Here is a 72,089-nt window from a genome sequence, read left to right on the forward strand (position 1 = left end):
GGGTTATGGGGAATTGATCTTGGCCGTTGATCAATTTGAGATCAACGGCCCAGATCAACCTGTACCAAAACGACGTCGTTTGGATTCTCTGGGCATCAGGTGGTCTGGACCGGGCAGTCCTGGGTTTTGGGCTGTTTGTTTGGGCCAATTTTAATAAATTGGCCCAAGTCCGGAAAGGCAGGGTCCTTTTCTTCTTTTTTTTTCTTTTTTTTTTCATTGTAAAAATACAAAACCAAGTAAAATCAAATTAAAATAAACACCTAATACAATTATTCACACACACATTAAAGTAATTCAAAACGGGTAAAATTAAACAAAAATTAAAATCACGGATGAAGATGCCTATTTATGATTTTCTTATTTAACGACCGGATTACGGTTCGAATTATGCATGACACACACACATTTTTTTTTTGCATTTTGTTTTAATAATAAAAAAAACGGGCAAAAATTGCAAATGAACAACAAAGTGCCATGTGAAAATCCAAAATTTGTACAGTAGGGCCAATTATTGTTATTTTTATTTCTTTTGGAGCGGTTGTCGTGCGAAGCAAAAATCACGTGCTCACAGCTACCCCTCTTTGTTCGGAAACACGAGGAGTTTTCGTGCAAAGATAAAGTGAGCGTGTATGAGCGATTTTTGCCTATGGACCACTCCGTATGAAGCATTTTTTTTTTTGAAAGATCTGACCGAATCTTGCTTCAAAGATTTCCTACATATCCTGGGCTAAACAGGAATCAGGTCAATGTAGTTCGAGAAGTTTTGGTAGCTGGGACTACCATGGGATTGCGATGCTTGCTGCTACTGCTGTTGCTGTTGTTACTGCTACGTTACTGACCGCCTTATTACAACCAAATGGAAATTGGAAACTGAGCTAACTACTTATGTGTATGTCAACTGCTAGTTACAAGATTCCTATCTATGATTCTTTTACGACTTGATCTTGGGTCTTAGCTGATTCTGCTTGTAGACTCCGATCTGAATCTTGATGCTTGCGAGTTGTGGTGACCTGTTTAATCTCTGGGATACTGAGTGAGGCGCGATTGGCAGGGTTCAGGACCTTAATTAAATGCTGGAGTCAATCCGCCTTCCATTTACTCCGAATCTTGGGACATCTCTTTTTTCTTCTTTTTCTTTGTTGATTCCGAGCTGGGACTCAACTCGCGGGGTCATTTCGATCCATGTGGGTCGAGGTTAGACCTGCGGGAGAAAACAAACGAACGAAATTTTCTGCCCCAGTTTCACTAGGAAAATTTCGTTAATTATTCGCCAGGAAGTTCATAAAATTGATGAAAGAGGATATGCATGTTCAGTTCAGGGTTGGAGCCCTAATACCGACTAGCTGGGGAAAGGTTCAGTTTAGGGTTAAAAACCCTAATGCTGACTAAAAGGAAAATTCAGTTTAGGGTTTAAAACCCTAATGCTGATTGCATGAAAAAGCTCAGTTTAGAGTTTAAAACTCTAATGCTGGTTGAAAGAAAAATTCAGTTTAGGGTTTAAAACCCTAATGCTGATTGCATGGGAAAAGCTCAGTTTAGAGTTTAAAACTCTAATGCTGGCTGAAAGGAAAATTCAGTTTAGGGTTTAAAACCCTAATGCTGATTGCATGGAAAAGCTCAGTTTAAAGTTTAAAACTCTAATGCTGGCTGAAAGGAAAATTCAGTTTAGGGTTTAAAACCCTAATGCTGATTGCATGGAAAAGCTCAGTTTAGAGTTTAAAACTCTAATGCTGGCTGAAAGGAAAATTCAGTTTAGGGTTTAAAACCCTAATGTTGATTGCATGGAAAAGCTCAGTTTAGAGTTTAAAACTCTAATGCTGGCTGGAAGGAAAATTCAGTTTAGGGTTTAAAACCCTAATGCTGATTGCATGGAAAAGCTCAGTTTAGAGTTTAAAACTCTAATGCTGGCTGGAAGGAAAATTAAGTTTAGGGTTTAAAACCCTAATGTTGATTGCATGGAAAAGCTCAGTTCAGAGTTTAAAACTCTAATGCTGGCTGGAAGGAAAATTCAGTTTAGGGTTTAAAACCCTAATGCTGATTGCATGGAAAAGCTCAGTTTAGAGTTTAAAACTCTAATGCTGGCTGAAAGGAAAATTCAGTTTAGGGTTTAAAACCCTAATGCTGATTGCATGGAAAAACTCAGTTTAGAGTTTAAAACTCTAATGCTGGCTGGAAGGAAAATTCAGTTTAGGGTTTAAAACCCTAATGCTGATTGCATGGAAAAGCTCAGTTTAGAGTTTAAAACTCTAATGCTGGCTGGAAGGAAAATTCAGTTTAGGGTTTAAAACCCTAATGCTGATTGCATGGAAAAGCTCAGTTTAGAGTTTAAAACTCTAATGCTGGCTGGAAGGAAAATTCAGTTTAGGGTTTAAAACCCTAATGCTGATTGCATGGAAAAGCTCAGTTTAGAGTTTAAAACTCTAATGCTGGCTGGAAGGAAAATTCAGTTTAGGGTTTAAAACCCTAATGCTGATTGCATGGAAAAACTCAGTTTAGAGTTTAAAACTCTAATGCTGGCTGAAAGGAAAATTCAGTTTAGGGTTTAAAACCCTAATGCTGATTAAAAGGAAAATTCAGTTTAGGGTTTAAAACCCTAATGTTGATTGCATGAAAAAGCTCAGTTTAGAGTTTAAAACTCTAATGCTGGCTGAAAGGAAAATTCAGTTTAGGGTTTAAAACCCTAATGCTGATTAAAAGGAAAATTCAGTTTAGGGTTTAAAACCCTAATGTTGATTGCATGAAAAAACTCAGTTTAGAGTTTAAAACTCTAATGCTGGCTGAAAGGAAAATTCAGTTTAGGGTTTAAAACCCTAATGCTGGCTGAAAGGAAAATTCAGTTTAGGGTTTAAAACCCTAATGCTGATTGCATGAAAAAGCTCAGTTTAGAGTTTAAAACTCTAATGCTGGCTGAAAGGAAAATTCAGTTTAGGGTTTAAAACCCTAATGCTGATTGCATGAAAAAGCTCAGTTTAGAGTTTAAAACTCTAATGCTGGCTGAAAGGAAAATTCAGTTTAGGGTTTAAAACCCTAATGCTGATTGCATGAAAAAGCTCAGTTTAGAGTTTAAAACTCTAATGCTGGCTGAAAGGAAAATTCAGTTTAGGGTTTAAAACCCTAATGCTGATTGCATGAAAAAGCTCAGTTTAGAGTTTAAAACTCTAATGCTGGCTGAAAGGAAAATTCAGTTTAGGGTTTAAAACCCTAATGCTGATTGCATGAAAAAGCTCAGTTTAGAGTTTAAAACTCTAATGCTGGCTGAAAGGAAAATTCAGTTTAGGGTTTAAAACCCTAATGCTGATTGCATGGAAAAGCTCAGTTTAGAGTTTAAAACTCTAATGCTGGCTGAAAGGAAAATTCAGTTTAGGGTTTAAAACCCTAATGCTGATTGCATGGAAAAGCTCAGTTTAGAGTTTAAAACTCTAATGCTGGCTGAAAGGAAAATTCAGTTTAGGGTTTAAAACCCTAATGCTGATTGCATGGAAAAGCTCAGTTTAGAGTTTAAAACTCTAATGCTGGCTGAAAGGAAAATTCAGTTTAGGGTTTAAAACCCTAACGCTGATTAAAAGAAAATTCAGTTTAGGGTTTAAAACCCTAATGCTGATTGCATGGAAAAGCTCAGTTTAGAGTTTAAAACTCTAATGCTGGCTGAAAGGAAAATTCAGTTTAGGGTTTAAAACCCTAACGCGTGAATTCAGTCATTGCCGAAGTACTTCCTGTACCCGTGCACCTTCTTCTTTGGGCGACACCTGCTTCTTGCACGGTTGTCTTGGATCGGACCTGTTTCAAACTTTCAGACAAAGAATCATTTGTTAGTTCGGAAATGACGGTCGGTTTGGTGACCTTGATCGTTCCCAATTGCTTTCTTGCGTCTTCATTTCTGTTGCGAAGTTCCGCCATTGATTTGATTCGAATGGCGAAACCTTTAGACTACTCAGGCTTGTATTTCCAGATTCTGTGATGACTTGCCTCGTAAGGCCCCCCCTTTTTTTGTCCCGTTTTGATTGGAGGTTCTCAACGGGGATTTTATTGGGGGTATTTTGTGGGAATATGTACAAAAAGGAAATTCTGTGGGGGAATATTCACAAAGTGGATTTTTTTGTGTGGATTTTGTACAATGGGGGATGCTGGGGATTTATTTCAAAATGAGTTTCCCAGGGTTTGTTGGGGTAAGCTTGTTTGGGGAATATTTACCAAAGGACTCGCTGGGGATGTGCTGATGAAATTCCAACTGAGATTTTTTTTTTCTTTTTTTATACTTGGGAGACTTTGTGGGAGATTGTACAAAAGGAGAAACTCTGTGGGGATTTGTACAGGGGGAGACTCTGTGGAGATTTGTCCGAGGGCGGACTTGCTGGGGAAGATTTCAAGATTTCTCTCTTTCCTCTTTACTCTGAAACACCATCAAACGTCATGATTCATCATGCTTGGGCAATCATATCAACGAGATGAGGCACTTTCCTTCATGAGACGGGATTCCGTGCAAACAAACCATGCCACCTGTCCTTTTCCGGTGTGTCCTAAATTCGGGGTTAAAATGCAAAAGGGATTCGAAAAGAAACAAAGAAAGGGGAAAATAAATCAGAAAAGGAACAGCCTTTTCGGGACGAGGAAGACTTATCTGAGGAAGATAACGCTGGCTTTAAATGACATGACATGCTCTTTGGACTGGACGTCTGACCTTCTAAGAGCTTGCGTTTTCCTGAACCAGAAGGGATCTGTGATTCCAAACTGGTGGCATTCTGCCGAAACTTTCTTGGGGTGGCGTCATTCTTTTTCGGCCAACCGCGCCCTTTGCGGGTTTTCGCTGGCTGACCTCTCTCATTTCTCTTCCTGTCATCGCTTGATAGCACTCTTTGCGAGTTTTTACCAAACAAGCTCTCTCATTTTGGTTTCTCTACTCCCGTCGCCTCGCGGTGCCCAAAGGTTTTCACCGCCGAGACTCTCTCATTTTATCTCTCTCAATTCAAAGTGTGCTGGTCTCCAGTCGTGACGCTTATTGGTTCCCCACCATATTTGGTAATTGATTTGAAGGCTTGTGCTTGGTAAGGAGATTAGTGATACCAACTTCTCAACTGCTTGACGTGCCCCGGTTTCAATTTCAGGGTGAATGGGATTTTATTGTTGGTGTGACTGAACCTCAGGGAGAGGCTGCCTACGTATCCTTTCGGAATCAAGTCAAACGTAGTTCAGGCCTCAATCAAATTTGTTTTGTTTTGTTTTCTTTTCCCTTTTTTTTTTTTTGTTTTTTTTTGTGTTTTGTAAGTGGCTCAAAAGTTGGTAGAGAGAATTGGGTAGTGTTTGGGGAGTAGTGGGGAATAAAACCTTCGCCATTTTCAAACGTGTCAGGACCACTGGAGTATGATTTAGACGTAGTACCTCTTGACTGCATCTGCATTTACTGCTGTGTCGGGGTCATTTCCTTCGATATCACCTAAATACAATGCTCCTCTTGGCAATATTTTCCTTACGATGTATGGGCCTTTCCAATTTGGGGCGAACTTTCCTTTCGCTTCTTCATGATGCGGCAGAATACGCCTTAGTACCAGCTGACCTACTTCGAAATTCCGGGGTCGGACTTTCTTGTTGTAAGCACGGGCCATTCTTCGTTGGTATAACTGTCCGTGACAAACCGCGGCCATTCGCTTTTCATCAATCAACGTCAATTGCTCTAACCGAGTCTTAACCCACTCGCTGTCCTCGATTTCTACTTCGACAATGATTCGAAGTGAAGGAATCTCTACCTCTGCCGGTATTACGGCCTCGGTCCCATAAACCAAAAGATAAGGAGTTGCCCCTACTGATGTGCGTACCGTAGTGCGGTACCCCAATAATGCAAAAGGTAACCGCTCATGCCACTGTCGGGAACTTTGGATCGTTTTCCTCAGAATCTTCTTGATGTTTTTGTTTGCCGCTTCCACGGCACCATTGGCTTTTGGCCGATAAGGAGTGGAATTCCTGTGTGTTATCTTGAATTGCTCGCACACATCTCCCATCAAGTGACTGTTCAAGTTTGCTGCGTTATCTGTAATGATAGTCGCAGGAATACCGAAGCGACAGATAAGATTTGAGTGTACAAAATCCACCACAGCTTTCTTGGTGACCGACTTGAGAGTGACAGCTTCTACCCATTTTGTGAAGTAATCGATGGCTACCAGTATAAACCTGTGTCCATTCGAAGCCTTTGGTTCAATCGGTCCAATGACGTCCATGCCCCAAGCGACAAATGGCCAAGGGGCGGACATGGGATGTAGTTCCGTGGGAGGTGCATGAATCAAATCACCGTGCACCTGACATTGATGACATTTCCGAACGAAGCTAAAGCAATCCTTTTCCATGGTCATCCAGTAATAACCTGCTCTAAGGATTTTCTTCGCTAAGACATACCCGTTCATGTGAGGTCCGCACACACCTGCGTGTACTTCGTGCATGATCTTTCTCGCTTCCTCGATATCGACACATCTTAGGAGATTGAAGGTCCGGAGTCCTCTTATATAACAATTCACCGCTCAAAAAGAAACCACTTGCATGTCGCCTAATGGTCCTCTTTTGATCTCCAGTAGCGTGCTCGGGGTATTCTTGCGTCTTCAGGAACCTCTTGATGTCATGGTACCAAGGCTGCGTATTTGATCCCGCCTCGATTACACTGCAGTAACCGTGTCTTTCCTTGATTTGGATTTCCAAAGGATCGACGTGGGCGTTGCCCGGGTAGGGTAGCATAGAAGCCAGAGTAGCAAGTGCATCTGCCAGTTCATTGTGACACCTCGGAATATACCTGAAATTCTATTGATGTAAAGCGCTTGCTGAGGTCCTCCACATGTTGTCGGTATGGGATAAGTTTGACATCCCGAGTTTCCCACTCGCCTTGAGCTTGCCGGATGATCAGGTCAGAATCTCCCATAATCAGTAAGTTTTCGACATCCTGATCGATTGCCATATGCATGCCCATAATGCAGGCTTCATACTCAGCTGTATTGTTTGTGCAAAAGAAACGCAGTCTAGCTGTGGCGGGATAATGCTGACCGGAAGGCGAGATCAAAATTGCCCCAATCCCTACACCCTTGGCGTTCACGGCTCCGTCAAAGAACATCTTCCAAACATGTGCTTCCTCCGAGATCACTTCTACGGTGTTTACCTCTTCGTCTGGAAAGTAGGTATCCAATGGCTAGTATTCCTCATCAACCGGATTTTCGGCCGAATGATCTGCTAACGCCTGGGCTTTCATCGCCGTGCGGGTGACATAAACTATGTCGAATTCCGTAAGCAAGATTTGCCATTTAGCCCGTCTCCCAGTAGGCATTGGTTTCTGGAATATATACTTCAAAGGATCCAACCTGCTTATGAGGAATGTAGTGTGGGCTTGGAGATAATGTCTCAGCTTTTGTGCAACCCATGTGAGAGCGCAGCATGTCCTTTCCAGCAGAGTGTATTTGGCCTCGTAGCCGGTGAATTTCTTGCTCAAGTAGTAGATTGCTTGCTCCTTCTTTCCGGTTACGTCGTGTTGCCCGAGGACGCAGCCGAAAGAGTTCTCCAAGACTGTTAGATACAAGAAAAGTGGCCTTCCCGGTTCTGGAGGGACCAAGACCGGGGGATTCGAAAGGTATTCTTTGACTTTATCAAAGGCTTCTTGACACTCAGTTGTCCACTTAATCGCCGCATCTTTCCTTAACAGCTTGAATATGGGCTCACACGTGCTTGTCAGCTGGGCAATGAACCGACTGATGTAATTCAACCTGCCCAGCAGACTCATCACGTCTTTCTTTGTTCTTGGAGGAGGCAAATCTCTGATGGATTTTATCTTAGTTGGATCTAGCTCGATACCTCTCCTGCTTACGATGAAACCCAAAAGTTTGCCCGACGGAACTCCGAAAGCGCATTTGGCTGGATTTAGCTTCAAGTCATACTTCCTTAGCCTCTCGAAGAATTTCCTCAAGTCTTGGATGTGGTTATCCTGCGTCCTGGACTTGACTATCACATCGTCCACGTACACCTCTATTTCCTGATGCATCATGTCATGGAAAATGGCAGTCATGGCCCTCATGTAAGTAGCCCCAGCATTCTTCAGACCAAATGGCATGACCCGGTAACAGTAGGTGCCCCAAGGCGTGGTGAAGGCAGTTTTCTCGGCGTCCTCTTCATCCATCAGTACCTGATGATACCCAGCATAACAATCTACAAAAGACTGTATCTCGTGTTTGGCACAATTATCAACGAGGATGTGGATGTTGGGCAGCGGGAAATTATCTTTGGGACTTGCTCTGTTCAGATCTCGGTAATCTACACATACCCGAGTTTTCCCGTCCTTTTTCGGTACTGGAACCACATTCGCCAACCATGTTGTATATTGGACTACCCGGATCACTCCCGTTTTCAGCTGCTTGGTGATCTCCTCTTTAATCTTGTCACTGACCTCAGTTTTGAACTTTCGTTGCTTTTGTTGAACTGGAGGACAATCAGGATGAATCGGCAATTTGTGAACCACTAGATCAACACCTAGTCCCGGCATGTCATCATATGACCAAGCAAACACGTCTTTGAATTCAAAAAGAAGTTGAATTATCGCCTCTCGCGTTTTCTTGTCCGTGTGAATGCTTATCTTGGTCTCCCGGATTTCTTCCGGGGTTCCTAAATTTACCGGTTCAGTGTCATTCAGATTTGGCTTAGGTTTATTCTCGAAATATTCCAACTCTCGGTTTATCTCCCTAAAAGCCTCTTCCGCATCATATTCTGGTTCTGGGTTCATTAATTCGCAGTTAAATAGCTCATTGTGATCTGGGCGTGAAGTCCGCAAGCATGTCATATTTAAAGCCGCATTATTAGGACTGAAAAGGAAGATAAGAGGAAAAGTAATAAAATCAGAACAAAAGAAAGAATAGGAAAGCAATGATGATTTTTTTTTATTTTCTTTGGAAAATTGGAAGACAACAACGTTTACAACTAGGAATTCGGAACAACAATTGAAAAGAAGAAAACGTTCAAGTTATGTCCCGGAGATAACTTGTGATACAGGAAAGGTGGCAGGACAGGTCTACCCGGACTTCCGTCTAGTTGGGAATGGCGTGATCTCCCAGTTTTGGAGCTTGGCGTTTGGCCCCATGTACATCATCTCAGCAGTGCTCGTGCCTTCGCCTGGTTGAACCATGTGGACCTCGTAGAGCATTTCCCTCATTGCCCCACATATTTCCTCGATTTCCTCAGCTGTGAAGACCTCATCATCTTCTTCTTCAGCGTACCTTGGCCTGATGAAAGTCGCATATAAATCCGGCAGTGGTTGAGGCAACTTCCAGCCCTCATTTCTCCTTTTCTTTGCCCATTTTTCGTCTACTGGAGTAGGTTTGAAACCTAGTCCAAAAGGTTTCTTGATAACTGGCAAAGTAATGGGTTCTGTTATTCCCTGAAGGGTTCGTCCAAGTCCCTTCCCTGGCCTAAATCCGTGCTGGATCATCTCTTTGGCCACCATGACCGAGGTGTTAGACAAGAAAGGCTGGGGGCAAGGTATTCCCTCTTGGTGCTGCTCTGCCAGTACAATCTCGAAAGCTTGATAGACCGTATGTTCGCTTCCTTCTCTCGGTTCAAGGTAAGGGATGGATGGGTCCCGATAAATGGCATGCTCATCTTCCCCATGGACCACGATCTCTCGGTCTTCGTACTCGAACTTCACCATCTGGTGAAGAGTGGAAGGCACGGCTCCTGCCGCATGGATCCAAGGTCTGCCAAGGAGAAAATTGTAGGATGTGTCCATGTCGATCACCTGGAAGGTTACTCGAAATTCGACTGGTCCTATGACCAACAACAGGTCTATTTCTCCCATGGTGTCTCTCTTGATGCCGTCGAAAGCTCTTACGCAGACATTGTTAGGTCGGATTCTTTCGGCTCCAATTTCCATTCTTTGCAGCGTGGAGAGTGGGCAAATGTCAACGCCTGAGCCTCCATCCAACATTACCCTCTTGACATAATAGTCTTCGCATTTAACTGTTAGATGCAAAGCCTTGTTGTGTGCCGCTCCTTCTGGGGGTAAATCATTCTTGCTGAAAGAGATTTGATTGACGGCGAAGAATCTTTCTGTCATCCGCTCTAGTTGCTCCACCGAGGTTTCAACCGGTACATATGCTTCATTCAGGGTTTTCAGCAGGATCTTTTGATGCTCGGTTGACCTCATTAATAATGACAGCATGGATACTTGCTCAGGGTGCTTGCGCAGCTGATCTATCACTTCGTAATCCGGCATCTTCATTTGTTGGAAGAACACTTCCGCTTCTTCAACACTCACGGGCTTCTTTGGAGGGAAGCGCCTTTGTGTGGCGTTGTTCAGTTCTTGGGTATTTGAGTACCCTCCAATGAAAGTATTTTCTGGAAGTTCTCCCATGACCTCTTTACCTTTGTACATTACCAAAGTCTTTTGATAATTCCACGGCACTGTGGACGGGTTGGTCATTGGCTTTTGTGGCACGCGTCCGATAACCACTGGCTCATTCAGCCGAGGTGGTTGAATCGTCCCCCGGACCACATAGGCCCCTTTTGGCACGTACATAGGTTTTGTCTTTTTGATCCCGAAGTTCTGCGTCTTCTTGGCTTGACCTCGCGGTATGTAAAGAGCTCCACCCTTTGCTGGTACCACTTTCTTCTCCACCTTCTTTTCAGGCTTGCTCTCTGCAACCTTGGCCTCCTCCCCCTTTTCTGGTTTCTGGTCCATTTCGGGCCTCTTCCCCGTGTCGACAATGGCAATTATGGCTTTCAGAGCAGGGTCGAATTCCTTGTCTTCACAAATCATTCCGATCAGCGGCCCATTATTGTGAGCAGGTAGTGGATTGTTAGTTACATTCGGGATCTCCTCGTCCCTTAGCACTATCTTCCCTTGCTCTATCAAATTTTCGACCACTCTTTTCAATGACCAGCAGTCGTTTGTATCATGTCCCTCGGCTCCTGAATGATAGGCGCATCTGACTCCGGCTTTATAAGAAGGCGATGTTGGGTTTTGCCTCGTTTGGGGAATTGGTTGCAAGAAACCCAACTGGACTAGCTTAGGGAAACAAAGTAGAGTATTGTTCACCGATGGGCGTGAAAGTCCGCCGTCGAGGTGGCTCTTGGGGGCGGTAGTTATTCTGCGGGGGTTGTGGGTTATAGTGGTTGCGGTAAGGAGGCTGATTTCTGGGAGGTGGAGCTGGGCCTCGGTTGGCTTGTTGTGGTGGATGGTTATAAGGTTGGGCATTCATGACCATATAAGGTTGATGAGCATATGCCACATTTGAGTGGGGGTAGTAGTGTTGTGGGGCCCTTTCCGGAAAATGGGGCCTGGGATGACGATACTCCCTTGCTTCAGAGGCTGCCATAGCCGTTTCTTCCTTCTTCTTCCCCCTTGTCGTTCCTCTAGACCCGCTTTGGACGGCCTGAGAGGTTGCCCTTATGGCTGCTTGACTCAAAATCATTCCCGTTTTCAACCCATTTTCCACCATCTCTCCAATCTTGATCGCTTCCGCGAATGGCTTACCCATGGCCGACATCATGTTTTGGAAATAGTCAGACTCTTGAGCCTGGAGAAAAGTAGTGACCATTTCCACTTCATCCATGGGAGGCTTCACTCTCGACGCCTGTTCACGCCACTTGATAGCATATTCTCTGAAGCTTTCCGAAGGTTTCTTCTTTAAATTCGACAGAGAGTTTCGGTCTGGCGCAATGTCGATGTTATACTGGAATTGTTTTACGAAATCTCTGGCGAGATCATCCCATATATGCCATCGGGACATTTCCTGATCCATATACCATTCCGAAGCTATCCCTACTAGACTTTCCCCAAAATACGCCATCAGCAGTTCTTCTTTTCCGCCGGCTCCCCGTAATTGGTTGCAGTATTTCTTAAGATGTGCAATGGGGTCACCGTGCCCATCGTATTTCTCGAACTTGGGGGTCTTGAAACCCGTTGGCAGGTGCACGTGAGGGAACATGCACAGGTCGGCGTAAGAGACGCTCTTTTGTCCGCTCAATCCTTGCATATTCTTCAAACTTTGTTCAAGGCTTCTCATTCTCTTGGCAATCTCATTTTGCTCTGCAATTCTGGGGTTCTGATCCTGTCCCGGTGCAAGCTCGCACTGAGGCGGTAGAGGATTAGTACTGGTAGCGAACCTAGTTGGTTCCATTGAGAACGATGGTGCTTGGAATGTAAAAGAGGATGAGTCAAAGCTTGGCTTGTACGTGGTGGGCTGTGCCGTAATCGGGCAAGGCGATGCAGTAAAGATGTTCATGCTTGCATCAGTGGATGACATTCGGGGATGAGGCTCAGAGGGCGATCCAGCAGAGAAGGCTGAGGTGGCTGGGTACCCGAATGGGGTAGCAGGATAGTTTATGGGGACATTAGACGTTCCACTTGACCTGGAGAATAATTCAGGGAATCCGGGGACGACACTTGGCGGCTCTTTCCCATTATTCCAGTCGTCTAGCATTTCCAACATGCGGAGCCGTAGGATTCTATTTTCTTCCGCAGTCGCGGATTCAGGTGTGAGGACGGCTGAGATCGAGCTTTCCTCAGAAATAGGGATTGTTTGCAATGGAATTTCTGAAGACATTTCCACACTTCCTTTTGACCTGGTGAAGTAAGTGTGAGTACTGCTTCTGGTCCTAACAACAGGTAGTTGAACACTTCTCCTTGACCTCGTGAAGTATGAGTGCGAGGCCAGACTTTCACCAAACCAACCGTCTTTCCAAAAACCCTGGGAAAATGCTCAATGACAAACGCACGGTTAATTTGCAGCAAATAACAGATAGTTAATCTCACGTTGGGCATGATGCACCTATACAGTTAAGTGGATTACTATATGTTTGCTACGAGAGCATGCGTCATTCCGGCATTTTTCCTCTTATTAGTTTTTCCCCTTTTTTTCTTTTCTTTTCTTTTTCTCTTTTGTTTTCCTTTTATTTTTATTTTTTTTTATTTTCGTAGTAAAAGAAATGCGACCGGATCCGATGAGGATTGCCTACGTATCACGATGCCTACGTGAATCAGATCATTACGTAGTTCGAAAAACACAAATGAGCGTAAAAGAAACAACCTCTTTATTGTTGAAACGTTCTATTACAAGCTACATTTTGCAAAAGAAAGAGCAAACTTTGAAAATAAACCTAGACTCAAAATAGACTGAAAATCACCTTGATGAAAAAACAGGCAGAAGATGCTAAAATACAGATTTGACCTATGAATGCATTATGGTTTTAAAAATTGGTTTCCGCGGGGCATCGTTCGGCCTCGCCGCGGTCCTAGGCGTGAGATCCCTCTCAAGTTGCTCCAGCTCGTGCATAGTCTGCTTGACATAAACCATTACTGCTGAGGGGAAGGTAACACTGGACATGTTCTCACATCGCAGACATCGTCTGGTGATGGCATGGGCAATGGCTTTGATTTTATCTCTAGTTTGCTTCTTTTCTATGAGTAGGCGTTTTATCTGATCGCTGCATATCTCGAATACTTGAATATCATGTATATGCTGATGCTCCAATCGCCGTACTTCCAACTTCATCTGGGCTATTGAGTCATACCAGTATCTGCTCTCAATTTGGAAATCCTTGGCCTGACTAGCTGCTTTGATCTCAAGTGCTGCCATCTCTCTCTTTATCTTAGCAACAGTCTTCTCGTGGTCGCCTTCCAATTGATTCAGGTATTTGCGATGCTTATCTGTTCTTGTATCCCACTGTGCTTTGAGCTCTGCTATGACATTTTCAGATTTCTCCAAACCATCTCGCCACTCTCTAATCTCGCTTTTTAGCCTTTTTATCAGGTGCTCGTCTGATCGACGCCTTGGCTGTTTATCTGCATCCAACCTTATCTGTTTGATCTGGGCTCTGAGCTTTTCATTTTCTTGAATCAACCTGTTCCGCTCTCCCAGATCGGTAGCAACTTGTACGTTGTGTTCATATTTCAAGTTTTCCACTTGTTGCTTTAACCTGCTGATTTCGGCGCAATAGCCTCTTTCTTTCGCTAACCAATCCCACTGCTTTTGTGATGATTCGGTAAAATTCCGGATGTGGGGTCTCTTAGCTGGCCTTTCATGCTCGAGTTCCCTTCTGTACCATGCAAGGTAACCTGGCGCCGTTTCTCCTTTGGCTTGATCCCGCACGCAAGTATCTGATTTCAAATATTGACCCTCATTCCAGATTTGGCGAATCTTTGCTTCTGGGAACTGTCCGTTAGGACTTATCTCAACTGCTTGAGTGCTTAGATCTTCCTCATGAGGTACTGTCTGGCATCTTCCGAACTGTCTTAAAACTCGGCAGGGTGCGTAAGGTTGAATGCTCTTAAGCCCCATCAGTAAGAAATGAATTTTAGCTGCAGACATATATAGGATCTCATTAACAGGCAACCATCCCAACGTCCATTGTATTTGGCCGGCGATAAGAGCTTGGAAGAACGAGGTCCATGCCAGGACTCCTTTGGGCAAACTGATCTCTTTGGTTCTCGTGTAAGATTCTTCTATGCGGGTCTTTTCCGGGGAACCATGGCTCAAAATCTCGGAATGATGGCAGAGGTGCTCGGTCATCCATATCTGTAGGAGCAAGTTACAACCTTCGAAGAAATTTCCCCCAGCTTTACAAGCTGTGAGAGCTCGAAAGATGTCGGATACCACCATAGGCGCGAGAGTACTGTCACTTTGCGTGAGTAAAGTGCTGACGACCCCAGATATCTTCAAATCAATGTTTCCATCTTTCCTCGGAAATACCAGAAGACCCAGGAACATTATCATGAACGCTACCCGTCTGTGCTCGTCCCACTTCTGACGAACTCCTTTGCTGCACAGTTTGTTGATTGGATTATTGAATCCCCCCTCATGACCGTACCTATCATATATGAAGCATGGAGTACAAAATCCGGCTGCCAGATCCGGGTTGTGGACTGTTCTAGGTATCTTCAATGAATCTAGGAACCGATGTACCGTGACGACTCTTGGGGCGACCAAGTATTTTTCCCTCAAGGGAAGTTCAGTATTCCCGATGTATCCGGCCATTTCTTCCAAAGTCGGGGTGAGTTCAAAATCAGAGAAATGGAAAACATTGTGCGCCGGGTCCCAATAGGTAACCAAAGCTCTTATGATATCTCCCCGAGGCTGGATTTCCAACAAACCCACAAGACCTTTCAGATATTTCTTAACCTCATTTTGTCCTTCAACACCTAGATCATTCCACCATAGCCGTAACTTGACAGGGATTTTGGCCATTATTGAAAAATGTTCATTTTGCATCGTGCTCATCCTGCACATTTATTAAGGTGATTTTAACAAAATTGACTGACTCAAAAAATATTTTCATAGAGAGGATCAAGTTTTGAACACGACCTTTAAACACTTCGGAGACGAAGATTTTAAGGCTGTGCGGGTCTATTGGATAAAAACGCTAAACAAGACCCAAAGGTGGCTGTTTATGCAAAGTCAGCCTTCCGGCGTCCCTTTCGGGAACATTCGGCTATTTATGATAAAACAACGTCACCTGACTTATTTACGACTCTTTTAAAAATTTGACACATCTTTTATTTATTTATTTACTGATTTTTGGCTATTTAGAAAAATGGGGTTGAACCCGACGAGGGTTGCCTACGTATCTCACATCCGGTGAGAATCAAACCGGCGTAGTTCGGGATATCGTAAAATAGGAAAAAATCGAATAAACCTAGAAATCAGGAATGCGTATTTTTTACATTTTTTTGAAAAGAGATAAAGATTAAAGAAACTATTTATTTATTTTTTTATATTATTTTTTTTAGGAAAAATTTGGACTATTAGTCTGAATTCATAAAAGGGGTACTACGAAAGAAACAACACATTTTTTGAATTATGAATTTTCGATTTTTTTTTACTTTTAAAATAAATACCTTTTCTTTTTTTTTGATTTTGAAAGTGATAAAAGAAAATTTTTATATTTTTTTTTAATAACTCTCAATAAACAAGACAGTTTTTTTTTAGAAAAATTCCGGCGAGGTTTTGACACTACTTGGACATTGGTTTTATTTTCCAAAAATAAGTAATTATCTCCCCTACGCTGCTATTTTCCCCTTTTTTTTAGGAACCGGTCGACATGCGGAACCGAAGCAAATAAATGCACAACACAGATAGGAATGCAGCATGATGGTCTTTTCCATTTCAGGTTGCCTGTCCTAGACGGACCCAACCCCTGTGTTGAGTCCCCTAAGTCAAATGCAATATGATGCAAATAAGCGTTCCTACTAGGGATCCGGCATGAAGTTTCGTTATACTAGGTTTAAACCTTGGTATTTGTTCTAGACTGTGTACCCGAGCGGACAACTCGAGTCGAGGAGGGGGCTACGTACCGGGGACCCGCGAGATCGTCCGGCTTTGTAACTTGTCCGACCTCTTTCTTATTTCAGGTATTGACACTAACAGAATAGGGAGTCTCGACCAGCGAGCTTCTCCCCGGAGGTAAGAAAAGAAGGGTTTCGGCACAGTTTATATACAGTTCAGATAATATCAAAAGCGGTAAAAGACAACATTTAGCACTTTTATGCAAAACATGTAATAAAGATCAGATAATAAAGCCAAATATAACAATTATTCTAAGCTCGAATTCTTGGACCCTGACCAGTGGTTCTGGGTCATAACTTCCCCAACAGAGTCGCCAGAGCTGTCACACCTCCTTTTTGCGCGCCCGCCCCGAAGGGTTAAATGCGCGAGGGAGTTTTTCCAATTTAAGTGACAATATTCGAAATGGGATTATTTATTTAATTCAGAGTCGCCACTTGGGAAAGGTTTGGCTTTTGGTGTCCCAAGTCACCGGTTTATCTTGAATCCCAAATCGAGGAAATTTTCGACTTTTCCAAATGAAGTCTGCGAACCAGAAATTCTAAGTAAGGAATTCTGTTGACCCAAGGGAAGGTGTTAGGCACCCTCGAATCCCGTGGTTCTAGCACGGTCGCTTAAATTGTTATAATGGCTAAATATCTGATTTAAATACATGTTGTGACTTATGTGCTTTTATTAAGTTTAAACCGCTTTTATTATTATCATTTATTTTTATAGAATTGCAACGTCGTGAAAATGCATCTCGAACCACGTCACAATCAATGCACCCGTGGTCGTCGACACATTTTGACTCCGTTGAGATTTGGATTTGGGTCACATCAATGTGCACCCGAATTTAAGAATATAATTTACTTAAAGTCACGCCTAAAGAATCTAACGCGTTATTCTCTTTAGGGAGGGCGGTGGTATTCACTAAACCGTCCGTCCCAAATTCTAAGTATTTATCATGATCAATTATTGAGGGCCCCGCAATTTGCTTTTTATTTGGCGAGGCTCGTCTCATTATTTTAGAAGGGAACCCTACAGTGGCTACATTTCTATTACGCTTGTCCCTAAAACTAAAAGAAAAAAAGAACATGCTAATTTAACTATATGCTTTTGCCTAATCCGGATTCTTATCAATTTCTGATTAATTATTTACAAAGTAGAGAAAACACTACACTTCAATGGAAAATTGCTTTAGTTTGACAGAAGAAATCCGCTTAGTCTAATGAAATACGACACTTAATCCGAACAAACATCTTTAGGTCAAAGTTAGATTAACTTGCTTAAACAGGGTTAATAGAATTCCTTATTGAAGAATACCCCCGATAACATTCAAAACTAATCCTATAAAGGCCTAAAGAAATCAAAAACCGGGCAGTTCAAAACCACATTATATTTGGCTAGGTTTAATAGCCATTTGCCCTTACTTATTCAATACATGCTGAAAGAGTGAATTTAATTTTAACAATCACATTAAATAGTTTCACATTCCAAGAGTTCTATTTACATTTTTGTATGCCACTAAACGAATCGAACACCACAGTTCAAATCAACATAGTACAAGTTTAACAATGTATTCCCTATCAGCTATAAACTACAATTTACATAAACTTAACAACATTTATGAAAAGGCAGTCAGTAAACGGGTGATTATAACTCCTTCAAATCTTTCTATTCATGCTTTTTCAATGTTACATTCAGCTACACCAATGTGAGACTTGAGATGTGTACCTGGAAACAACTGAAAATGCCAAAGAGAAGAGGAAGAAGATAGGGAAATCAGCAACAGCAGGAAACAAAATAGCAGCAGCAGCAAGGCAAGATAGCAGCAGATAAAGCAATACAGCAAGAACAGGCTCGAGTGCAGAAATGCAACTATGGCCAATAGAAAGCAGTAGCCAAATGACAGCCACACCCAGTGGAATAGAATCAGGACTCCAGACAGACCAAACCAGTAGCAAACCAATGAAAACACTCGACTAGTAGACACAACTGGAACTTCAAAGAATCAGAATTGATTTTGAACAAATTGAACAGCTGAAACCCAAACAATAATAGGAGGAAACAGTTTCTGATTGTTGATTGTACACCTTCTATCCCTTAACTTCTCTCTATCTGTGTTTGTGTTTTTCTTTTTCAGCTCTTCAGGTTTTTTCTCTATCCCCCCTGTGTATCTATTTGTATTTCAGCTTTCTCTTTCAGAAATTCCTCACAGTCTGTCTATTTTTTTTTTTAATTCTGTCTATGTCCCTCTTCTGTATGTCTATCTCCTAATTCTGTATCCCCTCCCTTCTTAGTCAGATGCCCCCTCTTTTATAAGCCTTCCTTACCCCTTTTAACAGCCTGTTTAGACTATCACCATACCCCTCCCATGTGCCTTTTACATTTTCAGATTCCAATTAGTTATTTAAGTATTAACCCCCATCAACATTCCCTGGCAGATTTAACTTTTAAAAGGTTTAAATACTTCTTTAAACTAAAGCCAAGTATGGGCAGTAGAATGTATCTGACAGCATATGCTGTCAAATTGTTTAACACTTAACAAAGACCTTTATGCAGGCCACAGGCTGTGCACAAAGCACATGAGGTGCACCAATGCACATGCTGTGCACGAGTGCACATGCCTCCCAATTCAGAATTTAAACCAAACATCCCTTTTTACATTACTGATCAATTCAACAGCTATAAGTAAACAAAAACTGGTTCTTAATTGACTCAGGCAAATGTTCAACAGAAGCAAATCGATTTAACTTTGTTCAGCCAGTTGAAACTAATTGACGACACACGTCGACTCGACTATATTAGCATTAACATACACAAACGTAGCCAAAAATCAGACATTCAAAAGCATGGGACACATGACTTGTCTTATACTGATTAAACAGAATTATACCTTGAGGAATCAGTTAGTCAGTACAAATTTGGAATACAACCAATACACATGTCTTATCAGAATATGAGGGGTTCAAACAAAACACAGTGGTTCAGGCAAAGTGGACGGGGCACAGTTGACAAAATTCAAAGACACAAAATCAAAGCATGAACAGACTTTTAACACAATCAGATGGGCCAAAACAAATAAAGAAAAGAAAGAACTCACCTTAAACTTGAAAAGTTAAAAGTTTCAACCCGGATTTGGACAGACCTTTCTTAAGGCTGAACGGACTTTAATCGAAGTGTTTCTCAGATGAGAAACACCTCGATTAAGGTCCATTAGGCCTTAAATTCTTTGGCTCGAACAAAACACGGACCAGTGACGAAGGATCTCAAAGCTTCAAAACTCAGATCTGGGATTCATGCTTCCCTGATCTGATTCGGACCAAACCAAGTATGGTTTGGTCACGAGGGGGTCTGGGGAGTGTCTGGTATGATTTTAGGGTTAAACCGTGTAGATCGAGTTTTGACTCGAATCTTCAAATGAAGATTCGAGAAGGTGGGAAGGGATTCGAACTACCTGGTTGATAGATTTGGGTTCAGGATGGCAAGGGCGTTCTAGGGTGTTAAGGGGAAGGTCACCGGCATCCATGCCACCGGATTTCATGGCGAAAGTACGCAGGGGCGGCTAGGGTTTTAGGGCTGTTTGTTTGGAGACGAAGGCTGGGGTTCAGATAGGGGGGCAGGGTAAGATTATGGTCTTATATAGTTAATGGGTGGATTGATCTCGACCGTTAGATCAATCTAGATCTACGGTCTGGATCTGATAGCTTAAGTGGAACGGTGTCGTTTCAAGGGTAAAGGGTTGGGGTCGGTCCGGGTGAGACGGGTCGGGTTTATTGGTGGGTTATGGGGAATTGATCTTGGCCGTTGATCAATTTGAGATCAACGGCCCAGATCAACCTGTACCAAAACGACGTCGTTTGGATTCTCTGGGCATCAGGTGGTCTGGACCGGGCAGGCTTGGGTTTTGGGCTGTTTGTTTGGGCCAATTTTAATAAATTGGCCCAAGTCCGGAAAGGCAGGGTCCTTTTCTTCTTCTTTTTTTCTTTTTTTTTCATTGTAAAAATACAAAACCAAGTAAAATCAAATTAAAATAAACACCTAATACAATTATTCACACACACATTAAAGTAATTCAAAACGGGTAAAATTAAACAAAAATTAAAATCACGGATGAAGATGCCTATTTATGATTTTCTTATTTAACGACCAGATTACGGTTCGAATTATGCATGACACACACACATTTTTTTTTTTTTGCATTTTGTTTTAATAATAAAAAAATGGGCAAAAATTGCAAATGAACAACAAAGTGCCATGTGAAAATCCAAAATTTGTACAGCAGGGCCAATTATTGTTATTTTTATTTCTTTTGGAGCGATTGTCGTGCGAAGCAAAAATCACGTGCTCACAACCTACGTCCACAAGCGGAGAGGAGCAATTTCACTATAACAATCGGCACACAATAGAGAGTACAAAATTAGAGATAAAACTCTAATTATCCCAAAATATATCCCAAGAAAATAACCTCGCTACAATCACTCACAAAGAAGAGGTTCACTCAAAGTGTCTCCCAACACTAACTTTTATGGAATATAATAAAACTCTCTATTACAAGAATACTCAAAATGAGTTTCTAATAAAAAATATGGGATGATTCAAATGAAGTAAGATGGCCTATATTTATAGGGCAAAGTTCTTGGTCCCCAAGTAAAGAAAAAAGAATAAAAGAAAATACTTTTATTCTTTGGCTCCAAGCTAGACTTCTTTGGCTCCAAGTTTGCTATGGATAAATTTAGGCCATATCTTACAAATCTCCACCTTGGCCTAAATTGGATGATATAGTTATTTTACTCCACCTCCAGAAAAGCCCCAATGGGCTTATGTCAAAATTCAATGCCATCAAAATCAGACAAGTTGTCTGATACCAAAACTGTAGTAGTGCCTATAACAGTAGATCCCAATAAAGTATACAATGAACCAGATCTGTGTGCTTTCATGATCACAAGAGCACCTTGAAAAATTTTCAAAACTCCACCTTCACCAGTGAATTTGCACCCAAGAGATTCTAAAGTGCCCAAAGAGATGAGATTTTTCTTCAACTCAGGAATATATCTAACATCGGTGAGAGTTCTCACCATATCATCGTGCATTTTGATCTGAATTGTACCTTTGCCAATAACATTACAAGTAGCATTGTTACCCAATTGGACACCCCACCTTCAACCGAATCATATGTAGAAAATAAGTCCATATTGGGACACATATGATACGAACAACTAGAATCTAAAATTCACTCATTGTCAGATTTGAAACTAGTTTGAGTTGCTAAAAATATAGTTCCCTCAATCTCATCAGTTGCTAAACTAGCTTCGGCGGTGTCAGTATCTTTGTGCTCATTTTTTCTTTCCTTATGCTTTTCTTTATTTTTCAACTTATAGCATTCGTAGATAATGTGACCTTTCTTATGACAATAGCGATACTCTAAATTATTGTATCTGGATGTTGAGTCAGATTTACCTCTAACGAACAAGCCAACTTCCGCTTGAGTTCCACTAGCTTCCCTAGTAATATTACTATCTATTTGTTCTTTTGATTTTAAGATAGATTTAATATCCTTATAAGAGATATTATCTTTTGCATAAAGCATAGTATCTCTTATATGCTTAAAAGATGGGGGTAGAGAACAAAGCAGTAATACGGCTTGATCCTCATCTTTAATTTCAACATCTATATTACTCAAATCCATAAGAATGGAATCAAAGATGTCAAGATGAGAGAGAATAGAGGTACCTTCACCTATACGAATTTTATAAAGCTTCTGCTTCAAGTAAAGTCTATTTTCCATCGTTCTCTTCATATACAAGGTTTTCAATTTTTCCCACATGCCTTTGGCTGTGGTTTCTATAGAAACTTCACGTAAAACCTCATTTGAGAGATTTAAGATGATACTTGATTTTGCTTTTTTGTCTATGATAGCAAACTCCTCGTCCGTTATCTTATCCGACTTTTTCTCCTTTCCTTGCAACGTCAAGTCTAAGCCATCCTAAATTAGGATAGCTTCCATCTTTAATTGCCACATCCCAAACTTTGCACTTCGGTCAAATTTCTCAACATAAATCTTTGTTAGAGCCATATTGGCTCTTTAAACTAACCCGGTTAGATCCAACTCTGATACCAATTTGTTAGGATCGGAAATTCGGGTAGCGCGGAATTTAGCCAAACAGCGTTATAATGACAATAACAAATACAATGCAAGTTGATAATAACGGTAATTAAAGCATACAAAGGAGGCACAAATTTAACATGGTTCGGTCAAAGTGACCTACGTCCACAAGCGGAGAGGAGCAATTTCACTATAACAATCAGCACACAAAAGAGAGTATAAAATTAGAGATGAAACTCTAATTATCCCAAAATATATCCCAAGAGAATAACCTCGCTACAATCACTCACAAAGAAGAGGTTCACTTAAAGTGTTTCTCAACACTAACTTTATGGAATATAATAAAACTCTCTATTACAAGAACACTCAAAATGAGTTTCTAATAAAAATATGGGATGATTCAAATGAAGTAAGATGGCCTATATTTATAGGGCAAAGTTCTTGGTCCCCAAGTAAAAAAAAAAAAAAAAACATACTTTTATTCTTTAGCTCCAAGCTAGACTTCTTTGGCTCCAAATTTGAGTACTTTGGCTCCAAGTTTGCTATGGATAAATTTAGGTCATATCTTTGAAGGGACACGACTTTTCGGTTTTTCAAATAATGATTCAATAAATGGAAAAAATAGTAAAAATGTCAAAAATAGGAGACGTTTTATATTAAAAAAAACCTTTTTTAAAAGACGTTTTACCTTTCCTAACTGCCAAAATAGCATACCTAATTCTGTGGGATTAAAGGAAATATAAAAAGATACTTAGAGGACTTAAGTGTATTGCTTTTAAAACTTTACCGATACAGACTTCTAACCAACTTATCCGTTAATTACAATCCCGCAAACTCTACGTACAACTCTATAAGCAAACGCGTTTTATATATTTTAGTCACTAAGTTTTTTTCACCTATTTATGTAGTTTGAGTCCAAAAAAATAATATTTCGGTTCCGAACTCGATCATCATCACTGTTGTACTTTTTTGTCAATATCATCACTGTTATTAGTATTGTTCAATATCTTCTGTAAAAATTACACGGGGCGACCTATACCCATTTTTTAAAAAAACTTTTAACTTGTACTTACTTTTTAAATAACTTCAGCCCCTCTCCCTCGTTCGTTTTCTTCTTCTTCTTCTTCTTCTTCTTCTTCTTCTTCCATTGGACTCACAATTTCCACAGAGTGGTACAGGCCAATTCAGCTGCCTGTTCCCAAGATATGTTTACTGTGAGTATGGGTACTGATGAATTTTTGTACAAGGCCCAGTCAAGAATAGGTCGAGGAGAATGGTCGGAGAAACAGCATGAACTTGGTATCCAGAAGAACCAAGACAAGGAACTACGTTACTGTAATCATATGGTACAGAAGTAACAGAACAATTGAATAGGACTGTGGGATCTTCGACATTTTTGAAATTAGATTGTGATAAATTAAGTTTTGATAGCTTGGCTATTACGCACTCCTTAGGATCATAAAGGTGAATTTGCTGTGAGATATAATCAATTTCTTCAACAATTAAGTGAACAGAAAAGGGAAGTTCGAGGATGGTGTCCTTTTGATTGTTACACTGTAATTCAAAACCGGGATAGTTGTAGTTCTAAACAGTTGGCCTCTTGAAGTAAGAGTTAAAGTTTGCCAGTTTCAAAACAAAAACTTCAGCTTTAGAGCTGAAGTTCGCCAGTTACAAAAACAAAAACTTCAGTTCTAGAGCTGAAGTTCGCCAGTTACAAACAAAAACTTCAGCTCTAGAGCTGAACTTCAGGCCCGACTACTAGAATGCTGAAGTTTTGCGTGATTGCCTTTGCTACTTCAGCCCCGTATGATGAAGTTATGCGAAAAAGCGGGTACACTTGCAATTTCTTTTGCAAAGCAGGCACAAGTTAAAACGTGACACAAAAAGTGGGCATAGATGGTACTTAGCATTCTCTGCGTATCTTCTTTTCTAATACTGCTGCAAGTATGCAATTACTACCTTTACCACCGCTACTACTTAGCGTGATATAATTTTTATAATAACTATTAAAGTTTATTTTGATTGGAGTTGTATAGATGGTGGGTCAATAACGATATATAATATTTTCTCTCATTAACGGGGTATATTTACCTTCTTCTTCAATTCTTATTTTTCGTCTATGCATTTTCATTTTTTTTTTTATGTTTTCTGACGCTTGACTTTCTGATTTTGATCCTTTTTTCATATTAGCTATTTTTTTTGTCATGTTTGATTGATCCATAGATCACAAGACAAGTTCTTTTATATCTCATTATTGTATGAAATTTATTAAATAAGTTTAAGAGGCCGGCCTCTTAATATTTTTGGCTTTAGACCACCAACACCGTCGAGCCGCCGCCTCTGTTTGTTTAAATAATTTTCTATAGCAAGTCTTAATCTGTATTTTGGACGCGCTGATGACTTGATTCCGCAACCCCAAACCCGTCTTGAATTCAGGTGCAATGAGCTTTAAGACCTGATCCTGAAATGAGAAGATAAAATAATATAACCATTTGATGAGTAAGTGCATTTTCAAGCAAGGTGGTAATGGATTATTAGAAAGTTACATCCTCACGGCATGAAAGCCTGACTTGACCGACTATAATAAAACTAGTTGGAAATTTTCGTTTATCATAATACTAGGCGGCTTTTAGCAACATCATCTTTAAAATTAAAGTGATTGACATATTCACTGGACGTTCAAGGTCAAATTCTATGCCTAATGTTTACCAGAGCCTGAAGCAAGCCTCTTCTTTCCATACTAATTTATTTGATGTAAAATAAGTGTCACTTTAGATATCAAGAAACATTCTGGTCATTGTGTTTTTTCGAATTTACCCTCTTTCCAAATAAATGATCTATTTAATTTTCTAAAAGGTCCATTAAAAGTTATATTACTCATGTTGAGGAATGATAAAGGGTAACTTAATCAAGTAACTCTTATGATTAATATTAATAAATAATTTTTTTTTGATGGATGTGTCAAAAATTTATTGGACAAATATCAAATCACAAAATAAAATTTAGAATTCACGATGGTTTCTTTGAGGAGTGTGTGAAAAATTTAACAGACGAATAACAAATTAAAATAAAATAAAATTTAGAATTCCCATTTTTTATAATAAGGACTTATGTCTATCTTATATTAACATCTTATCGAAAAATACAAATAATTTGCCAATGTGATCTTTCAAAAACAAAGTGTTCAAGAAAAATTTGCTAAAACTGCAGGGAAGAAATTAAATGGGATAATGAAGGAAAACCTCTTATCTCACTCAACTGACTTGGTCTCGATCTTTCTCTATTTCCTTTTTTTTATTTTTTTTGGCAATACTCAACTGACTTAGTCCAGCGTCACTATTTTAAAGTATTTGATAAAACTACATATATAAGTGTGTCTTCTTAGAGACCGTATCACTTTCTTGGAGCAAAACATGGCCACCCCAATTTCCTTCCTTGCTTCTCTACTAATTATCCTTGCAATATTCACCCCTGAAATCCATGCAGTAGATTACGCCGTTACCAACAGGGCCACCAACACCGCCGGCGGTGCCCGTTTCAACCGAGATATCGGTGCCCAATATAGCAAACAAACACTCGCAGCTTCAACTTCATTCATATGGAAGATCTTCCAACAGAATTCTCCGGCTGATCGCAAAAACGTGCAAAAGGTAAGTATGTTTGTCGATGACATAGGCGGAGTAGCTTACGCTAGCAACAATGAGATTCATGTTAGTGCCAGGTATGCAATAAATTGATTCAGTAAATAAGCAGCGGGGGACGCACATCTCAAATTCAAAATACATATATGCATATATAAAGTGATGCCTTTATATTTGTGTTTTGCAGGTATATTCAGAGTTACTCTGGTAACGTCAAGAGAGAGATAACCGGAGTATTGTACCACGAGAGCACCCACATTTGGCAGTGGAACGGGAACGGTCGGGCTCCCGGCGGATTAATTGAAGGGATTGCTGATTATGTGAGGCTCAAAGCTGGTTTTGCACCTAGCCACTGGGTGAAACCAGGGCAGGGCGATCGATGGGACCAAGGCTACGACGTGACTGCTCGATTTCTTGATTACTGCAACAGCTTGAGAAATGGATTCGTGGCACAACTTAACAAAAAGATGAGAAATGGCTATAGTAATCAGTTCTTTGTTGACTTGCTGGGGAAGACGGTTGATCAACTTTGGAGTGATTACAAAGCTAAATTTCGTGCATAGTGTTGTCTGAGATAGTTAGCCTTGTTGAATAAATAATACTATGATAAGAATAAGTACAAGGGGCTAACTACAAGTCGTTATCTTACTCATGTGACTAATTTGTAATGCAATATGTACCTTGAGTGTTTATCAAATAAAGTAACATATGTGTAATCCAAAACAATTATCAGGTTTTTCACCCATGCGTATGTTATAAAATACTATAGTTATACGAAGACGCTCTATTCTTAATGTTAATAATTATGAAGCCACTTTCATGTATTTATCTAACTATTTCCTCTTCTATCGTTTCTCTTGCGGAAGCCAAATGTATATAGTGTGAATAAGTCACAACTACTATACCAAAAAATTATGACAGCCACCAAATAATAAATAAGACAATAAAGCAACAATAAAAGGAACACCAGAATTTACGAGGTTCGGCTAATTTTGCCTACTCCTCGGACACAACCAATATTTTATTCCACTCCAAAAATACAAGTGAAATAATACTAAAGAGAGAAGATACAAATGCCTTAAGAAGATAAGAAGGCAAATGAGAGGTGTGTTTAAATCCTAAACATTAGGCCTCCTTTTATAGGAAAAAATTTCCACCAAGTTTACTTCCCAACCGATGTGGGATATTGTCATATTCAACAAATCTCCACCTTGGCAAAATTCTACATCTTCAATTCTTTCTCAATAACAAATTTTGGTTGTGTCTTCATCTTCAATCATGAGTGTTCAACAATGTTGATCAAATCCAAACAATGTTGAAACTTGACCGCAGTCACCACTTTTGTCAGCATATCAGCAGGATTCTCTGTAGTATGAATTTTCTTCACTGTGACTCCACCTTTTTCTATAATTTCTCGTACGAAATGATACCGAACATCAATGTGCTTCGTCCTTGCATGATAAACTTGGTTCTTCGCCAATTGAATAGCACTTTGACTATCACAAAAGATTGTGATACTTTTTTGTTCAACACCAAGCTCCTTTAGCAATCCCTGAAGCCAAATTGCTTCCTTCACAGCCTCTGTAATAGCCATATATTCTGGCTCTGTTGTAGACAAAGCAATTATTGACTGTAAAGTAGACTTCCAACTAACTGGTGCCTTTGCAAAAGTAAACACATAACCAGTAGTTGATCTTTGTTTGTCCAGATCACCCGCAAAATCTGAGTTACAATATCTAACTACAGACTGATTGTCTTCCTGCTAAAAAACTAACCCAACATCTACAGTATTGTGAATATACCGTAGAATCCACTTCACATCTTGTCAATGCTCCTTTCTTGGATTATGCATATATCTGCTAATAACTCCAACAGCTTGTGAAATGTCAGGTCTCGTACAGACCATTGCATACATCAAGCTACCAACAACATTTGCATATGGTACCCTTGACATATACTCCTGTTCATCTTCATCATTTGGCGACATAGTAGTACTTAGCTTAAAATGGGGAGCAAGTGGAGTACTAACTGGCTTAGTCTTTTCATCTATGCCAAAACGTTGTAGTACTCTTTTCAGATATTCTTTCTGAGATAAACAGAGTTTCTTTGAACGTCTATCTCTTATTATCTCCATGCCAAGAATTTTCTTTGCCTCACCCAGATCCTTCATCTCGAACTCCTTCTTCAGTTGAATCTTCAACTTATCAATTTCTTCCGAATTCTTGGAAGCTATCAACATATCATCAACATATAGGAGAAGATATACAAAGGAACCATCTTTAAGCTTGTGCAAATACACACAATGATCGTATTTGCTTCTCTTGTACCCTTGCCGCAACATAAACTCGTCAAATCGCTTGTACCATTGTCTAGAAGATTGTTTCAATCCGTACAATGATTTTTCAAGTTTGCACACCATATTTTCTTTTCCAGCAACTTTGAATCCTTCTGGCTGAGTCATGTAGATTTCCTCCTCCAAGTTTCCATGTAAAAACGCAGTTTTTACATCCATCTGAACTAGTTCCAAATCCAATTGTGCTACCAAAGCCAACATAATTCTAATGGAGGAATGTTTTACAACTGGAGAAAACACTTCATTGTAATCAATTCCCTCCTTTTGAGCATATCCTTTGGCCACCAATCTTGCTTTGTAGCGAACATCTACTTGGTTAGGAAATCCTTCTTTCTTTGCAAATACCCATTTGCACCCAATTGCTTTCTTTCCCTTCGGGAGATTGGCCAATCTCCATGTATGATTCTGATGAAGGGACTGTATTTCATCATTCATGGCAATCCTCCACTTATCTTCTTCTGAACTTTGGACTGCGTCTTTATAAGTGGTAGGAACATCATCAGCTACAATTGAGGTTGCACAAGCAACCGTCTCTATGAGACGAACATGTTTCGTTATTGTTCTTTTTGGCATGCTGGTTGCTATTGATTCAAGTTGTTGTTGAGATTCCTGAGTTGGAATCTCCTCTACTGGCTCTCCTTCCAGAGGGTAATCTTCATTTGTTTCCTCCTCTGCTTCTTGTGTAGGAAAAATAAATTTTCCCTCAAACTCCACCTGCTTAGAAGCACCTTCATTTTGTTTGGTATCTTCTGTTACCTTATTTACCATAGCAGATTCATCAAAGGTAACATCCCTGCTGAATATTACTTTCTTTGTCATAGGACACCATAAGCGATATCCTTTGACTCCAGAAGTAATTCCCATAAAAATAGCCTTCTTTGCCCTTGGATCCAATTTTGACTCCGTCACATGATAATATGCAGTTGAGCCAAACACGTGCAAAGAGTTATAATCTACAGCAGGTTTTCCGTACCATTTTTCAAATGGTGTTTTGCCATCAATAGCAGCAGATGGTAGACGATTAATGAGGTGGCATGCATATGTAACTGCCTCAGCCCAAAATTCTTTGCCCAAGCCAGCATTGGACAACATACACCGTACCTTCTCCAGCAAGGTCCGGTTCATACGTTCTGCCACTCCATTCTGTTGTGGTGTATGTCTGACAGTGAAGTGTCGGACGATGCCATCATTTTCACAGACCTTATTGAAATGATCATTTTTGTATTCACCTCCATTGTCTGTGCGAATACACTTGATCCTCTTGCCTGTTTGATTCTCCACCATCGTCTTCCATTTGAGAAAAATTCCCAACACTTCATCTTTGCTCTTCATTGTATACACCCATACTCTTCGGGAAAAATCATCAACAAAGGTTACAAAATAGTGCTTCCCACCCAATGAAGGTGTTTTGGAAGGACCCCAAACATCAGAGTGTACATAATCCAAAATGCCTTTAGTATTATGGATCGTTGTACCAAATTTAACCCTTGTCTGTTTCCCTTTGACACAATGCTCACAAAACTCCAAGTTGCAAGCCTTTACTCCTTTTAACAATCCTTGATCTGATAGAGTTTTCAAGGATTTTCCTCCAGCATGTCCCAAGCGCATGTGCCATAGCTTGGTTGCTTCTGCCTCTTTGTCGTCACTGGATGTCACTGTCGCTGTCCCAATAACTGTACTGCCACGATAGCGGTACATATTATTATTCTTCCGATTAGCCTTCATTACCACTAGTGCACCGGAGCATACTCTCATCACTCCATTTTCTGCAATGATTTTGAACCCTTTTGATTCTAGGGCTCCCACAGAGATGAGATTCTTCTTCAAATCCGGTACATATCGAACATCTATCAATGTTCTGATCATTCCATCATGGTTCCTTAATCGTATTGAACCAATGCCATATGAGGTAAGAGGGCTGTTATCCGCTGTGTGGATGACTCCATATTCTCCTTCTTGAAATTCCATGAACCAGTCCCTGTTGGGACACATATGATAGCTACAAGCCGAGTCCATCAACCATATGTCTGATGATGTTGATGACTCTGTTGTAACTAATGAGAAGTCTGAATCATCACAATCAGCTACATTTGAATCCATAATGGCCTTTCCATTGTTATGTTTGGCCTTATTCTTCAACTTCGGACAGTCTTTCTTCCAGTGCCCTTTTTCTCGACAAAAGGCACATTCATCTTTGCTGGGTCTGGATCTTGACTTGGATCTTCCCTTCTTTGTCCTCGTTTGATTTTGAGGACGACCCCTCACAAATAGTGCTTCTCCTTCTCCGCCCTTCTGTTTTTCTCGCTTTCTTTGTTCATAGCTGTACAAAGCCGAACAAACTTCTCTGAGAGAAACTTCGTCATTTCCATGGAGTAGAGTAGTTTCAAGGTGCTCGTACTCATCAGGAAGTGACGCCAACAACATCAAGGCCAAGTCACCATCATCATAAGTTGTATCCATATTTTGCAAATCTGTGACCAACTTATTGAAACTGGTGATATGTTCATTCATCGTGGTACCAGGAACATAGGTGAAGTGAAACAGTCTCTTCTTCATGTACAATTTATTTTGACTGTTTTTCTTCAAAAATTTATCCTCTAGTGCTTTCCATAATTTACTTGCAGAAGTTTCCTTTGTGTATGGATATTTCTGCTCTCTAGCAAGGTAGGATCGAATGGTACCGCAAGCAACACGGTTGATAATTCTCCAATCTTCTTCTCCAATAACATCTGGTTTCTTTTCTTCAATGGCCAGATCTAGCCCTTGTTGAAAAAGGACATCTAGAACCTCGCCTTGCCACATCCCAAAATGTCCGGACCCGTCAAATATTTCTACCGCAAATTTCGCATTTGACACAATTCTTGTCATAAGCGAAGATGCCAATGATGACGTATTGTTGACACTTGATGTAGATTCTTCTTGTTTATTGTCTCCCATCTTTGACACAAATATTATTTAATAGCTGACGACACAAATCAAGATTATTTCCTTTCTGGTGTGGAAGATCAGACTAAGCTGCAACCACAGAGCATACTCAGACAGAACCTTGACTCAGTTACCAAGATAAATCTTTTCTGATGTGGAAGATCAGACTATGCTGCAACCACAGAGCATACTTAGACAGTACCTTGGCTCTGATACCAATTGTTGCGGAAGCCAAATGTATATAGTGTGAATAAGTCACAACTACTATACCAAAAATTATGACAGCCACCAAATAATAAATAAGACAATAAAGCAACAATAAAAGGAACACCAGAATTTACGAGGTTCGGCTAATTTTGCCTACTCCTCGGACACAACCAATATTTTATTCCACTTCAAAAATACAAGTGAAATAATACTAAAGAGAGAAGATACAAATGTCTTAAGAAGATAAGAAGGCAAATGAGAGATGTGTTTAAATCCTAAACATTAGGCCTCCTTTTATAGAAAAAAATTCCCACCAAGTTTACTTCCCAACAGATGTGGGATATTGTCATATTCAACAGTTTCGTTGGATGTTTATAAAAGATTGGCCAAATACATAAATAACCTCTTAAACTTGACACCAAATTTCATTTAGACAATTTAACATACTCTTGTTCCTATTAGACACTCCAACGCTTCTATTGGACACTTAGGCACAATTTGTCTTCACCAACGAAGCGCGTAGCCACCAAGCTCGCTGACATGAACAACATGACCAATAAAGAGGCGACACGTGTAAATAAAAAGAATTAAAAGAGACAAAAAAAATTATTATATTCTTAGTAATCCCTTTCCCCTGCCCCTTTCATTTTGTCTTCCTCATGTTCAGGGAGGGTAGAATAGGTCTGCCACGACTTGCCGGAAAGTTTTCGGCAACCAAGGATATCTGTGTACTATTTCCTTTAAGACATAAATTTTTAAGCGGCGATATACCGCTGGTCGGAAACTATAAGAAAGAATCTAGCTAGAACCCATCTTGGCGTAATAAAATGTAAAAATAAAGAAACAGATTATATTACTCTTCAGTTTCTATTATATGTTCTCTGATGGAGTATATGATTTCAAATGCATATCCAAATGTTCTTAACTTGCAGGGACCAATCTATATTTTCTAGTTTTTTTGTAAAGGAGATTTAAGATACACTCATCAAATCAATGCATATAAAATTGTGAAAAATCATTGGAAAATACAGTAAATCAGTAGAATGAAAATGGAGGATGGGGATGAGGACAGAAGCTTTGCCATCTCAGAGGGAGTTCTGTGAAGAAGAAAGAGGAATAAGAAAGAAAAAAAATTTAACTTTCAAAACTTTTCACGCGCCCAACTCCAAAGTGAGAGTCACTTTTTGTGCCACATGTGCATGAGGTGCTCAATAGATACATTTTATTGGAGTTGGAGTGTCCAACAGGAACAAGAGTATGTTAAAGTGTCTAAATGAAATTTAGTACCAAGTTTAGGGGCTGGCTATGTATTTGGCCTAAAAGATTCTTATGTTTGACACTTTGGCGTGGACAAAATTTAGGATGCCAATATTTGCATGTGAACTATAACTCGGGAATTGGCATTCTCCAATTGGAATAAGTTCGTCCTATCTCTGATGCCTAACTTAACAATTGTACGGCGTCAAAGAATCATACTTTAAGTATTGTGTTAAGGGGTCAAAATGTTGAGGCAAAACCACCGCTATACCCACAACTAGGTCAAGCTTTTGGCTTTTTAATCACTTACGAGATTGTAGACATCGAAAGTTTAAACGATCAAGTCAAATCCTAAATTAAAGATACTACACGATTCTTGAAATTCTAGGAGTCTATTAGGGACTCTTGAAATCCTAAGAGTCTATTAGGGTTTCTTGGAGGTTACTCTACCCTAAAACCCTAACTCACACATCTATAAAGGGATACATATTTCCTTGAATAGGTATTTCAAAATCCCATAAACTCTTGGAATATGCACAAAAAGATCAAAATATAGCCGAATATTTCTTGATAATTAAATAGTTCAAGAAGCTGAAGATCAAATACATCCCCAAAAGGTCTGCATCATCCTACATCCGAGAAATACGCGGCTTCAGCCCTCGAATCACGAAGATAATCAGGAGAGAAGAATCAAGGGAGACACGGAATTGTACTCACAATTGATTAATAAAAATATTTTTCTCTTATTTTGTAATTGCAGTTTATTTTTTATATGTTGAAAATTAGTTGCAAACAAAGATATAAAATTTTGAAGGAAAAAGAAAAACTAGCCTTAGTTCTTTCACTACCAAAATATCCCTAGTCAATCTTACTAGACCAAGAAACTAAAATTGTGTCACAACAAATCCGTTTTGGTCAATTTGGCCGTTTTCGGAGGCATACCAAAAAGGGCACCAGGCCACAAAAAATTTAACCCTCACTCTAATTGACAATCCGATCCCCTGTATCAAACAAAACTTTGACGGTCACACACATAAATAGGACACCAAATACAATAGAGTTGTATCTAAATGATATACATAACTCAGATTTTAATGTTGAAGATAAAAAAAAATTCGTTATATTGTACGAATCGCATATAGTTTTTATCACAATTCCTAAGCCTAGTGCTTAGAAATTTAGCATTCTCCATAAGACCAAAAGTCCGTGGAAAAGAAAAACTGTACTTAATAGTAATTGTCGAATTTGTTGTCTCCACCTGAACCATTTGATTTTGACATAATTCCAGATAAATACACAACAAGACTGCAGTATAATTCTGTTAAAATCCAATAGGCAACTATCAAGATCAACTGAAGCGAACAGAATGTGAAAAATATGAAGTTGGTGCAGAAGTAAACTGGAAATGATAAAGTTCCTCCGTGATAGAATGACTATTGAACCAAAGAAAAATTCACCAATTTTTACCAAGATACTTTAACCTAACAGAACTGAAAGAACAGATACGACATAGTACAATTGTCCGATATGCTAACCATTGCCAACCGACATGCAATTGCACTAAATAACAGGGGATTATTTCTGATTAATATGCATCTTAATAGACTCCAAAACGCTTAGTCAAAATGGCCAACATGTTACATTGTCTATTTTACCTTGACATTACTGCAAATGAACTTGCTCAATTATGGAAACAACTTCATCGATGCTCTTGAAGTTTCGTCTATCCTTCAGAAGCTTCTTTGCACAGTTAAGCGCTAGTCGTTCACAATCAGCTCGTTTGGCAGCATCCTTGATTGATTCGAAATCTTCTACATGAGCTACCCCAACTATTCGCCTGTGTATTATTAAGAAAATAAGAATTTCAATCACATGCACCAAAACTTCAGAACTTTCTTGGGATTAACAAGACGATTGCTCTTGAATTCTGGAACAAGGCTTAGTTGCTTGGCAGGAATGTAATTTTGTAAGGGGTTGTTAAATTAATAGAAAAAAAACAGGGGGGAGAGAGAGAGAACGAAGATTAGAAATACGAATTGACCGATCACCTTATCATTTTAGCAGCACCAAATCCAAGGGTATCCTCAAAGAGTTCTTTCATGTATTTCTGCTTCACCAGCTGTCGAAGCTCAGTATTGTTGTATATTTCAGGAAGATATGCCTCACCAGGACCATCCTTGTGCTCATCCCAGAGTGCAAGAAACTTTTTGTGAAAGAGGTTCCAAGTCTCTGTTATTGTCTTCAGAATCCAAACTTTATATGACTGAAAACAAACGAGTTCAACAGTAAGTGCCAAAAACAATGCCAGTGTATTGTTCACTCCGCAAATGTTGAAGAAAGAAACAAATGGAAAGTCTACCAATCCATAAGCACATTTACATGTCCTCACAGGCAAAATCTTACATAGAGAACTAATAAGCTGAGGAGCTCATCACCAAAATTAAAGCAAGAAGCAATGGGACGAAGGACGTGAAAGGAAAATAAAGGTGGTCTGTTCTCATTTCTCACTTTTTGTCCATCCCTCTATTTAAAACCTCCTCTGTAGGGTGTAACCTGTTAACTTTGTTCAGAACCACTGAGAAAAAGTTCACAACAAAACCTGTTCTCTATCAGAAAACTTCTATGCAGATATTCCCTTTTTATCCTCAATCATTACAGAGAAAAGATGCATTCGTCAGCATATGAAGGTCATATAAGGATCTTTCATCTCATGGAAAATTTTTTTGAAGAAAATTACTGAGCTTTAACATTTGAAAATATTACATATTCCAAACAGTTATCAGCTTGTGAAGAAATTTATAAACTCATTGAAATCTTCAGATGAATATTTAGATTTAAAATCATGTTTTTGGAAGAAAGAAGAAAAAAAAAAAAAAGCAGCCTAACGGCATGCCTCAACTTCTCCAGATGAATCAATCTGGCAATAGGACATATATCCAAGCAGGTGTAAGCCATAAACAACTATAATTCCAGAATAGCGATCACAGACGTTAAGGACCAGAATATCATGCACAAGGAGAAAGAATCAAAAGGGGACAATGACCTTTACTATGAAACAATGAGATCATAGTAAAAGAAATATAGCATTGAAAGGAAAATGTTGCAGTAGATATACCTTGCGGTCATTGGCCTGATCCGCATGTCCATCTTGGGAAAAGTACGCCAGAATTAGATTTCCAATAAATGCTCCAATATCAAAACCCATTGGCCCATAGAAAGCAAATTCCGGATCAATTACTTGGGTTGAATCGTGAGTTACCATCAAAGAACCAGTATGGAGATCGCCATGTATTAGAGCTTGGGCTCTCTCACAAAACCTGCAAAGTATTGCATAAAGATTGTCGTGATTTTCAAGCTAAAGCAAACAAATACATACAGATAAAAGTCAAGCATATCAATTAGATGCACTATATAGCAACATCTTCTAGAATCACAAACGTACTTGGACTTAAGCTCAGCAACTTCAATTTTCAAACCATTATCGTTGCGAACTGCCTCTGCATCGGCATCTAGATAAGGAGATGTACAGCGATTATATTGTGACACTTTGTAGGGATCCGAGAAGACAACCTGCTCAGTGAGCCGACACAACTCGACGTTTCCACAAAATTCAGCAACTGCAAAAATGAATAGAGGTCAAAAACAAACAGAAATAACTGTCATGGGCATGATATAGCTTGCCAGTGGCCATCAAAACCATAAATGAATAGTTTTAATCCATAATAATGAATTGGTCCTGGGAATGTGCTAGCAGATGTCGATTCATATAGGTACACCCTTATAAGACGAAAACCCCTTATGAAGGCAGAAGATTAGTGTATGGTTTAATTTGTTGAAGAAAAAAATGGTCTCGACGAAAGAAAAGATCAAGAGAAACGTAAGATCAGAAATAAACAGACACGCAGATAATGAAGAAGAGACAAAACAGAAACTACAATTAGTTAGAATAACTATCTACACATGCAGAGAAAGATTTTATTATAAGCGACATGCGGAGAAAGATCTCCAATTCATAATAAAGATGTTGCAAGATTAAAAAAAAAAAGAAAAATAAAGTTGCCTCCCCTGCTATCCGACCTAACCCAGCTTCAAAAATTTAACACACGCACAGGACCTTTGTGCTGCTTTTTGACATTACATGCTAGTCTGCAACTCTAAATTTTATAAAAAAGGCTACGACTCAAGATTTTCAAAATTTTACAACTCACACCATAGACCAGCAACACCAGTCCCACTATCTATGTATGCCTTTCAGCCAATATTTTCTTAACGGAAGTCACCCATCACAAACTAGAAGGCAGAAATAAATAGGAGAACAGAAAGAGAAAGAATTAAAAGACTATTCTCTTTTCTTCATTCCTTTTAGAATGGAAAAACAATTCAGAGATTTCTTTGATTTAAAGGGGGAATTGCACAACCTCTCATGACATTTCTTACTGTAACACAACCTTTCCTTCAGTTACAAATATTACATTGTTCCGCTCATATCAAGGATTGGGTACATAAACTTAATTTATTGGATCATTAATCTTTATCCTACTATCATTCGTTCAACTTTTTTCAAAAAATTTCTCCAACCTTACAAATATAAGGAAAAATAAAAAGTTAATGTTACAAGGTAAAGACATTATACAATAAAACAAAGGAAAAGATAAGCTCAAAAGAGAAGAGAGAAGATATTTATTCCTATTTACTTTGTACCTTGTCATTTATTTTTATTTTTTGCTGTCTTCACCCTTTTTTGTGTAAGGATTTTACTAAAACAATTTGAATGATATGAAAAAGATCAAATGTATGCATGAAATGATTACAATTATCGCTAAATTTGTTCCTCGAGATGGAAGAAGAATAGAATTAGCACATCAGATGCGAACTATTCCATGTGTGTTACAACTTAGTTTTGTTACAAAAAAGTACAAAAGAATGGAGGTTTACACATAAATATAAAACCACGGGAGTAGAATGTGTCGCATGTCAAAATCTGAGGAAAAGCATATGGAATTCTCCAGTACCCTTTTTTGAAAAGGATACACTTCTCCCATATTTAATTTATAACTAGAAAATTCAATGAGTTTTACGAACTACAAGGAACGTGATCAAGATCGGCCCAAAATTGATTTAGCCTAGTGAATTTGGTTGGCAGTTCTAAATCTTTAACTTTCAAATATCAGAATTAAAAAGAAAACATATCAACCAAAATAGTTGTATAGTCTATCGGAAACAACCTCTCTACCTTCAAGGTGGGGGTAAGGCCTGTGTACACACTACCCTCCCCAGGCTCCACTTATGGGATTACACTGGGTTTGTTGTTGTTGTTGTTGTTGTTGTCAACCAAAATACTTGTATAACACCCTAACAAGATATATTAAAGAGACTTGTATAATGCGTTTGAAATGAAAAGGGTGAGTGGCTGTTTTAAATAAAAGAGAGGGATTGTAGTTATAAATATTGCACTTTAACCCTGGCAGTTACTAATTGAATTCCAGAAATTAGTTACGGTTGTTAGTGGCAGTTGGGTGGTTAGTTGAGCTTGTATAAATAATTGTAATTCCAATTCCGAAGTCATTGATTCAGAATCTCAGGTATTTTTCCCTTTTTCCCCTTTTCTTCTGCTTTTCTTATCCGACATTATTGAGCTTACAGTAAAAAAGTCCATACACTTGAACTTGCAGAACTGTAGACACTTGCTAATTGAGGTGCGCCCAAGCAGGCCCAGGTACCACCATTGTGAAAAAATGAAAAAGAGAGAAAAAAAGAGAGATAGCTCGACCAACTTTCAAATTAAACAGTGTTATCAAAGGCGAAAAGCGCAAAAAAGCTCTAAGGCGCAAATGGAGAAAAACTACAAATATGTATGTGTAATCCAAGACTAATATCTATAAGCAAGAATAGCAAATATATGGACAAAGAAATTGAAGAAAATTTATGATAAAGTAAAATATCAATTGTTTAGTGTCGTCTTTTCAGGATTACGCTCATTGGCAAGGAAAAGTATGCCTTATAGCCTTGATGACAACACTGAAGCGCTCGCTAAGCGAGGCTTCAGGGCTTAAGCGCGTCTTTGATAGCACTGTTTGAACATGAAGTGGTTCTAATCTTTTGATTAACTATATTCGTCCTCAATAAAAGTGCTGCCTCACTAAAATACAGGGACAGCAACAATGACAAACTACCAGCAGGATGCACTAGAAAAGTAAGATTTATTGACGACAACAAGTGTAGCAAAGGCACACCGATGTTGCCCTTTTCCTAACAAGGAGGATGAGATGAGCAAGTTAAGATGTATTAATGAGTTAAAGGATCCAGATTTTGAATTGGCAATGTGTATTATCATGGCTATAAATGACTGGTGAAAAGCTTGCTGACGTAGAGAGCTCGTCACTGCACATTTAGATCAGAAATAGATAAACTGTAATTCACCTGATGAGCTTTGTTTATAAAAGTGTAAAAGCTCTCCTGGTCAAAATTTGATTTCTAATAATTGCCCCCAAAGGTACCACTTTTACCAAACAAGAAGAAACCAGACCACATGTTGTACAACCAATATCTAAAATTCTTACCATAAGTTTTTAAAACTTTCAGTAATATGCTTAACCTTCAGTAATGTAGCCTAACCATTGTGAGAAGTATATTTTATAGAAGAACCAATTATGTGTATTCACACAACTGACCCCTCTTCCCGGACCCCGTGCATAGCGGGAGCTTAGTGCACCGGGCTGCCCTTTACACAACTGAACCATGTCCGCATAAATAAGAAACTTTCATGAACATTAATAAAGCCTAATGCATAAACACAGGTGAGGAAGGTGTATATGTACATCTACAACTATATGCAGTCCCAATGAGATTAATATGGTGCACCTGCACGTTTGTGATCCGTTGTCGTAAGATAAAGCAGGGAGGTGAAGAAAAGAGTCTTCGCCATATAGTCCGAAATGTTTTCTGCGAGCAATGGATACTCGACCCCAGCAATCAATCCCTTCCTCAATATAATATGAGGAGGTTCAAGGTAGCGCATCCCGATCACACACATGGTCCTGTCAAAATGGTAAACCTCAGGTACATGCTCGGGACACAGACGCCCATGCTCTTTTAGCGCAGTGGATTCAAAGTAAGCGCGTTCTTTTGTCATTGGCCACGACTCTCCAATGCATCGAATATAAGGAAGAGCCTGCATACACCATCACCATAAGAAACATAAACAAGATAATCAATGATTGCACTGTCACCTTAAATATTACTATTTCGAGTAGCTTAAAAGCCAACTAAGATGCGAAAAGAATTAACCCAAAAAAGTGGGCACATAATGTGTAACAACAGGTTAATTTACACTGCTAATGCACTTATTCTATCAGTATAGATCACTCAAATCCAAAGAGTATATTAGTAAACTGTCAGAACCGTTTTTATTAAATGGCAATTGTAAGAACAGAATAACTTGATTGCAGAAAAAAAAAAGTGAGACAAATAAATACGGGGAATCGCTAAGTTCACTTCGGGAATAAAAAATACTCCCTAGCCCGTTGACTACGAATTGACTAAAAGTAAGAATAATTATAGCATAGAAGGAACAGGGACAAAATGAGATGAACGCCACCTGTTTGATGACAAACGAACCAGAGGGAGCAACAACAATATAAACAAAGTTGAGATTTCCATCACCCACTTCCTTAATTTCAAGTTTATCGAACTCCTTGCCTAATATTGAAACCAAAGCAGGAGTAGCTTTAATATACTCCACTAATGATTTCTCGTCCAACGGCCGGAACCCATCTGATGCCATCGTCGCTGCCGGCGGAGGATACGGTTGGTACGCGGTGGCGATGGTAGTTGACTAGTTGGGGTAGGTGGCGAATGAAGACAGATGTATTGGGGCGAAGGGATTTAATAGTACTAGGAGTAGTAATTACAACGAGAAAAATGCTGCTTATTTTGTGACAAGTACTAGAAGGAGGAGTACTGTGTCCCAAATAAGATGAAAGTGATTTTTGGTTGATGAGAACCAAGATGAAGCACGGCTATATTGAGTTTTCATAGTTACATTGTACCTGGTCACTTTTCCAGGTCCCATATTTCCGATTGCTTAATTTCTAGGCTTTGTTACGAAGGAGTTAAGTTACGTAGTTTGACTGTACAAAAAAAATTATGGTATCCGTGAATTTTAACTTCTGATAGCATATCATTTTTTTAATCAAATTATCAATTAATATTTATTAATAAACTTATTTTACTCAACTAAATACTAGTAAGAAACCTAATAGAGTAAATATTTTGCACCAGTAATGCATATAAACTTAAATTGAGTAACGAATCATATTTTAAGGTTTCTCTTTGGTACAAAACATCAATTATGCAACCAAACGTATTTAAGTTTTATCAATTAATGTTCAATTCCTAATGGATATTGTATACGGTCAGAATTGAGCTTCCCTAATTTTGTATGGCTAAACGAAACCAGGGTGGCAGACCAAGGCTCAGCCTCGCATTGCATCGAACAATGGCACGGAGATGGATTGCTAAACTCATGAGTCGATAACCAATCAAGATCGAGACCAGCAGTGATCGAGACCGAAGCGGGATAGAGACCGAGCGAGATCGAAGGGAGCCTGCAAAGCCGAAGAACAGAAAGCCGAGATATCCGTGATCGGGCAAGGATCGTGGCGGAAATCTCGGCATGTATCAAGCCAAGACCGGTTATTTAGCCAATCATGGGATTTCCTTCTGTATTTAGAATTGTACCATATGTAGAATTCCTCTACTATATAAAGGGGGTTTTAATCATTTTGTGAAAAAGATACTCACGTTATACAATCTATATATTCACTCTCTCTTAAGCTCTCAATATTCTTGTTATTGTGTTCATACTTTCCGACGAAATACTCACTTAATTCGAGGGCAGTCTAGCTCAAGGATTAAGGCTATACATTTTACTTGGTTTGCTTCATTTATATTTGCAGTTAATTCCATTGTCAATTTACGTTTTCTCTCAATTTGTGCTAAGTGAATCGCGTGTCCTTAAAACCACAGTATAAATTCAATTGTTATCCGTTTTTAGGGTAAACAGTTTGGCGCCCACCGTGGGGCTAAAGCTAATAGTGATTGTCTGGTACAAATTTTCGTAACACACACTATTTTACGCTTGTTCTTTGAAGTGTCTTTGATTACAGGATTAAAAGATGTCAAACTCTCAGTAAACACCTCAACACATTGACAATTATCTCAGCCACCACGACGAGAATGAGAACATTGCACCGGAAACGCTGCACCCCTACTGGCCTCGGTGGAGTTCCGGCTGTAGACCCAATAGATGTCAATTCACATGTAGCCATCAATGGAAATGTGGTCGTCGATCCCAAAAGCAGCATTCGTGGGGGTGCCCAATCAATAACTCAGAATGTGCATGGCGGTGAAGATAGCGGGATTAGCCTGCGGGTAATCTTCAACATGCTGCAGGCCCAACATGCAGCAATAGCTCAGCTCCAAAATCAGAACACGTCGAGCAAGGTCGAACTCGAGCCATCCCAAGATGTTGTGCACAGGGTCGAACCGACTTCGAGAAAATCAAATAAGAAGGAATCGGAGACCAATCCTGCTATTATAAAGATGCTCGAAGAGTTGACGAAGCGAATCGAGACGGGGGAAAAGAAGATCGGGGAAAATGATAAGAAAGTGGAAAGCTATAACTCCATGGTCGACAAACTCATGGGAGCACCACCGTTACTGAAAGGACTAGATTCTAAAAAGTTCGTATAGAAACCTTTCCCCCCAAGTGCGGCTCCGAAACCAATCCCTAAGAAGTTCCATATTCCTGAGATTCCTAAGTATAACGGGACAACTGATCCAAATGAACATGTCACCTCGTACACGTGCGCCATCAAAGGATATGACTTGGAAGATGATGAAATTGAATCTGTATTGCTGAAGAAATTCGAGGAGACTCTATCGAAGGGTGCTATGATATGGTATCATAATTTACCGCCCAATTCTATTGATTTGTTTGCTATGCTTGCAGATTCTTTTGTAAAGGCGCATGCCGGAGCCATTAAGGTTGCAACAAGAAAATAGGACCTTTTCAAGGTAAGGCAGAAAGATAACAAGATGCTTAGGGAATTTGTATCTCGGTTCCAAACAGAGAGAATGGATTTGCCACCGGTCACTGATGATTGGGTTGTTCAAGCTTTCACCTAAGGTCTCAACATTCGGAGTTCCATAGCTTCAAAGCAGTTGAAGCAAAATTTGATCGAGTATCCAGTTGTCACATGGGTCGATGTACATAATCGATATCAGTCGAAGATTAGGGTCGAAGATGATCAACTAGGCATTCCTTCCTGGTTTGTTTATCCTAACATGCTTGTGGATAGAATAAAGAGGGATATCTACCGAGAGCCAAGGTCGAATATAGATCGATATCAACCGTACAATGGAGATCGTAGAGACAGCGGGTCTGGACGGAACTTTGTACGAAATGAGAGGAGAAATGATAGAGGTCAAAGTTCACGAGGAATCAAGAGCAAGGGTGGTTTCGAAAGGGATGTCGGGCCTAAATAAGCGCCACGATTGTCGCAATATAACTTCAACGTAGATGCATCGACCATCGTATCAGCCATCGGACGTATCAAGAATACTAGATGCCCTCGACCAATACAGACCGATCCGGACCAGAGAAATCCCAACCAAATATGCAAGTATCATGGCACCCATGGTTATAAAACAGAAGATTGCAAGCAACTAAGGGAGGAAGTAGCCTGATTGTTCAACGAGGGGCATCTTTGGGAATTCTTAAACGATCGGTCCAAGAATTACTTCCAAAACAGAGAGACCAGTAGACAGAACAAGAAGGAAGAATCGCTACACGTGATTCATATGATCATTAGAGGGGTCGATACTCTTCAAGGACCAGTATTAAAATGCACCAAGATGTCGATCACAAGGGAGAAACGAACTCGGGACTACATACCAGAAGGAACCTTCTCTTTCAATGACGAGGATGCAGAAGGGATCGAACAACCCCACAAGGATGCACAGGTCTGTACTTATGAATAAGACTCAAGTTAAACGTGTTTTGATTGATCCAGGTAGCTCGGCCAACATAATTCGATCAAGGGTCGTAGAGCAGCTCGGCTTACAGGATCAGGTCGTACCTGCGGCCCAAGTTTTAAACGGCTTCAATATGGCATGTGAAATCACCAAAGGCAAAATAAATTTGCTAATAAATGTGGCTGGGACCATCCAAGAAATGAAGTTCCATGTGATCGAGGGCTATATGAGGTATAATGCCCTATACGGGAGACCGTGGATCCATAACATGAGGTCAGTGCTTAGATCCTTCACCAGGTTCTAAAATTCCCAATGTCAAAGGGAGTCAAAACAATCTACGGGGAGCAACCCACCGCTAAGAAAAAATTTTCCATCGATGAAGTGATACCGATGTCGGCGCTCTCATCAACAAAAGTGCCAAGTTCGAAGGGAAAGTATGGTTAAATAGCAACCATAGACACCGACCTCGACCCAACCGGAGGATGATGACTATATGATACCTCGATCCTTCATAATCCCCGATGATTCTGACGCCACAAAATCAACTGTCGAAGAGCTAGAACAAATCGTACTGATCGAGCATCTACCCAATCGAAAGGTATACCTGGGCACGGGGTTAACTTTTGAGCTTAGGAAAAAACTTATTCAATTTCTTATAGCTAATATGGATTGTTTTGCCTAGTCCCATCTCGATATGATAGCGATCCAGCCGGAGATCACTACTCATAAACTAAGCTTGGACCCGAAGTTCTGCCTGGTGAAACAAAAAAGGAGGCCTCGGTCCGAGGTCAAACATACTTTAATCAAAGACGAGGTAACCAAACTTCTTAAAATAGGATCCATCCGGGAAGTAAAATATCCTGAATGGTTAGCGAATGTAGTAATAGTCCCTAAAAAGGGAAACAAGCTTAAGATGTGTGTAGACTACAAAGACCTAAATAAAGCATGCCCCAAGGATTCTTTTCCTTTGCCTAACACCGATCGCATGATCAATGCCACGGCCGGCCACGAGATCCTCCATTTTCTTGATGCCTATTCCGGGTACAACCAAATACAAATGAACCCGGAAGACTAGGAAAAAACTTCGTTCATCACTAAGTATGGTACCTATTGTTATAATGTAATGCCATTCGGACTAAAAAATGCTGGTGCAACCTATCAACGCCTAGTAAACAGAATGTTCGAAGAACAAATAGGGAAATCTATAGAGGTTTATATTGATGACATGCTAGTTAAGTCCCTGCGAGTAGAGGACCAATTAAAGCATTTGCAGGAAACTTTCAGTATATTGAAGAAATACAACATGAAGCTCAATCCGGAGAAATGCACATTCGGGGTTGGGTCCAGCATGTTTCTCGTATTCATGGTGTCGAATCAGCGAATCGAGATCAACCCCGATAAGATCAAAGCATTCGAGGATATCGCTGTAGTGGATAATGTGAAGGTCGTACAAAGGCTAACCGAGCGCATTGCAGCCCTAGGTCTATTCATCTCGAGATCGTCCGACAAAAGTCATCGATTCTTCTCGCTGCCGAAAAAGAAGAACAACTTCACATGGATCCTAGAATATCAATGAGCTTTGGATGAACTTAAGCGATACTTGTCGAGCCCGTCGCCGCTTCACATGCCGAAGGCTGACGAACAGGTTTACTTATATCTGGCAGTATTAGAGGAGCGACAAGTGGAGTTCTAGTCCGAGAAGGACAAGGTACACAATTCCCTATCTATTATGTTAGTCGGACCCTAGGTGAAGCCGAAACTAGATATCCTCATCTAGAAAAGTTAGCACTCGCTTTGATAAGCGCCTCTAGGAAACTTAAGCCATACTTTCAATGTCATCCCATATGTGTTGTAACAACTTATCCTCTTCGAAATATTTTGCATAAACCCGAGCTGTCGAGACGATTGGCCAAATGGGCCGTAGAACTCAGCGAGTACGATATTGAGTATCGACCCCGAAAAACCATCAAGTCTCAAATATTGGCAGACTTCGTGGCTGATTTCACACTGGCCCTAGTACCTGAGGTTGAAAGAGAATTTTTAGTCAACTCGGGTACATCTTCTGGGATATGGACCCTCTTTACATATGGTGCTTCAAATGTAAAAGGGTCCGAACTCGGTGTCGTGCTGAAACCACCCACAAGTAATGTGGTTAGATAATCTATTAGAACTATAAAATTGACTAACAACGAGGTCAAAGATGAGGCCATGATTGCAGGTCTCGAAGTAACCAAAGGCTTGGGAGGAGAGGTGATCGAAGGCAAATGCGACTCCCCCTCGTTGTGAATTAGGTTAACAGGACCTTTGAAGTTCGGGAGGAATGAATGCAAAGATACTTGGACAAGGTGCAAGTAACTCTACACCGGTTCAAATAATGGACTTTGCAACATGTGCCTCGAGATCAAAATAGCGAAGCTGATGCCCTCGCAAACCTAGGCTTATTAGTCGAAGAAAACAAACTCAATTCGGGGGCTGTCATACCAATTATGAGGTCAGTGGTCAAAGAAGGCCATGTTGAGAACAATTCCACAAGCTTGACTTGGGATTGGAGAAACAAGTACATAGAGTATTTGGAGAATGAAATACTTCCTTCAGATCCGAAGGAATCGAGGGCCCTGCGAACGAAGGCAACCCGATTTAGCTTGTACGAGGATGGAACTTTACTCAGAAGGATATTCAACAGTCCACTAGTGATATGTCTAGGACCGGGTGATACTGAGTATGTTTTGAGGGAAGTCCACGAAGGCACATGTGGGAATCACTCAGGCGCCGAATTATTGGTTCGAAAGGTAATCAGAGCCGGCTATTACTGGATTGATATGGAAAATAATGCAAAGGAGTTTGTACAAATATGTGATAAATGTCAAAGACAAGCTCCGATGATTTATCAACCTGGGGAGCTGCTGCATTCGATTTTATCCCCATGGCCGTTCATAAAGTGGGGGATGGACATCGTCGACCCTCTTCCATCGTCAACAGGTAAGTCTCAATTTGTTTTATTTATTACTGACTATTTCTCTAAGTGGTTTGAAGCATAAGTCTACCAAAAGGTCAGGGAGAAAGAAGTCATCTACTTCATTTGGTACCATATGTCGATTCGGAAAACCATCTGAGATTGCATGTGACAACGAAAAACAGTTTATCGACAGCAAGGTGACCAAATTTCTCAAAGGCCTCAAGATCAAAAGGATTTTATCAACACCTTATCACCCTAGTGGAAATGGGCAAGCAAATCGACCAACAAAACCATAATACAAAACCTCAAGAAAAGGTTGACCGGCGCCAAAGGAAAATGGAGAGAAGTCCTGCCCGAAGTCCTTTGGGCATATCGCACAACTTCGAAGTCCAGTACCGGGGCTACCCTGTTCTCTTTGTTTTATGGTGTCGAAGCTTTAATACCGGTTGAAGTTGGGGAGCCAAGCATCAGATTCCGATATGCGACGAAGGAATCAAATGATGAGGCCATGAATACGAGCCTATAACTATTAGATGAACGACGTGAAGTTGTCTTTATTCGATTGGCCGCCCAGAAATAACGAATCAAGAGGTATTATAATTGAAGTGCCAAACTTCGATACTTTAATGTCGGGGACTTGGTACTGAGGAAGGTAACTCTAAATACCCAAAATCCAAATGAAGGAAAATTAGGTCCGAACTGGGAAGGGTCGTACCAGATTCTCGAAATCAGAGTAAAAGGATCCTACAAGCTCGGAACGATGGACAGATCTCAGCTATTGAATAATTGGAACATAACTCATCTCAAACGATATTACTGCTGAGGTACGACCCCATTTCAAGTCTTTCTATTTTTTGACTAACACTTGCAGGTTATCAATGACGAGCGGTACGAAGCCTTTAGGTCTGAAAGCATGTGTTGCACTCTTTTTTCCTTGAACCATTTTGTCCAAAATGGATTTTTCAGCAAGGATTTTAACGAGGCAATAGTGGATCGTGCAACCTTAGAATTGAAGGTCGATCATGAATCGGTATCAAAGACTTGTGTTTATAGTATCCGAGATTTCTCTACAATCAACCTCGAATACTAGGGGGATTACCCTCGGATATTGAATTATTGTAGCAAGGAAAATATTTCAAAATGAAAGGGTCTCAATAGGTAGGATTTATTGTACAAATGGTCAAAACGAACCGAGCCCACATGGATTGCTCGAGCCCTGACATAAAACATATACACATGTGTGATTATTTTTTACAAAAATAAATAAGAGTACTTTCCTTGCAACTATTTAATGTCTTGGAAAAAATTTAACTTTAACCCCATACTTTCGATTTGTTATGAAAATGAGCCCAAGGGCTGATCACAAACGGAGTAAAGATAATCACTCCAACACTCGGGGACTGTCGTCCATAAAATAAACTCGAACAAATCTAACTATTGAACATCGAGGGCATAAGACCTCTTAGGCAACCCTCGAATTTTAAAGGCCATGGCCACACCCACTCGGGGACTGTTATCTTAGGCAAGCCTGGATAACTCGGGAAAGTAAGCTCACTGGGATACACCTGAACTCAAAGGCTATGACCAATTTAACACGATTCGGAGACATCTGAAATTCATAACAAAAACAAGCTTTTAAAAAAGAAAAATTCTTTCACAACCAGTTCTAAAGGCTACCCTCGGCAGAATCTTAAACTTAAGATATTTTCGGGGAAAAACACTTCGGTAACATCGAACCCCGATAATGCCTTAACCCAAAAAGGCAATAGAAGCAAAGTTTTGTTCGAACCCTCTAACACAACCTCATTATTTTATGCAAAGGCATGACAACCTTTGTGAATAAGAATGATAAAACAAAGGAAAAAAAATTTGAAAGCCGAAAAGGGTAGAAAGCCTTACATGTATTGTTGATACCCAATTTTTTCTCATATATATATATATATATACACTTTCAAAATAGCACATATGCAGTTATGAGCATGCATAAGCATTTTTGTAATTTTTCTATAATTTTAAAAGCTCCAGATCAATTTATTTCTTCTCTTTTTATTTATAAAATATCCAATAATTATCCTTCATATTACTTTTGTGGTGACTTAGCCATTTAAATTCATTATTTATTCCAACGTAGTGTGTAATATTTTTAGTGTATTTTTTTGTAATTACATTTATATTTTTAGGTTAAATTGCATATCTTTGCAATAATAGCTCATACTAATGTGTAATTACATTTTTTATACATAAAATGATCTTTTATATTTTTAAAATGTTACATAACTATTTTTAATCATTTCAGTACACAAAAAATATTTTTGGTACTCACTTATTATTTTTATAAATTATTTAGTTATTAAAAGTGGCTATTTAAAACCTGGCCTATTTTTTATTTCAATTCTAGCCCTAATTCAACCCAATACCAGCCCAATCCCAATTTAAGTTTACCTAGTCCAAACCCCGAAGACCCGATCCGGCCCCAAAACCCTTTAATCTCGGCCGTTGATCATAAGATCAACAACCACAAACAACCCTTACCCAAAATAAACCAAACGACCCCCCAAACCCTTTCATTTTCCACCATCCGCCACCCTGAAATCCCCCCCCCCTCTCTCAAATTCTCTCAAACATAACCCTGATCGAACCTCACCATCACTCATCTATGGCTATCTATGGTGGTTTCTCACCACCCCCAATGCCTCTATTAGCCTCTCTCACGTTGGTATTGCCATCTCCAGGACCCTCAAGGGACCAGGGTTAGTTGGCTTGCATCTATGGCTCCTTTCTCGCCTATTTTAGGTTGTTCCAATACGATTCCGAGTATGATCGTCCTACATCGACTATGATCTATGGGTTTCTAAGCATGTTTCTTTATCTCTGTGTTGTTCTCCTCGAAAACCCTAATTTCTTTCTTCTGAACCTCTTAGATATGTACAAATCTGAGATGATTTAGACTTGCTTCATATGAGTTTTACAATAATCTTATGATTCTTTACAAGAATCGTATGATTTTCGAGTGATTCTTTATCTTTCTCTAAACTAAGGTTTCTGAGATTTCTTTTTCAAGACAGTTGGTAATTTTTTGAGTGTTTGATCTTCTGCTTCTTATGTGTTTGACTGATTTTGTAAGTTTGCTACAACCTTAACTCGCTTGTACTGAAAACCATAATTTTCTGACATTTCTTTGTTTGGCTTCTGAGTACTGGTGTACTGATTGTGTTCTTGCCTTGGTTCTTGTGATTTCTCTTTAGCCATTTAAATGTCTCGTGGTTTTCTTGTCCTAGTATGCCTTTACTGAATTTCTTAGTTCAACCTTTCACTGATTCTATATGTTTGTGTTTATCCTGACTATTCATCTTGAATTAGTGTCGATTTAACTATTTGTTGTGTTAAAATTATGTGTCAAATCCTAACTATTCATTTCGTACCTTATTTTCTCCGCTAAACTTGCTGACTCTTTCATGATTTTCTCTTTGATTGAACCCTTGATTATTCTGAAGTCCTTTTTTCTTGGTTTGATTTGAACACTTTTCCTTAATAAAACTTTCGATTCTTACTTCAGTACTCGGTTTAATTGAACTGCTTGCCTTAATTAATTTTCTCTTGCCTTATTTGTTATTTTGCTTATTCTTACTAATTGTTTCCTTAATTGAAACCCCTGTGCATTCACTCCTAGTTACCTACTATGTACTTAAGTTGTACTTGATTTCCTTCCTTAAGTATCTGTCCGCTTTTACCATTGATTGATTATCCCTTGATTAAAGGGAAGACTCACTAATTTTACATGTGATTGAGTCCCTAAATTTCTTTAATTGCTACTTAATTGATCCCTTACCTTATTTTGCTAAGCTTTTTATTACTGTATAAACTTTTTCCTATTCTCATTTCTGACAACGAACATTAGTTCACAAAAGCACAATTGCACTCTAACACTCTCTTTTTCTCCCCTGTTACTTGTGATATTCACTGGTCTAGCCGGCTGAAAGCCAAAGCTAGATATTGGAACTACATCTGCTTTATATTCTGCACTCTCTTCTTCAACTGGTATGTCTCTAGTTAAATTTTGAAATCCAAACCCTATATGTTTCATTCCTCCACTAGTTCATCAACTATGAATCCAACTTGTATTCCTGCTTACTTCTTTGCCTAGCATGTCTAAACTCTGTCCTGCTCAATGTATGATTAGCATATCTACACTTCACCTAGTTATTTGATACTTAACTAGTCTGTTTGAGAATACCTATTCAATCCCTCAATTATGTGATCATGTTGGCTATTTGATGTATGACCCTGCCTGTATGTTTAAGACATGTCAGGCTTTCTGTAATCTATGTCTTAACTATTTACTGTCCATGACTATCTTGCTAAGTCTCTAAGACTCTAACTGTCTTATGCAGTTTATTGACTATATGTTTTCTCTATACTCTGTCCATGTACCCCCAATGTGACTCTTCTGTGCCCCAATCCATTTATCCCCATGTGAGATCTGTTTGTTGAGTGTTTCTGAATCTGGATGTTTATGACCAATTGATTGTCTACTGTCTTCAAAAGAGTTTTGGTACTCTTCTCAAACTGTCTTTTACCACCAAACTATCTCCTATTTCAGAGAACCTTTTTCACTCCTAAAGTCATCTTTGTACTATTTTCAAAACCTTTTCAAAACTATGTCAAGCACTCTCACTTTACTCTTAGAATACTAGGTTCTGCCCCTCTGACATGTGTACTGCCTTGACATCCTTGAGATCTCTCTAAACCCTGGCATGTTAGAGCTGGACTTTCCACACTGTACCTAAATCAGTTATTATTTGAGAAAAGGTCTAGGTGTGATCACTGCCCGGGATCCTTGAGGTCCTTAGGGAACTCTGACACACCTAAACATGGAATTGGCTATGAACTTTGGGCATTTGAGGCTATTGGAGGTTTGGAAATCATTTGGGCCTACTGCAGGCTCCCTATAGATTAATTTCTATTTATTTATGTAATATTTTATTTCAATTCATTGGTTTGTAATAATTATTGTAAACAAACAGTAGGGTGATTAGTGAAAAAGGGAAGGTAGTATATATTGTGGGTAAAATTGGGTAGATATCATGCCTATAAGGTCCATGTTGATTCAAAAGTGTTTGTTATGTTTGATTTACTTCCACACAATTAGAAACCATGCCTATAGGATCTAAAATGGCTTCAATAATAGAGATCATGTCTATAGGATTAAAAACCAGCTCTATAGAAATCGTGTCTATAGGATTAAAAAGCCAGCTCTATAGAAATCATGCCTATAGGGTTAAAAAAATCAGCTCTATAGAAATCATGCCTATATGGGTTTCACTTTGGTTAAATGTATGTTGTTTATTTTATCTAATGTTTAATTAGAAGTCATGCATATAAGACTTAAAACAGTTCAGTCAGTTCAATTCATGGTTATATATTCGAAGTAGTTTAATTAACTAAATCTGTCCGCTTCTTAAAAAGGTTTTCAAACGCTGCCTCAATTAATACTGCTAGAAAAACATGTCTACAGGATCTCAAGTTGCCCGTTTAAAATTGTTCACTATTTTACTGCATTCCTAATCAATATAGATATCATGCTCTTAGGACATCACTATTATGCGCTTAGGCAAGCCTATATGGATTTTTAAAATCTCGCAACTATAAAACTGCGCTTTGTTATTTGAGACCGCTCACATTCAACAGGCCTAAAATCAGTAGTCAAGCTGAATAGGTCTTTGACACTTTGTCTTAATTCAATACTGTATAATCTCTGCTCACCTAAATATTATGTTCTAGGGTTTCTCTCTTAAATACTTGAAACTTTTGTTTGAGACGTGTACTTACTTGTTATGTTTGTGGAGGTGAATGTGAGCCTGTATTTGTTCTCTTTAAATGTAGTCCAAATTGTTTTTGATTGATGCCGAGACTTTTATCCTTTAAAACCTTAGGAAGTTCTAGAACTACCTAAATTAGAGGTTCTAAATACCTCTAGGGCCACAAGGAAGGGACGGGTAGTGCACACATAGGATATTTTCAAGGTTACTAGACCACTTTAAGCTATAACCAAGGGGAGGGAATTAGGTAGTAAGGATATGATGACTATGCGCTAATGTCACGTGTATCCCCTCACTGAGGAGTGATTACTGGGCATTGTGGGGGGTGATCCTGTAGGCTAACCAACCTAGGACCCCTCTTCCCAATTCCCGTTGTTTAAATAAATTTACTTTCCTTTATATATGTACAACTTGTTCTAACCTTTTCTTTTATTTCATTACTTGAATCATGCATGTGCTTAAAAATGCCAAAACAAGCCTTTATTTGCAAGTATGTGTTAGAACTATTTATTTGTTAAAAGGACTAATTCAAATAAGTATAAGTTCGTCGGGACCCACCGTTGTGGACCGCGAGGGATGCCTAACACCTTCCCATCAAGGTTATTTCGAGCCCTTACCCTAAATCTCTAGTAATGCAAGCTAGTCTAAGAGTTAATCTCTATAGGTGCCCTAACGCACCATAATCCGTTAGGTTGTGACTCTTCAACAAATCCCAAAAGGAAATGAGTTATTACCCCATGAACGTCGGAACCCGGACTTTCTCCGTGGAGGAAAAAAAGGGGCGCGATAGCATGACGACTCTGCTGGGGATATTTTTAGGCTCTTACCATAACAAACTTATCTTTTGTGAATTAGTCCAAGCATGCTCTATCCCACATACCCTTTCCCTTATTTGAATCTAACTATCTATTTTCAAGCATTTATAATTTCTTTATTCCTGAAACTAACTTGTCTCCTTGTTTTCCTTTTTCGTAACTGACTTTCAATTATTTAAATACTGTATTTATTATGTTCCTACATGCAAATACCTGACAACATGCTATTTTTTATTGCATAACTCATGCTCTACATCATATTCTACTCATGCGTATTAAATCCTATAGCAACGCTTGATCAGTGGTTGCGCTCTTCCAATTTATTACTCTTAAATTCGGAAAGGCTTATTTACGGTAAAACTAGTCGATCAGCGGTGCAGTTGATGGTTCCATGCCTTTCCCTCTCAAGTTGTCTGCTTGAGGGTACCAGTCTAGACCCCCATAGTAACCTTACCCTTATTGAAATTGTGCATGCATCATGGTCAAACCTAGTCGGATTAATATGTTGTCCACATAATGATCCTTTAAGATGAGCCTTATCCAAAAATCCACCGAGGTTTCCATAATCCCAACGGACACAACCACGCTCTGTGTATTAATTTGGAGAACTAAATGCCAATATGCTAATCATGAATGCACAAATAGTTGAGTTTGGTGGGGGAGAAGGGCCTAACCTTTTTTGTTTTGCAAAAAATAAGGCACGAGGTTCCCAAATTCGGTATGGTCAGCAACATTCCACCATTGCTACTAGACTGGTGGGAGGACCTTTCCTCAAGTGACAAGAAACATGTAAGAAAGTACTTGGGTAATTTGCCTTCCCTGCTAGACATTCAGCCAAACAACAGGTTGATCGAGGCTGCCACTTTGTTCTGGGACAATGAAAGGTCTATGTTCCATTTTGGCGACATAGAAATGACTCCCCTCCTAGAGGAAATTGGGGGACTTGCAGGATTTACCTGGGATAGCCCTGGGTTGTTGGTACCAGAGAACCGTACTGGTAAGGGGTTCCTAAAGATGATGCGGTTGAAGAAAAATGCTGACTTGGGATGCCTGGAGAAGTCCTACAAACCCTTTGAATACCTGTACATGAGATATGGCCATAGCAAGTCCTACCGTACCTTCCACGACGAGCTCTCTATCACTTCTCTGGGACACATCCACCGTAGAGTGTTCATGTTCATCGTATGCTTCTTGGGCTTGATAGTATTCCTAATGAAAAGGGAAAGAATCCATACTAGGGTGTCCATGGTCGCCAAGACTTTGATGGAGGGGACCAATGGGAAAACATACACTATAGTCCACATGATTATAGCTGACATCTACAGGGCTCTGGATTGCTGTCAAAGAGGGGTCAAGCATTTCGAGGGTTGTAACATGTTGCTGCAGTTGTGATTATTAGAACATCTTCAAAAAGGTCACTATCGCCAAGAATTTCCATGAAGGGCTTGGAACGACCATATTGCCTTCCATCACCCCAAGCGGATGACTTACATTCCGGACAGATTTTCTCAGCCAGAAAGCACCAAAGAGTGGGTAGAGTTCTTCGACAATCTGACCGAGGAACATGTGCAATGGATGTTTGAATGGTTCCCAACAAACAAATTCATCATTAGATCCAGGGACGCTCCACACTTGGTGCTGATTGGGTTGAGAGGGATATATCCTTATGTCCCTATCCGAGTCATGATGCAAGCAGGCAGGAAACAAGTTGTACCCAGGATCGCCAAAATGAGCCATTTCAGAGCAAACTTTCAGGATGATGATGTCCCTTACAAGTGTCAAGCTCAGCACATGTGGCATTGCAAGATCATTATGGAAAAGAACACCATTGATCCAGACAGGTATCATGTGGGGTGTGAACCTCTCTACCCAGCATGGTTAGAGGACAATCGTCAGTCGTCTAGGGATCGAGCTAGATCCATCTAAAGTCAAAGCTATTCAGAAGTTAACGCCACCTAGGAGCAAAAAGGATGTGATGATATTCCTAGGACGTTTCAACTATATCAGTTGCTTTATAGCACAATCCACAGTCATATGTGAACCCATCTACAAGATGCTGAGGAAAGATGCCGAAACAAGTTGGACCGAGGATTGTCAGAAAACTTTTGACAAAATCAAGGAGTACCTGTCTACACCACCAGTTATGGTCCCGCCGGAACTGGGATGGCCTTTGCTACTCTATCTGTCTGTATTAGACGGGGCCTTCGGATGTGTTCTAGGACAACATGGCGAGACAGGGAGAAAGGAGCAGGCCATATATTACTTGAGTAAGAAGTTCACACCTTATGAAGCACGGTACTCTCTGTTGGAACGCACTTGCTATGCTTTGACCTAGACGACCCAAAAATTAAGGCATTACTTCTATGCCTATACTACATACCTCATATCCAGGATGGACCCTTTGAAGTATATATTTTAGAAGCCCATGCCGACTGGAAAGTTGGACAAGTGGCAAATACTTTTGAGTGAGTTTGATATCGTCTACGTAACTCAAAATGTGGTCAAAGGACAAACATTGGCAGATCATCTTGCTGAAATCTGGTGGGAGGAGAATACGAGCCCTTAAAACGTATTTTCCTGATGAAGAGGTGTCATTCGTAGGAGAGGACATTACCGAAACATATGACGGTTGGAGGATGTTCTTTGACGGAGCTACAAATTTCAAATGAGTGGGAATTGGAGCATATTTGGTATCAGAAACAGGTCAACAATATCCCGTATCTGCTAAAATCAGATTTTCCTACACCAACAATATGGCAGAGTATGAAGCCTGCATACTAGGACTCAACATAGCTGTCGACATGAATATTCAGAAGCTGTTGGTAATCGGTAATTTAGATTTGCTTGTGCACCAAGTACAAGGAGAGTGGGCCACCAGGAATTCCAAGAGATTGCCATATCTGCACCATGTGCAGGAATTGGGAAAGAGGTTCACAGAGATAGAATTCCGACATGTGCCGAGAGTTCAGAATGAGTTTGTCGATGCATTGGCTACTTTGTCATCTATGATACAATATCCAGATAAGAATTGCATTGATCCCATCCCAGTAAGAATCCACACTTAGAAACACACACTTCGGAGATTGTCTAATCACTTCTTCCATAGCGGAGGAAATCTATATAGAAGAACTCCTGATTTGGGATTGCTACGATGTGTTGACGCAAAAGAAGCTTCTAAATTGCTTGAGGACGTACATGCTAGGACCTGTGGTCCGCACATGAATGGTTCTTTCTTGGCTAATAAGATACTTAGGGCCGGTTACTTTTGAATGACCATGGAGACGGATTGCATCTAATATGTCCGCAAATGCTTCCAATGCCAAGTACATGGCGATATGATAGAAGTGCCGCCTAACGAGCTCAATGCAACAAGTTCACCTTGGCCATTCGCCGCCTGGGGAATGAATGTCATTGGTCCGATTGAGCCCACTGCTTCAAATAGGCACAGGTTTATTCTAGTGGCCATTGATTACTTCACAAAATGGGTAGAGGCTGCATCTTACAAAGTTGTGACCAAGAAAGTCGTCGCAGACTTTGTCAAAGATCGTATTGTTTGCCGATTCGAAGTTCCCGAGTCCAATGTTACTGATAACGCCGCCAATCTCAATAGTGATCTGATGAAAGCCATGTATGAAACTTTCAAAATCAAGCACAATAATTCCATAGCCTATAGACCTCAGATGAATAGAGCAGTAGAATCCGCCAACAAAAACATCAAGAAGATACTAAGGAAGATGGTAGAGAACCACAAACAATGGCATGAGAAGCTATCTTTTGCTCTTTTGGGATACCGCACTACAGTTCGCATATCAATCGGGGTAACTCCCTACATGCTGGTTTATGGTACCGAGGCTATCATTCCAGCCGAGGTAGAGATTCCTTCTTTAAGAATCATATAGGAAGCTAAATTCAGCGATGCAGAGTGGATAAGGAGCCGCTATGAACAATTGGCCTTTATCGATGGAAAAAGAATGAACGCAGTGTGTCACAACCAACTTTATCAGAACAGAATGTCCAGAGCTTTCAACAAAAGGGTCAAACCAAGGCAATTTGCGCAAGGACAGCTGGTGTTGAAGAAGATCTTCCCACATCAAGATGAAGCCAAAGGAAAATTCTCTCCCAACTGGCAAGGTCCTTACATGGTTCACAGGATGTTGATAGGAGGAGCACTCATACTTGCAGAGATGGATGGAGAAATTTGGCCAAAACTAATCAATTCAGACGCAGTCAAGAAATACTATGCGTAGATTATTTATATTTCCTCATCTGATGTAATTGAACTACGCTTAACATGATTCTCGTTTAAGAGGGAATACGTAGGCAGCCTTATGGGTTCGATCATATCATAATAAAATTTTCATTCCCCCCCCCCCCAAGATCAGAAACTAGGGCAGAATCTTGAGGAGGACCCTCAAAATTCCGGAGCAAGTCCAGCCAATGCCAACACATATCAGACGGTCAGAAATCGATTAAGAAAGTGGGGCAGAATTTTGAGAAGGATTCTCAAAATTCCGAAGAAGGGTCAACAAGGCTTATTACCCACAAACGGTCGAAGAATCATCTACCAAACTGGGGCAGAATTTTGAGGAGGACCCTCAAAATTCTAACATAAGAAGCTGAAATATTTTTGAAATGTGTTACGATCACTAGTTCATCTAAAAATCACTTGATGTATCAGTATATTTCTAAAATGACTCTATTTTTATCAATAATTGCGTATTTTTAAAAACTCTATTTCCGTAACAGTCAGGTGTTACCCAGGGAAACGCGAAAATGCCTCCAAAATGGAGCAAAGCAAGGCCAGCAGATGAAGGTATAAACCAACCTCCCCTCACAAAACTTACAATTTTTCTTTGAACGCAGGCACATCTGACGTAATAATAATATCCACAAATATATGCACGTAGCAAGATTACTATTAATCCGGACATCAAACACTGAACATATCTCCAGCTAAGAAGTACACTACTCTTATTTGCTACTCGCTCTTTCCATGGGACTAAGCCCTATCCCGCATACTTGCATGATGCTAATCCTTGACTCCATATCTTGCATGAGGCTAATCCTGCCTCCACACCTGCATGAGGCTAATCCTTGCCTCCATATCTGCATGAGGCTAATCCTTGCCTCCATACTTGCGTGAGGCTAATCCTTGCCTCCCCACCTGCATCATTGCCTCCATATCTGCATGAGGCTAATCCTTGCCTCCCTATTTGCATGAGGCTAATCCTTGCCTCCACATTTTGAATGAGGCTAATCCTTGCCTCCCCACCTGCATGAGACTGATCCTTACCTCCCTGCCTGCATGAGGCTAATCCCTACCTCCACATTTGCATGAGGCTAATCCTTGCCTCCATATTTGCATGAGGCTAATCCCTGCCTCCATATCTGCATAAGGCTAATCCTTGCCTCCATATATGCATGAGGCTAATCCTTGCCTCCCTATTTGTATGAGGCTAATACTTTCCTCCACATTTGCATGAGGCTAATCCTTGCCTCCCCACAAGACTACTAATTGATTATCTATTTGCTTTTTAATCGGGCTAAACTCTGCCCTCCATTTCACAGGACTAAGCCTTGTCTTATTAACATCATATTATCGCATATCATGGGCTGAAATATCGCCAATCTATCTGAAGGCATCATAGTCTAAAAGGCATCATCCTCATAGCCGGAAGACACCATGCCATGGACTAGGATCCCTTAAATTTGCATATCATTATTCAAAGGCGTCATGGTTCGGAGGCACCATCTTCATGGCCCGAGAAAACCATTTCATGGCCTGCGAATCCCTCACTAAACAATTCATGGCCCAAGACATCATGGTCCAAGAACGTTATCTTTAACCGTCCAAAGACAACCTTCATGGTCCAAAAGGAATCTGCATCATGTTTAAATTTTTGCGCAAATACATGTCGGTAGCGTCCTTTCATCAGCAGGTGAACAACAAGCAACCACTATCCTAGCAGGAGCGACCTCACTCCAGTTCTTTCAAATTATCTCAAACTTAACCGCTCACCATAAATGCTCTTGCATCCCGTTCCCGTTCTTGCAATAACTTCACCGGTATATTTCGCCAATGGATCCAGAACTACACATGGCCTGATTCCTGTAAAACCAGGGATATGTAGGCAACTCAAGACTGGAGTCCGACCTCAGTATTTCAAAACATCTCGTCCGGTCGAAATAGGCCATCATTTCTTTACCCGAAAACTCTTTCATCTTTTTCGGGTAAAGAGGGGCAGCTGTCGATACCCAATTTTTTTCCATATATTTTAATACATATATATACTTTCAAAATAGCACATATACAGTTATGAGCATGCATAAGCATTTTTATAATTTTTCTATAATTTTAAAAGGTCCAAATCAATTTATTTCTTCTCTTTTTATTTATAAAATATCCAATAATTATCCTTCATATTACTTTTGTGGTGATTTAGCCATTTAAATTCATTATTTATGCCAATGTAGTGTTTAACGTTTTTAGTTTATTTTTTGTAATTACATTTACATTTTTAGGTTAAATTGCTCATCTTTGCAATAATAGCCCATACTAATGTATAATTATATTATTTATGCATAAAATGGTATTTTATATTTTAAAATGTTAAATAACTATTTTTAATCATTTTAGTACACAAAAAATATTTTTTGTACTCACTTATTATTTTAATAAATTATTTAGTTATTAAAAGTGGTTAGTTAAAACCTGGCCTATTTTTTATTTCAATTCTAGCCTTAATGCAACTCAATACCAGCCCAATCCCAATTTAAGTTTACCCAGCCCAAACCCTGAAGACCCGATCCGGCCCTAAAACCCTTTAATCTCAACTGTTGATCATAAGATCAATGGCCACAAATAACCCTTACCCAAAATAAACCAAATGACTCCCCCCCTACAAACCCTTTAATTTTCCACCATCTGCCGTCCTGAAATCCCTCCCCTCTCTCAATTGCTCTCAAACCTAACCCTAATCGAACCTCACCATCACTCATCTATGGCTATCTATGATGGTTTCTCACCACCCCAGACCTCTATTAGCCTCTTTCACGTTGGTATTGCCATCTCCAGGGCCCTCAAGGGACCAAGGTTAGTTGGCTTGCATCTATGGCTCCTTTCTTGCCTGTTTCAGGCTATTCCAGTATGATTCCGAGTAAGATCGTCCCACATCGACTATGATCTATGGGTTTCTAAGCATGTTTCTTCACCTCTGTGTTGTTCTCCTCGAAAACCCTAATTTCTTTCTTCTGAACCTCTTAGATCTGTATTGATCTGAGATGATTTAGACTTGTTTCATATGAGTTTTACAATAATCTTGTGATTCTTTACAATAATCGTATGATTTTCGAGTGATTCTTCATCTTTCTCTAAACTAGGGTTTCTGAGATTTCTTTTTCAAAACAGTTGGTAATTTTTTAAGTGTTTGATCTTCTGCTTCTTATGTGTTTGACTGATTTTGTAAGTTTGCCACAACCTTAACTCGCTTGTACTGAAAACCTTAATTTTCGGACATTTCTTTGTTTGACTTCAGAGTACTGGTGTACTGATTATGTTCTTGCCTTGGTTCTTGTGATTTCTCTTTAGCCATTTGAATGTCTCGTGGTTTTCTTGTCCTAATATGCCTTTACTGAATTTCTTAGTTCAACCTTTCACTGATTCTATATGGTTGTGTTCATCCTGATTATCCATCTTGAATCAGTGCCGATTTAACTATTTGTTGTGTTAAAATTATGTGTCAAATCCTGACTATTCATTTCTTACCTTATTTATTCGCTAAACTTGCTGACTCTTTCATGATTTTCTCTTTGATTGAACCCTTGATTATTCTGAAGTCCTTTTTTCTTGGTTTGATTTGAACACTTTTCCTTAACAAAACTTTCGATTCTTACTTCTGTACTCGGTTTAATTGAACTACTTGCCTTAATTAATTTTCCCTTGCCTTATTTGTCATTTTGCTGATTCTTACTGATTGTTTCCTTAATTGAAGCCCCTGTGCATTCACCCCTAGTTACCTACTTTATACTTAAGTTGTACTCGATTTCCTTCCTTAAGTATCTGTCCGCTTTTACCATTGATTGATTATCCCTTGATTAAAGGGAAGACTCACTAATTTTACATGTGATTGATTCCCTAAATTTCTTTAATTGCTACTTAATTGATCCCTTACCTTATTTTGATAAGCTTTTGATTACTGTATAAACTTCTTCCTATTCTCATTTCTGACAACGAACATTAGTTCACAAAAGCACAATTACACTCTAACACTTTCTTTTTCTCCTCTGTTACTTGTGATATTCACTGGTCTAACCGGCTGAAAGCCAAGGCTAGATATTGGAACTACATCTTCTTTATATTCTGCACTCTCTTCTTCAACTGGTATGTCTCTAGTTAAATTTTGAAATCCAAGCCCTATATGTTTCATTCCTCTACTAGTTCATCAACTATGAATCCAACTTGTATTCCTGCTTACTTCTTTGCCTAGCATGTCTAAACTCTGTCCTGCTCAATGTATGATTAGCATATCTACACTTTACCTAGTTATTTGATACTTAACTAGTCTGTTTGAGAATACCTGTTCAATCCCTCAATTATGTGATCATGTTGGCTATTTGATGTATGACCCTGCCTGTATGTTTAAGACATGGCACACTTTCTGTAATCTATGTCTTAACTATTTACTGTCCATGACCTGCCTGCTTAGTCTCTAAGACTCTAAGTATCTTATGTAGTTTGTTGGATATATGTTTCCTCTATACCCTGTCCATGTACCCCCAATGTGACTCTTCTGTGCCTCAATCCCTTTATCCCCATGTGAGATCTGTTTGTTGAGTGTTTCTGAATTTGGATGTTTATGACCAATTGATTGTCTGTTGTCTTCAAAAGAGTTTTGGTACTCTTCTCAAACTTTCTTTTACCACCAAACTATCTCCTGTTTCAAAAAACCTTTTTCACTCCTAAAGTCATCTTTGTACTATTTTTAAAACATTTTCAAAACTATGTCAAGCACTCTCACTTTACTCTTAGAATACTAGGTTCTGCCCCTCTGACATGTGTACTGCCTTGAGATCCTTGAGATCTTTCTAAGCTCTGGCATGTCAGAGCTGGCCTTTCCACACTGCACCTAAATCAGTTATTATTTGAGAAAAGGTCTAGGTGTGAGCACTGCCCGAGATCCTTGAGGTCCTTAGAAAACTCTGATACACCTAGACATAGAATTGGCTATGAACTTTGGGAATTTGAGGCTATTGGAGGCTTGCAAATCATTTGGGCGTACTGCAGGCTCCCTATAGATTAATTTCTATTTATTTATGTAATTTTTTATTTTAATTCATTGGTCTGTAATAATTATTGTAAACAAACAATAGGGAGATTAGTGAAAAATGGAGGGCATTATATATTGTGGGTAAAAATGGGTATATACCATGCCTATAGGGTCCATGTTGATTCAAAAGTGTTTGTTATGTTTGCTTTACTTCCACTCAATTAGAAACCATGCCTATAGGATCTAAAATGGCTTCAATAATAGAGATCATGTCTATAGGATTAAAAACCAGCTCTATAGAAATCATGTCTATATGATTAAAAAGCCACCTCTATAGAAATCATACCTATAGGGTTAAAAAATCAGCTCTATAGAAATCATGCCTATAGGGGTTTCACTTTGGTTAAATTTATTTTACCTCATGCTTAATTAGAAGTCATGCCTATAAGACTTTAAACAGTTCAATCAGTTCAATTCGTTGTTATATATTCTGAAGTGGTTTAATTAACTAAATCTGTCCGCTTCTTAAAAAGGTTTTCAAACGCTGCCTCAATTAAAACATATCTACATGATCTCAAGTTGTCCGTTTAAAATTGTTCACTATTTTACTGCATTCCTAATCAATATAGATATCATGCTCTTAGGACATCACTGTTATGCATTTAGGCAAGCCTATAGGGCGATTAAAAATCTCGCAACTATAAAACTGCGCTTTGTTATTTGAGACTGCTCACATTCAACAGGTCTAAAATCAGTAGGCAAGCTGAATAGGTCTTTGACACTTTGTCTTAATTCAATGCTATATAATCTCTGCTCACCTAGATATCATATTCTAAGGTTTTTCTCTTAAATACTTGAAATTGTTGTTTTAGACATGCACTTACTTGTTATGTTTGTAGAGGTGAATATGAGCCTGTATTTGTTCTCTTTAAATACATTCCTAATTGTTTTTTATTGACGCCTAGACTTTTATCCTTTAAAACCTTTGGAAGTTCTAGAACTACCTAAATTAGAGGTCATAAATACCTCCAGGGCCACAAGGAAGGGACGTGTAGTGCATACATAGGATATTTTCAAGGTTACTAGAACGCTTTAGGCTATAATCAAGGGGAGAGAATTGGGTTGTAAAGATATGATGACTACGCACTAATGTCACGTGTAGCCCTAAGGATATGATGACTACGCGTTAATGGCACGTGTAGCCCCTCATTGAGGAGTGATTACCGGGCACTGTGTGGGGTGATCCTGTAGGCTAACCAACCTAGGACCCCTCTTTCCCAATTCCCATTGTTTAAATTAATTTACTTTCCCTTATATATGTACAACTTGTTCAAACCCTTTCTTTTATTTCATTACTTGAATCATACATGTTTTTAAAAATGCCAAAACATGCCTTTATTTGCAAGTATGTGTTAGAACTATTTATTTGTTAAAAGGACTAATTCACATAAGTATAAGTTTTGTCGGGACCCACCATTGTGGACCGCGAGGGGTGCCTAACACCTTTCCTTCAAAGTTATTTCGAGCCCTTACCCTAAATCTCTGGTAATGCAAACTAGTCTAAGAGTTAATTGCTCTAGGTGCCCTAATGCACCATAATCCGTTAGGTGGCGACTCTTCAAATACCCAAATCCCAAAAGGAAATGAGTTATTACCCCCATGAATGTCGGAACCCGGACTTTCTCCGTAAAGGAAAAAGGGGCGCTACATGTATAAACGATCGTTTTACAAAGGTTAGATCGGCCAAGTACAAAATTTACAAAGACCTAAGGGTTACTTTTTACTTCGAGCTCGAGAAATCATCCTCACTCAACTAGAAAGCCTAAGGGCTACCTTATTTCGAGTTCGAGCAGGTACTCACTCGGCCATTAAGCTTAAGGGCTGCATAAATTCAAGTTCGAATAATCATTTGGGGTCTATTGATCAGAAACGGTCGAGGGTAAGTCTTATTATCGGTCCTCACAATCACGAACCTTAGATCCCCCAGCACAACTTCATAATCTTATACTAAGGCGTTTTAACCCTTACAAGAGATAATACAAAAAGGGCAACGAATTCAAAATCCATGGAAGGGAAAGTTCTATATATTCATCAAAAACTTTTGACAAGAGCCACATGGCCCAATTAAGAATTTTTTACAAAGGCTGATCGGCCTCAACATAAAAACAAAAGCTATAAAGCCTAAGCAGCATGATCTTTATTGGAGGAAATTTTTTTTTTCCTCGAAGTCTTCTCCACCACCAGATTTGCTCAAATCCTCAGAATCTTCCTCGGGAAAAGCCAGCTTCAGAGCCTTTGCTTCCTCTGCCTTGGCAACCTCGATTTCAGTAGATATATAAAAACTTTGATCATAGGCCCCCTTGAAGGCCTCCCATTGAGCTTGCCGTCTCACATGATCCACCATGATCTTGGGTTGTGCTAGGGTGGCTTCAACATTGGCCTTGTGTTGGGTCGCATTAGCCTGAGCTTTAGTATTGGCCACGACCGCCTTAAATCTGGCCACCTTGAACTCTTTGGACAATTTGGCTAAATTGGACTAAAGCTCTTCGATTTTACTCTGCTTGAACCGAGGCACTCTCCCTTGCGACCTGAAGCTGAGATTTGGCCGAATCCAGCTCTGCTTGAACGACCTCTTTTTGTGCAGCCAAAATGTCCATGTACCCCTTGAACTCTACAGCCTCGGTTCGTACTTTATCTATTTGCCTTTGGAGGTCCTTGATCTATTCGAGTCTTTGTTGAACCTGCAGAATCGAATCGTTAGTTGTTATCTCATCCTCACTATCAAGAAGGACTCGGAATACCTACTCGGCCATCTCAGCATGCTTATCTCGAGCCGTCACCAAGTCTACATGAAGCTTCTTACTGAGAAGTTTGTAAGTATCGCATTTCTCAGTAAGGTCATGAACCTTAGCCTTACACTCCTCTTGAATTCGAAGGAAGGTATCGTGATACAACACTGAAGCCTACAAGTAAGGAAGAAAATGATGAAAACATCTATAATTTAAAGTTTTAAAGAAATAATGGAATGACCTTCGAACTTACCCGATTCAGAGCATGCTGGGCCTCGTTGTACAAGAAAGAAACCTCCATTTCATCCAGCTTGTCTTAGTCCTCTTCAGTGACCAAGAATCAGAGATAGCTGGCCACCCCTATGGGGGAGAAAAAACCCGAGCATCCTCCGAGACTAAGATGATAAGTGACTGCTTACGCCCAGGATCGACACTGGGGACCGGGAATTAATTGGTCAGTTTAAAGCTCGAGGAACCCTCACTCGGGCTCTTCCTCGGTACGTCCAAGTCACCCAGACCGATGACATCTTCCACTTCAACAAAATAACTACGGAAAGGGTCTTCTGCTTCATGGACCCCTTCACCATGGCAAGTCTCCAACACATGAGATTCCTTGATCGTCGAATCAGAGAACGAAAGCAACGAGGGGGAATCTCCAATTTCTATTGCCCCAAGTAAATCTTTTGGGGCTCCGCCTTCATCTCGGGAAGCCTCGAGCATGGTTTCTACACCAGCCTCGACTACTTCCTCTATAGCCTTCTCACCTCTAGGTGAAGTGTCTACAACTTTTTCTAGCTCTGGGACTTCGTCAAGACAAGGCAAAGCAGTTTCAGCTCCCGCCAACCCAGTAGTTCTTTGAATTTCGGTGCCAATTCGCATACAGGTCACCAGCCCGGAGTCTTCTTCTTCTTCGTCCTCGTCAGCCTCATCCCTTAGCTGTTTGTCTGACTCCATAGGTAGACGGATGACATTCCTCTTGGGTTTACAGGTCCTCCTCGCCGTTTTTTTCTCTTCTGGGCCTGGAGAGCTCGGAGCCCCTTTTCTCTTCTTCTCCTTGGTCTGCTTCAGGGTAGGTGAAGGGGAAAGCGCCTCTTCTTCAGCAGAGGGGAGCCTCATTGCTACGTCCTTCCCAAGGCTTATAAAGGGAAAAAGATGAGTAAGTCCAATGCAAAGCCCAAATGAAAACCGTTCTAAGAAAAGAAGATTACCGTGGTTATGATCCTCCCACTGGCCTTTTGATATTTCAATCCAAGCACGCTCGGAGTATGACCTCTGCGGTACTAGGCCCTTGACCTATTTCTCGAGATCGAGGATTACTTCTGGCAGTGGCATAGCTACAACACAAAAAACTTAGATGAGGAAAGAAGATGAGAAGTAAAATGACAAAAATAGATGTTCAAGGCAAAGCAATACTTACGATTCATGTTCCATTTTTCAGGAAATGGCATGTCCTCGGAGGGATCAGGTCCGAGGTCTTTATTCGGACAAATCAGCCCATCCAACTGGTCTCGGTTCTCATCTATACTCAAGAACGAGGGTTTGGTGGCTCAGCAGTAAAGCTTGATCAAGCCTCCACGATAAAGCGGGGGGCTGTATAGACGCCTAATGTGATCGAGGGTAAAAGGATGACCCTCGATCTTGTTTATGAAAAATCAGAGGAGGATCATGATCCTCTAGAATGATGGATGGATTTGACTAAGTGTTATATCGTACCTCTTGCAAAAGACTATGAGCACGTGATTTTTGCCCTATATGAATTACTCCCATAAATTCAAAACAAAATAACTTCTTTTCATTATTTGCAATTTTTGTGGATTTTGTGGTATTTTCTGATAATTGTTTGCATTTGTCTGTGCATGTTTATTTTATTTAATTTATAAAAAATACAAAAATATGTTGCATTCGCATTTGGGATTTAACTCCACATTTTAGGATTAATTAACAAATGAGTTGCTTTATAAAAATGGAAAAATAAAAAAAATAGTTTATTTTACACTTTTAATTTTAATTTCGGATTTTGGTAGTCTTCTTTTAATTTAGTAATTAATTAGTTGTTTGTAAATAGTTTTTTGAGTAATTAATTTAATTTGGTGGGGTAATTTGACTTAGACTTCAATTTTAGTTTTTATTTTGATGTAAAAAAAAGAGAAAAAAAAGAAAGTTTAAATTAAGAAAAGGAAATAAAGGAAAGTCTGTTTGGGCTGTTTTTTTTATTCAATTCCCACCAGCCCAAATCACTTTACCCGTTACTCGTTCAAATATCGGCCCAGGCCCACGTTGTACCCAGTCCAATTCTGAGCTTGTCCAAACGACACAGCTTCGAGTTCGTTTGGTCCAAGTCCATCTCAACCGTCCATTTACTCGCATCCAACGGCTCAGACTACTCACCCCAATTACATAAGAATGTCCGAACTCCCCTTCATTAAACCTAGTACCCCATTTCGTTTCACTTCACCTCCTTCAGAGAAAACCCCCCATGCCCTCTCTGCCATTTCCGCCGGTGCAACCTCCAAACCACCACTGAACCTCGACCAAAATCACAACCCAAACTCCTTTTCATTCCTTCTCTACAAATTCCCCAGTAACTTCCCTTGAATCACCACTAAACGAGGATAATTTCAGATCTAAAAAGGGCCGAGGAGCGAAAGAAAAATCTCCCAAATCTTTGCAGGCTTCGATGACTCGGCTAGGTCTGTAATTGTTGTTTCTCGCCGGTTTAACAAGAACCCATGACTAATATCAATTACGGTTCAAAATCTAAGGAGTCAGAAGTCCTTTCAAGCCATCTCCGTCCTTTGATTTAGGTATTTAAGTTTTTCTTTTGTTCTTCTCATCCTCATCTCTTCCGATTTTCTGTTTCTTTTTCCTCTGTTTCTTTTTTTTTTGGGGTTAATTGTTCTGTACACCTTTAAGATTGAGTTACAATTGGTTTAAATTAATTGCTTTATTAAACATGTGTCGATTTTAAGTTATTTTCGAAAAAAAAAGATAAGGAAAAATGGTCTCATGTTTCAAATTCTGCGTTAGTTTGTTTGGACAGCCCGATTATAATTTGAACTGGGCTCAAAATCAGAAGTCCAAGGGAGGGGGAATTAAGTTGGGTCGACAGGCCCAGTTTTAGAACTTGGACTTTGGGCCAGCACCGACCCATTTGGCTTCCCGCAGTAAAAACAGGGGTATTGAGGGTTAAGGAATATATATGTTAACTGATTAGGAAGCTGCTAGGAAGATGTCTTGGGGACTTCACTAAAAATACTGATTTTAAGCTAGGGATTGAATAGCAAAAAGGAAAATATCAAAAGGTTTTGAGTGCAAATAAGAATCCCTTTTATGTTGCCCCTAATAACTTGCATATAAAGGCAGCCTTGCTTGCTTTTGAAGAAAAAAAAAAGGACAAAAAAGCACAAGCGGCTAGGGAGTGATTCTGAAAATACACTGAAATTCTGTATCACTTGGGGTGGGAATTGATTTTGAATCTGCTCCCTAATCTTAAGTTTCAACTAGAATTTTAAAAGGCTTCAACGAATCCTTGTTTTATCTGGGAAAAATGGTTCAAAAAGCTGAAATTGCTGGGTTTTTGGAAGCTGTTTGATTGGTTTTACTGCTGATTTCTGCTGCTATACTTGCTAGCCTTGTGTCGCTCTAAGCTGATTCTCAAGCTTTTGTTTATCTTTGCTGTAACCAGGTACTCATTCGACCTCAAATGACATGTTGAAATAGGAATGAGAATGCTGATGGCACCATGCTTTTATGGCAATCTATTTCAGATTATTTGGTTTTGTATTCACGTGAGCCTTGTTGACTAACTTGTGTGTATTTTGATAGCTGATTCGAGTGGCTGTAGTACTCTACTGAAGCCACTAAGTGTTGTAGTTTTAATGTTGATTAGTAGTAAGTCCTGGTCTCTATTGTTCTAGCGTGTAAGAGATGTGTATTTCATCTCAAATTGGTTGAAATTGTTAGAAAAAACGAAGTACGATACCTATTTGAATTAGTTTGATCCCGGTTTTCAGCTATGAATGTTCGTGTTGGTGAATCTAATCATGTTAAGTTTAATTGAGATTGGTTAAATTCCCATTTAAATTTTGCAGATTGCTTGGAAATAAGAATTGTTGAAAATTTTTCATATGTCACCAGCTTGGTCACTATTTTGTTTGATAGCTGTTAGTGGTCCGTGCAATCGCTGGAGCCTTACATTGAAATATAAGGTTGAATTGCTAAGTTAGAACTTATTATGTTTATTCTATTGGAGACAAACATATAAATGTGCATTTTTTTCTTTCATTGCCTTCTTGTGAAATGGTGAAGAAAAATGTTGATAAAAACATTGTAAAAGGCAGATGGATGACTAATTGGTATAGTCCTATAGGCAGAATTGAAGGAATTTCATTACGTCAATTTAATCGCAATCGTTGGCTACTATCTGATTAATTACTGTTAGATTACGTCATGATTTGTTGTGCCTTGGATTGTTTTGGATTTGCTCTAAACAACTGAGCATGGGGTGTCTAAAATCTATAAGCTCATCCGTGGAAATCGTCTTTCAAGGAACAAAATTTTGTGCGCAAATTCGATGCACCAAGCTTGAGTGATTCAGTAGTCTCGTTTTTGACACATTACACTGAAATTCTTGCTTCATTTCTATTCACATTGTCTTTGCACCGAGTTCATATAGAATTCTTCAAATTGCTATTTCCTTGTTGATTTAGTTGATGTGGAATTTCAAATTTCTTAGCCATCGGCTCTGCTAGTTGATGTTCCAGTGTTACTCGTTTGAGTTTGTTCTTTAAACATTATAGCTTATCTTAGACGCGATTAATTTTAAACCATCGTGATTATGGGTATGATTCCCGTGATATAGTTACGATGTCTAAATTCAAAATTCGGGGGTGCATTTCATGTGACCCGATTATAACAACTTCGAATAATAAAATTCTTTAGGAGTAATTCGAAGCGTGTCATGCCAAATAAAATCTCAAGACCCATGGCCTTCACTTAATTAATATTTGAATCCTTAGAAATCGAGACGTGCCATTTAGCAAAGTTTCCATGGCCCTCGCAAAGTTAACAACGCGTTAGTTGCGTTTAGGCGCGTTATTTAATAATTTTACCTTCTTAAACTCGGGTGTGCATTTCATGTGACCCAAATCCAAATCCTAAAACGTTGAATAAAATGTGTTCCGGATTGCAGGTGCATTTCATGTGGCGCGATCCAAAGACATGTTTTAAACAACGTTCAATCTTTCCTTAAAAATTGAGTAAAAGCGGTTAATAAGTTAAAATTTGCACATAGGTTCATAATTGTTTAAAATCAGATAATTAAGCTGAATATAGAAGTTAAGCGACCGTGCTAGAACCACGGAACTCGGGAATGCCTAACACCTTCTCCCGGGTTAACAGAATTCCTTACTCGAATTTCTGGTTCGCGGACTGTTAAACGGAGTCAATATTTTCCTCGAATCGGGATTCAACCGGTGACTTGGGACACCATAATTATCCCAAGTGGCTACTCTGAATCTTTAAATCAATAAATCTCGTTTCGATTGTCCTTTAATTGGAAAAACTTCCTTTACCTTTACATCCTCTTTCCGGGGGTGTAGGTGAAAAAAGGAGGTGTGACAAAGACGACAATGATGTGATCTAAGGGACCTATCATGAAGGGGTAAGTATAGACACTTAGATACCCATCCACATGAGTGGTGATAGATTCCTCGAGGGTAGGAACTACTACATCTTTTCCTACCCACTTGCACTCCTCTTTCACCTTCTAGAGGAGACCGTCGGTAATTGTACGTATGTATATCGACATCGGTTCAAATCGACCCAGTGTCGAGGGTGTATTCTCTACCTTAAAATCGGCAACAATTGGATACTTTGTCGGAAGGAAGTCCTCTAGGGGGTTCAGCCGCACTACGGCGCCGACAAGCTTTGATGAAGGAGTGGTTTCCTTGTGTGGGACAGTTTTTGAGGTCTTAGCTATTTTAGTAAATGGGGAAGAATAAAACGGAGGAGGAATGCTTGGATATTTTGCGAAGAAACAAGTAAAGAAACTCAGGGAACTGAAAACACAAAGATCTGGGGAAGGCAAAGAACTGTGGAGATTAGAATGAAGGAGATTGATAGTAAAGTTTGAAATAATGAAGAAGGTGGCTATTTATTGGTTTTGCAACGGCGGTTCAATACTGGTAGTGACCGACCATTGACTGACGCGCATTAAATGCCTAGGAAACTGAACCGATAGGACATTTCGGTCACCTTTACCACCTGCGTCACAATGCTTACGTCATGGTAAACCGAGGGGAAGTTCGAAGACTCAATTTGTTTCTTGTCATTGCATTCCAAAAAACGAGGGGACTATCTGTATAAGGTCAAAATCGGGCTTCCTAATTTTGTATGGCTAAACGAAACCAGGGTGGCACACCAAGGCTTGGCCTCGCATTGCTTCAAACCATGGCACGAAGATGGATTGCTAAGATCATGAGTAGATGACCGATCAAGATCGTGACCAGCTGTGATCGAGATCGAAGCGGGATAGAGACTGAGCAAGATCGAAGGGAGCCTGCTAAGCTGAATAACAGAAATCCGAGATATTCGTGATCGGATAAGGATCGTGGCGGAAATCTCGACACGTATCAAGCGAAGAC

At 39.6% G+C, this 72,089-nt stretch overlaps 3 protein-coding genes across 3 annotated transcripts; 1 reads left to right on the forward strand and 2 right to left on the reverse strand.

The window, feature by feature from the left end:
- The first annotated feature begins 25,766 nt into the window (after positions 1 to 25,766).
- On the forward strand, positions 25,767 to 26,762 carry LOC104246599 (uncharacterized). Its single transcript, XM_009802441.2, has 2 exons — positions 25,767 to 26,101; positions 26,209 to 26,762. The coding sequence occupies exons 1-2, from the start codon at positions 25,794 to 25,796 to the stop codon at positions 26,582 to 26,584; spliced, it is 684 nt and encodes a 227-aa protein (XP_009800743.1). The 5' UTR covers positions 25,767 to 25,793; the 3' UTR covers positions 26,585 to 26,762.
- Positions 26,763 to 27,457: 695 nt separating this feature from the next.
- Positions 27,458 to 28,008, reverse strand: LOC138877138 (secreted RxLR effector protein 161-like). Its single transcript, XM_070156703.1, has 3 exons — positions 27,925 to 28,008; positions 27,555 to 27,780; positions 27,458 to 27,492 (listed from the first exon to the last, which is right to left on the reverse strand). The coding sequence occupies exons 1-3, from the start codon at positions 28,006 to 28,008 to the stop codon at positions 27,458 to 27,460; spliced, it is 345 nt and encodes a 114-aa protein (XP_070012804.1).
- Positions 28,009 to 34,169: 6,161 nt separating this feature from the next.
- On the reverse strand, positions 34,170 to 40,832 carry LOC104231260 (methylthioribose kinase). Its single transcript, XM_009784219.2, has 6 exons — positions 40,361 to 40,832; positions 39,625 to 39,934; positions 36,206 to 36,380; positions 35,879 to 36,080; positions 34,812 to 35,026; positions 34,170 to 34,600 (listed from the first exon to the last, which is right to left on the reverse strand). Exons 1-6 carry the CDS (start codon positions 40,544 to 40,546, stop codon positions 34,426 to 34,428), a joined length of 1,263 nt encoding a protein of 420 aa, XP_009782521.1. The 5' UTR covers positions 40,547 to 40,832; the 3' UTR covers positions 34,170 to 34,425.
- Between the last annotated feature and the right edge of the window lie 31,257 nt (positions 40,833 to 72,089).

This window comes from Nicotiana sylvestris, chromosome 1, assembly GCF_000393655.2.
Source record: "Nicotiana sylvestris chromosome 1, ASM39365v2, whole genome shotgun sequence".
In the NCBI taxonomy this organism is placed as follows: Eukaryota; Viridiplantae; Streptophyta; class Magnoliopsida; order Solanales; family Solanaceae; genus Nicotiana; species Nicotiana sylvestris.

Bases quoted from the DNA above. Each gene is read 5' to 3' on its own strand.
- LOC104246599 (XM_009802441.2), top strand. From the start codon at position 25,794: ATGGCCACCCCAATTTCCTTCCTTGCTTCTCTACTAATTATCCTTGCA. The intron at 26,102-26,208 runs GTATGCAATAAA...TGTGTTTTGCAG, and splicing joins GAGATTCATGTTAGTGCCAG to GTATATTCAGAGTTACTCTG.
- LOC138877138 (XM_070156703.1), bottom strand. From the start codon at position 28,008: ATGTCGCCAAATGATGAAGATGAACAGGAGTATATGTCAAGGGTACCA. The intron at 27,781-27,924 runs GTCTGTACGAGA...GTTTTTTAGCAG, and splicing joins GTAGCTTGATGTATGCAATG to GAAGACAATCAGTCTGTAGT. The intron at 27,493-27,554 runs GTGTTGAACAAA...CAATTGGCGAAG, and splicing joins GGGATTGCTAAAGGAGCTTG to AACCAAGTTTATCATGCAAG.
- LOC104231260 (XM_009784219.2), bottom strand. From the start codon at position 40,546: ATGGCATCAGATGGGTTCCGGCCGTTGGACGAGAAATCATTAGTGGAG. The intron at 35,027-35,878 runs GTATATCTACTG...GTTTGTTTTCAG, and splicing joins ATCAGGCCAATGACCGCAAG to TCATATAAAGTTTGGATTCT. The intron at 34,601-34,811 runs GTGATCGGTCAA...AATAATACACAG, and splicing joins GGTGCTGCTAAAATGATAAG to GCGAATAGTTGGGGTAGCTC.